The sequence below is a fragment of the Benincasa hispida genome, chromosome 6, assembly GCF_027475165.1.
Source record: "Benincasa hispida cultivar pf3 chromosome 6, pf3_genome.v1.1, whole genome shotgun sequence".
In the NCBI taxonomy this organism is placed as follows: domain Eukaryota; kingdom Viridiplantae; phylum Streptophyta; class Magnoliopsida; order Cucurbitales; family Cucurbitaceae; genus Benincasa; species Benincasa hispida.
This window is the reverse complement of record NC_143483.1, coordinates 10,430,671-10,502,759: the sequence shown is the minus strand read 5'-3', so window position 1 is coordinate 10,502,759 and position 72,089 is coordinate 10,430,671. Positions and strand designations below refer to the sequence as shown.

At 35.4% G+C, this 72,089-nt stretch overlaps 1 protein-coding gene and 1 long non-coding RNA gene across 3 annotated transcripts; both read left to right on the top strand.

Annotated features, from left to right (window-relative positions):
• The first annotated feature begins 34,006 nt into the window (after window positions 1-34,006).
• On the top strand, window positions 34,007-36,323 carry LOC120079400 (uncharacterized). Its single transcript, XR_005482235.2, has 2 exons — window positions 34,007-34,567; window positions 35,708-36,323. It is a non-coding gene; the product is annotated as an uncharacterized LOC120079400 (long non-coding RNA).
• A 7,821-nt stretch (window positions 36,324-44,144) lies between these two features.
• LOC120079064 (uncharacterized) lies at window positions 44,145-48,801 on the top strand. Of its 2 annotated transcripts, none has more exons than XM_039033256.2 (9): window positions 44,145-44,488; window positions 44,712-44,798; window positions 44,990-45,361; window positions 45,480-45,615; window positions 45,992-46,154; window positions 46,311-46,439; window positions 46,612-46,806; window positions 48,154-48,276; window positions 48,366-48,801. In XM_039033256.2, the coding sequence occupies exons 1-9, from the start codon at window positions 44,320-44,322 to the stop codon at window positions 48,456-48,458; spliced, it is 1,467 nt and encodes a 488-aa protein (XP_038889184.1). In that variant the 5' UTR covers window positions 44,145-44,319; the 3' UTR covers window positions 48,459-48,801. The 2 variants fall into 2 exon arrangements, with proteins under 2 accessions (XP_038889184.1, XP_038889185.1); XM_039033257.2 differs by having other exon boundaries at window positions 44,147-44,488; window positions 45,143-45,361.
• The last annotated feature ends 23,288 nt before the right edge of the window (window positions 48,802-72,089 follow it).

Below are 72,089 nucleotides of genomic sequence, written 5' to 3'. Positions count from 1 at the left end.
CTCATTTGCAGAAGTCGTCTCTTGCCCTACTGGGTCTCTAACTCTCTTCCCCTTCGGATCTGGGTCCTGTCTAACTTCAGAGCCTCCATTGGTAGGGTCAACATTCCTCTCCTCAGTCTGCTTGCTCAGCCTGCCACTTTTCCTCGGCATCTTTGCCTAATTAATAAGTACAGATGTTAGGGGCTTACTTATGGGACTTAATCTAATGCATGAACTCTCTCTTTCACCCAAAATCTCATGCTTTGATATCAACTGGTATCAACTAATTCTTTAACCTTCCCAGAACTTATGCTCTGATACCAAACTGTCACATCCCATCCCAGATTACTCTCTAAGCCTAGGAAAGGACATGACTACAGTAGTTATCAACTCTTTTGCTGACATTTACTTCCTAATAACTCTTGCAGAAATAACTCTGATACCAATATGCAAACTCATACACAGCGGATGCCTCATAGGCCAAAACATTAAGTTTAAACACACAACATATTTAGAGAGATTACATTACTAGTTTCACAAGTCCCGATACCCAAAACTTAGTCCCTATATGAACAACTGTAATATGTGTACACTATTTAGAGTAACCACCTAATAGACGGGTTACAATAACTTTGTTCTTTAGTGGCAGAGCAGATGCAGAACTACCTCCTAAGGATTTGACCACTACCTGGGGGAAAGGAAAACATTTGAAAATGGGGTGAGCTTGCTAGCCCAGTGAGCGACTTAAAAAATAGAACTGATTCTCATACAAAAGTCTCAATAAAGATTAAACTGAAATATAAATTTCTACAGTAACCTTGCACTGCAATATAAAGAGTTTCCAAGAATAAAGCATATAAAGCTGTTTTTATCATAAAACATGAAACTGTTCCTTATTTGAGAATAACCCTGTTGTGGTTAAATCCCAACGTCAACTGCTAGTCAAAAGAGAACTCTTTTGATCAATCTCTGACTTTAACTACCTATGTGCACGTGGCCATAACTAAGTATCGTCATACCTTAGGTACTTTTGTTCAGATACCTTCTCAAAACTTGTCCCTCAGTATCGAGCTGCTCAGATACCTTCTCAAATGTCCCTCGGTATCGAGTTTCAAGTAAAACTAATCATACAATAACTTTCTCTTCAAAGCATGTAAAGCATAATGCATAGAAAACATGTCTTTAAAGATACTAATGCATGCTTTGTGTAATTAAACACACATAAATAGTTTTTCAATAAACTTTCATACATGGCATGCATTTACAACATAACTCATGGTTTGCTTGAAAATTACTTTGTAAAACTAGCTAGCATGATAATAATCTTTCTTTAAAACACGTTTCTTTAAAACATTGTAAATATTTAGTCACTCACAACTTTTAGAACTATTCCTCAAGGGTCGAACTATTACTGGTGTCGATCCTGTGGACACAAAAGCATATATTAGCTACTAGCATAAGTCTCCCTTTTGAGATTAACCCTTAAGTAAGCTTTGTGTTTAGCCTTCCTCTTGAAGACTTTCACAACCATGCACCTTGCTGTAGGTTTGGACACTTAGGAATTTCTTTGAGATTTGGCTCATGCAAAGCTTCCAACCGCTCTTCACAAATGCAACACCACTTATGCAACCAACACTTTTCCTTCTAAGTGTTCTTACAGCTGCATATGGTCGTCCTCAAGGCTGCTTATGCGTCCAAGACTCCACTGCAAGCTCTCCTCAGCCTACATAGCAGGTCCAATGCACGAAAAAGCTCAGCCCTTGGTCTGTCCAAGAGTTTCCTTCGAGCTATCAGCTTATTCAACTCAAGCAGCTACCTGCTTGTTCATAAAATTCCAGATTCATATTACGAAATTAATAACTCGAATTCTAGAGCTCATATCAAGAAATTTCCTTCTACAAACTTGTTAATAATTGTCTCAGGAATCTTATCTAAAAATTTCAGCTTCATATTTCTCGTATTATGTCCTAGAGACTCAATTATTTAACGATGGCCCGGGTTCACCCGAGAAGAAAACCTCTGGTGTTTTTTCTCCTTCTTTGGCCATAATCTGATGAGGAATTCTTCCAGCAATGTCATTTCTGAAAGTAGACTCTCAAAGATTTCCAACAACACCAAAAAAACTAAATTTTCACAGAGGAATTGATCAAACTGATTGTTTGAAGTTCGATCTCCCCTTTTTATACTGCTTTCCACCGCCTCTCATTAAATGTTAGCCCGACACCTTCAACTTTCATAGAGTCAAATCTGGTGCTAAAAATATATGGTATTTTAATCGGTGACTAATGCCAATCAATACAAGTCCAATTGTTTAGCTCACCGCCCCATCGTTTAGTGACCTCATGCTGATGTTTGTCACCTAACGATCTTGCCCAATGCATAGCACACTGATGTCCATTGTGTAGCGTTGACACCCATCGTCTAACGCATCATGGCTATCGTCTAGTAGAGCACGGGTATCATCTAGTGCCCACGCCCATTGCGTAGCGCCATCGCCCAACATCATAGTCTAGCACTGATGCCGATCGTGTTGTTCTAACGCCTCATCGCTTAACGCTATCGTCTAACACATAGCGCTATCCTTTAGCGTGACCCTTCGCATCGTCTAGCGCCAACATTGCAGCACGATCGCCAACCGCATCGTTGAGCTCCACGCATTTTCTACACGATCGTCCAGCGCCCGCTTACACGATTGCCTACCTCATCGTGTAGCGTCGTTCACTTACTAGACGATCGTCTACCTCATCATGTAGCACCGCTCCTTTGTTACACAATTATCTAGCACGCGCAACTCCAACGCAGCGCCCATGTACGCGCACATTGAGGCTGCCGCATCTTTGCTAACCTTTCAAGACATTGGCTGTCGCATGCTTTCCTAACCTCTCAAGACATTGGCTGCTGCAAGCTTTCCTATGCATAACTTTTCTCTTGGCCACACTTTGGCTTCCTTCAACGCCCAAATAGCCTCTCAAATGAGCAAGACCAACGTATGGCACAACACTTAGCCAATTTTCTAGCCTCCAATGCATGGGTTATACTTAGCCAATTTTTCAAGCTTTACCAAAGAGTCAAGTTTTCAAATTCAAACTTTTCTTCTAACTTTTCACCCTTTTCTCTACAATTACACATTATTTCTCACATCAACCTACTCACTACACTGGTCTCAGTAGGAAACATACTTAAGTAGAGAAATTAGGGCTCAAGGTACACAGTGTGCCTTACAGTCCCATGCCTAGTTATACCATTCTCGCTATAGTATTTGTCAAAGTCCTCATTACAAAATTCAAGCCCATTGTTAGTTTTAAAGTATTTTAACCTTTTAGATGTTTGTGTTTCTATCATAGCTTTCCATTCCTTAAACTTCCCAAAGACTTGGTCCTTAGTCTTAAGGATGTATATCTAACTCTTCCTAGAAAAGTCATCTATTAAGGTTAGAAAATTCCTTGAGCCACTAAGGCTTAGTGTAGAAGATGGTCCCCATAGGTCAGAATGAACATAATCCAGTATTTCTTTGGTGGTATGCTGAGATTTTGTGAAGCTCTATCTGGTAGCTTTCCCTAAAATACAGTGTTCACAGAAGGAAATATGCTCACTGATCCTTTTGAGCATTATACCCTATTTAGACAGTGCTTGCATCCCTTATGCACTGATATGGGATAGTCTTTTGTGCCATAAGTCTACCTCTATCAAGTTTGCTATTGAAACAATGTAGGCACTAGTCATCATCTCTACTCCTCTTATTATATGGAGATCATTAACTTTTTCACCAGCCAAAACTACCTTAGAATCTTTAATCACTTATAGGATTCCATCCTTTCCTCTGCACTCACACCCAATAGAGTCAAGCATACCCAGAGATGTCAAATTTCTCTTGAGTAAAGGTACATGTCTCACATTTCTAAGAAGCTTGATTGATCCATCCTTTAGCTTTAAGGATACTAAACCAATCCCTTTGATTTTGTAGGCTTCCTTGTTCCCCATATACACAAATTCTCCATCCACATCCTTATAGGTATTAAACCAAGGTCTAAAGGGTGGCATATGATAGGTACAGCCAGAGTCAAGTACACAATCATGCTTCTCAAGAGGACTTATTTGGTTGGTTTTGTTTCTAGTATAGGCAAAAGCATCAGAATAGAAATAGAACCCTTCAACCATTGAGGCTTCTAGCTGTTTTCCATTCTGATCTTTCTCTTTTTCTTGATTTTTCCATTTTAAGCTATAGCAATCCCTCATTAAGTGTCCTTTCTTCTTACAGTAATTACATCTCAGTTTGGTTTTTGGTTTATGCTCTTCACCAGACTGATTTTTAGTCCCTTTAGAATGATTCTACTTGTTCTTGCCCTTAACAAATAGCACTTCTGCACCAGGCTATTCCTTTTTTACTGTATGAAGTGCCAACTCCATAGTTATCAATGTTGAAATAATGGCATCAGTGGTGACTGATTCTCTGCCATATTTCAAGGCATTCTTTACCTCCTTATAGGCTTCGGGTAGAGAGTTCAACAAAACAAAAGCTTCATTCTCATCGCCAATCTTTTCGCCAAGGTTCTTGAACTCAGAAACTATCTTTTTAAACTCATCTAGATTGTTTGATAGTGTTTTAGCATAATCCATCTTAAATGTGAAGAACTTTTCCCTTAGAAACATCTTACTAGGCAGATCCTTAGTTGCATAGAGACCTTCCAGCTTGACCCACATTTTGTAAGTCGTGTCTTGATCGATCACCTATCTCAAGATGCTATCACTGAGATTAAGAACTAAAATTCCATAGAAAGTAAGTTCCATATCTTCCCTTTCTTAAGTTGTTAATGTAGGTGGCAAAGTCGATGGGTCTAAAAGGGTTCTATGAGTTTTCTATTGTCCAAGAATAGTCTTGATTTTGGCCTTCCACATACCAAAATCACCCTTTCCATCAAACTTTTCTGTCTCAAATCTAGCAACAACCATGACTGACTTGGAAAGAATGCCGAGAACGGTTTTCTTGAGTATCTTGATGCTTCAAGAATGCTAATCTTGATGATTTTCAAACGCTCTGATACCAAATTTTGTTGGGTTATACTATCTTCTGTAGGCCCAATTAATCAAGATCAATCCTGAGTTGATGAAGAAATGGCTGAAGAAAGCTCTGTTTCTTCGGGTAAAGCTATCCATGTTTTTCTCTTTCGATGGGCACTGCTAAATCCTCGATCTGTAAGTACACGTTACTCGATGAGTTTCTACTCGTTACTCGATGGATTTTTCCTTCTATCCTCGATGAGTTTCTGTTCTTTCCTCAATGATTTTCTGTTCTTTCCTCGATGGAACTCGACGAGTGTTAATCTTTACTCGATCCTACTCGATGAGAATTAATCTTTACTCAAAGAAACTCGAAGAGAGAAGTTCTTAACTCGATGCTACTTGATAAGAGAAATTTGTGGCTCGATGCAACTCGATACTCTGAAAACATTGTGATTTGATTACAAGATCGTGTTTTCGTTGATTTGCAGAGAAATGGATGAAGATTGAAAAGAAAAAGATAAAGACAAGAAGAAGGAACACACAGAGTTACATGGTTCGGCTAATAAGCCTACGTCCACAGGAAAATTCTCTTTCTTTCTCACTTGAAGATTTCTTACAGCAGTTGTTGTTTATAGAAAAATAGAAAGTACGATGATTCTTTTTTTTTTTTTGTTCTGATCAGTGGTATTTATAACACATATCATCTAACCGTTACAAGATAAAGTTTGTTATGTAAACTGTTGGGGATGATGCCCTAAAGTCTCGAGTTCTGTAGTTTATAAATAGTTTGTACAAACGCTTGTGATGTATAATATATGATATTTACTTCACTTCTTGACTTTGCTTATTTAGATGTTTTATCTGCTTTACCACAAACCAATAAACTAAAATCCATGGTTGTCTTTATGTAACTTAAGCATGTATGTGGTGACATACAAGTGGATCATGTCTTAATTGATAACCAAAATGGTCTGTAGTATATAAATATAAGGGGGAAACCTTATCCTGGTAATGCTACGGATGCGGCCCACTTTGTGGAATAGTTACAAGTGTTGTGACTTGTCACAGATGGTCAGATCCTGATCATTCATGTAGGGGATATGCGAGCGGGGGCATCGTATACAAAGAGTTTGTATAAGACCTAACCACGAAATGTTAACGTCTCGTTATATAACATCGTTCATGACAAAGACTTCATTTCACTAGGATGACCATAGGTAATATGACCTTAATCCTGAGTTAGTTGGGAACTCCTACCATTGAGGGCAGTTCTTTGATTTTCATGGGTGTAAGTGTCCAGGCCGCTGACTCAAACCTACCACTTTGGGGATTTGTCTGATTTGGGAGTTGGGAACTCACCTACACAAGATGGAATTCACTCCTTCCCCGAAGTAGGGGTAAGTAGATAGATAGCTCCCTTAAGGGCTGATCCCAGGGCTTGAACGATGTGGCACCACACACCTTCTTTTGGCTCGAGAGGTGTTCACACATAGTAGGACTATGTTGTATTGTTCATTAGAGGGACCAGTGGTACTTAAGAAGTGAGATGTAGCTACAGGGGCAAAATGGTAAATTGGCCTAGCTGTACTGACGAGCATCTGTGAAGGATTATCATACTCATGATTGGTATATCCTATGGACACAGAAATATATCTATGGTAAGAAGAGTTCAGTTGTCGGTCTTTAGTTGAATGTCTGGTAGTTAACGAATGGTGGATCTCATGGCTAAAGAGTTTAGTCAGCTATTCACATACCACTAGAGTTTCGAGCCATAGATCCATAAGGTCCCTTTGGTAGCTTGGATACAAGTTGAGAATCAATTATTGGGTCAGTTTCAAATATTCAAATTGACAAGAGAGAGTTCGATTATATATGATATAATTGAACTGGTTACTTATATATGATATGACTGACTAAATGTATGAGATACATTAATTTGGAGAAAATTGGATATAAATATGATTTATATTAAGTAGAGGAGAAAACATTATGGTTGATATATGATATTAAATTATAGGTTATGAATATAATATGATTATATTTATTATTTTATTAATTGGAAAGTTATGAGATAATTGCCCGGCGTTTTCTCCAAAATCATGCATTAGTGGGAAGTTCAATTCAGTTTTCGTAACAGAAGAATAAAATGAAAATGGTTTTCATTTTGTAAGATATACGCATAATTACTCGCGGTGTAATTGCATTTGATCGCATAGTACTTGAGAACCTATATGATAGTGCATCTATTGGGATTGGTCTCCTCATTCTCCCAGAGTCTCATTGTTTGTAATGATACATATTGTTTTGGTGAATAAAATAAATGTTATTTAATTCTGGCATTTACTTATATCCAATAAACAAAGCTCCATGGTTATCTTATGTGAACTTAAGCATGTATATGTGATATACAAGTGGATCATGCCTTAAGTGATAACCTAAATAGGTCTGTAGTATAAGGATTAAGTTGGGATACCTGATCCTGGTGACACTACGGATACGGCTCGCTTTGTAGAGGTTTGCAAGTGTTGTAAACTACTACAGATGGTAGATTCTGACCATTCATGTAGAGACGTGCGAGCGGGGGTGTCCTATACAAAGAGTTTGTATAAGACTGGACCATGAGATGACTAGACTCTGTATATAACGCCGTTGATACTAGAGACTTACATCTCACCTAAACGACCATAGGTGACTAGATTCTGACCATTCATGTAGAGACGTGCGAGCGGGGGTGTCCTATACAAAGAGTTTGTATAAGACTGGACCATGAGATGACTAGACTCTGTATATAACGCCGTTGATTCTAGAGACTTATATCTCACCTAAACGACCATAGGTGACATGACCTCAATCTTGAGTGTTTTGGGAACTCCTGCCTTTGAGGGCGGTCCTTTGATTAGTATGGGTGAGAGTGGCCAGATTGCCAACTCAACATGCCTACCTTTTTGGGGACTTGTCTAATCTGGGAGATGGGAACTTAAGCCACAAGATGGAATTCACTCCTTTCTCGAAGCAGGGATAAGTAGAGAGATTGCTCCCTTAAAGGTTGATTTTGGGCCTTGAACATAGTGGCCACAACTTCTCTTTGGAAGAGATGACTCAATCAGAGTAGGACTATGACTTATGTTTATTAGAGGGATCAGTGGTACTTAAGAATTTAGATGTAACTACAGGGGCATAACGATTATTGGTCGGGCTGTACTTATGAGCGATCTGTGAAGGGTTGTCGCACTACTGATTGGTTAAGATGGACACATAATATATCTATGGTAAGGAGAGTTCAGCTATCAGTCTTTAGTGGAATGCTTGGCAATTAATGGATGGTGGATCCCGTAACTAAAGAGTTTATTCAGTTATTCACGTACCGTTGGAGCTTCGAGCTACAGGTCCATAAGGTCCCTTTGGTAGCTCAATGGATTCAGTTGAGGATCAGTTCTTGGTGTTGATTTGAAATGTTTAAATTGACATGAGGTAATTCAATTATATATAATATGATCGGTATGATGTATGAGATACATCTAATGGAGGATTGATGTAAATGAGATTTACATTAAGTACCATGGAATAGAAAACGAGCTATGGTTTATATGGTTTCATGAGATGAAATATTAAAACTATAGGTTATAAATATAGTATGATAAGTTGGTTATCATTTATATCTATAATAATATTAATTGTTAGATAATTAATTCTTTTTCTCTAATAACCAATTGAGTGGGAGGTTATTGGTGGTTCATGGTAATCGTGAGATAAAAGAAAAATTGTTATCCTAATTTTAGTAAGTTTTTTGTCAAAATTGATTTTGAGATTTTGTGAATTTTCTCTCGGAAAAAGAATCTCACAGAAGTTGTCAAGTAAATAAGATTTACTAAGCGACAGCTTTACTTAGATAAACGATCGTGTAGTGTTTGTAGACGACAGACACGATGCTAAGCGATGAGCTAAACGATCGCTTAGCTTTTGCGAATCACTTATCTTTTGCTAAACGATTAGGCATCGACCTCTACGATAGCTTTCAGCCATCTCCCACTTGCTCAATCATTTACACGATTATTGATTCCTTCATCTTCTGCCTCAAACCAAGTCCACACAGAGCCCACCCTCTAGATTCTCACACCGAGAATACCAAGGTACCCTTCTTGGTGGTGTAATACTCAACTCGATGTCGTCGAGGTTCTATGGAGGCCGTTCGTGCTTTTGGGGTGTTCGTGACCGAGGCGATCGCTGAGTTCGAGTTTTTTGTGTTCGTCCTGCATAGCGGTCGTGTAGTTCAAGCGTTTGAGGTTGCTGTGTTCAAGCATTCGTAAGCAAGAAGTGTGGAGACGAGTTCACAATGTTCATAGCATTTCTCCTTATTCATCTGTACTTTCATGCTATAATTTCTGTAATGAATGCATAATTGTTTGTCTCTGTTTACGGCTATAATTTGTAATGTTCATACATGATTGTAATTTGGAATGATCTTGTCCGCTGCTCATGGAAATCCTCGTGATCGATTTCCTTCAATTGGTATCAGAACCAGGTTGTTCTGATATTCCAAATTACAAGTCTATTTTGAACTTCATTTTACAGTCGCAGTGGGTTTCTACATTTATGTTTAATCGTTAAGTGCATTTGTGGATGAAGTTGATGAATGTTTCGGGTTTAATTGCCTATCGTTAAAGCTTTCTTTAAATTACAAAGTGTTAATTTGTAAGGGCCCCTGTGTTTTTGGGCGTAATTAACTTGCAATCAAGTCTGTAATTCAAAAAGTCTGAGTTAGTCGAGTCGTTCGTGATGAAGTTTCGAAACATGGAGATGCATTTCTCAACGAAGAAGAAGACCAAGCGTTGGTCGTATCATATAGCCTAAGGTAAACGATCGTTGGGATTTAACTAAGCGGTCGTTTAGATTTTTTCTAAACGATCATGTAGTATTTATTAAACGATCGTTTAGCTAATGCTAAGTGATGGGGTAAATCGTTTACTCTATCGCGTAGCATTGGTTGCCCGATCGCATAGGCACTGGAGGTAGACGATTGTAGTGGAAGCATGTGATGCTCATCGTTTAGTTAAAGGTGTTCGTGATGACATGCAGAAATGCATGTCATCTTAGGCATTTTATTTAGAATTATGAAGGCTGTTAAGCAGAATATGCGACAATTATGTTAGGAATTCATGAGAAAATGAGCTTGCGACGTTCAACATTGAGAATCTTGGCTAACTCATTATTATGCGTTATTATACGTTCAAATGTCTATTTTTGTAGCTAACGCAAGAAGTGGACGCAAACGTAGAAGCTAGACTACCACATAGATGACCGCATGCAAAGAAACTCTCCATCGCAAAGGCGAACGCATACGATCAACGTATGGGTATTGCGGAGATCAGCCGCATGCGTCCATCGCATAGAAGTTGCGATCATCAAGCAATTGTGGTCGTCAGGTAGAGTTGCGGTATTAAGCGAATGCGGTCACTGCACGATTGCGGCTACACGATAACACTTACTAGTGGGATCAACGCAAGGTTGGTGGAATGAACACATCAACGCATCTCTCGGGAAAATCAAAAGATGATGTTGACATTTCACCTACCACACCGTTAGCAGTAGAGATTCAGAAAAGGACTAACGAGCCACGAATGTCAGAATCAGAGCAGTCCATAAATGCGGTCGACGATCCAAGCTTTATAAGTAGAAGCTGCTGAGTAGAATTTCAACTTATCCAGAGTTATCCCTACGATCTAGACTAATGTGTGAGAAGAAAGCTTGAGAGTTCTTCATCTCTCTCATCCATTCCGAGTGACGACTAGAGCCTTCGATCGGAGCTAGATCTCGGGAGAGTCAGCTCCACTGCCCATCCATGGCACCACCAGTAGCCTTGACGCACATCCACTGAAAGCAAGTCATTGCTTCCAGCTGGTCATTTCATTTTCTCTTCTTTTCTTATATTGTATTGTATTACATTTTGTGATTAAGGAATTAATACATTATGTGTTCAATGCATTTTTGTGTTTCCTTCGATTCCATCTCCATCTTCTTTACTTAGCATCCTTAACTTTCATTGCATCACTTAGTGAGATTGCTAGAGTATCATATACTTAGTCATGTGGATTAGAGGTATAAAGCATGTAGCAAACCACCGAGAGGTGTGCGTTGCATGAGTGTGTGAGAAAACCTTATTTGCTTAGTGTGAAGCTAACGCAACACTTGTCTATGAGTAAAGTTAGCAACAACTAACTACCCGAGAGGGTAAGTGGTTGGTCGCATTAAGCAATGCAAGCTATTGTTCACTAGAGATAGGAATAATCATGCGTCAGCCAAGTTTATGTGGTTACCTTGTCTTATGTATGCGTCCATCGCACCTTTAGAGCTACTTGATGTGTTATTTTATGAGGTGCAGTTATGGAATAAGATGTAGTGATGGAAATACGTTGAGCAACAAGCTTTCTCAGCTGAATCCAAGTATAAATTCCACTGAGTTTTCTGGTAAGTCTAGGGTCAAACTCAGGGACTAGGGAAAACGGTATGCGGTGGTAATTTTCAAGAAGACTTTGCAGTAACCAAGAAATCAAATAGTTGTTTTGGATTGTTATTTGCGGTAATAAAATAAACGAATGCGACAGAGTTACAAAAAGAGCTGATAATACGAAAGATGCAATGAGTATGCGGTGAATGGGTTGAGAAGGGGTTCGGCCAACACTTCCTAGGATGTGTTCATGTTATGCGACCATGCAACACACATACAATAGCAAACCTCTCTCGACGAGAATGCTATGGCTTCTAATACTAAAATGCATGTGATATATGCGATGAGTCTATAGGACCTACATATAAGCCTTTATTCTTATCCATGCGATGACAAAATGACACACACATAAATAAGGCACCCACATAATATCATAACCTATCTCTAGGGTGCATGCGATGCATGTTGGCAAACAGAGCTTATCTCTAAGTCCCTATCTCTTGCTTATGCAGATCTAATCTTGCTCTCTCGAGTCTAGATTCTAACCTAGCTTTCTCAAGTCTTAGGCTCTGTCTTTAGACTCTCTCTCGAGTAGCTCTAAAGGGGTGTTAGACACAACACAAAACAAGATAATCGCATGCGATGAAGATCCTAGGTCATGTTAGTTTAGTTTTTCTCAACCCATTCGATAAATTTAGCTACTCATGCGTTGAAATACAAAATAACAATGCAAGATGAGAATAAAGAGCCTAGTAGCAATCTCTTGCTTCCCAAGGCTTTTACATTGTCTTTTCTACTCTGTTCAAAAGATAGTCTCGCTCTCGCGAGAGTCAGCCCGCTCTCTGCTTTCCACCCCTCTGGGTTCACTCTCGAGTTGCCCTGAGCGATCTTCCGGCATCTTTTCCCTTCTCTCGCTCTTCCTTCTAAATAAAAAGGAAAACTATGGACAAGGCTATTCTATCTAAGGGAAAATTCTCTAAGTGTTCGAACTCCTTTGCTGAAGGTTGCCTTCGGTATTTATAGAGCTTCAGGGTGAAAGGCAGCTTCTCTCTTATGATTGCACAGATGGGATGGCTTTAATTCTCTGACTGATGCACCGAATATTTTTCACCGAAAAGTTGAGAGTACTTGTTATCGCTAGTGGCTTGTCAACTTAATTCGGACTCGACCATCATCATCTTTCTGTCCCATCGTGATTAATTATGTTTTTCACCCAGATGCGCCCACCAAGTTGCGCTGGCTCTATGCTGCAATCCTTCTTGAGCAGATGTTTGTGAGCACAAATCACCGCAAAGCCTTGTGGTAACGCTGCACTCGACCGTTGATTTCCTGTGATCGCACTTTCCGCCTTGCATCAACGCATATTCTGCATAAAAATACACAAGTTAACTATTTTTATGCGATGGATGCATGCGACCGCAATGTTATGAACTTAATGCTTTTTGGACGCAATCTAACATATTTTATCAACGCAAACCTTCATTGTTTAATAACTTAGTATTGTAATAACGTGCATTTCTGCCCGTTATCATACCCCCAAATTTAAACATTGCTTGTCCTCAAGCATAAGCTAAAGATTTCCTTTAGAAGGTCGATCACAATCTCTTTTCCTAGATTTCTCAAGGATACTTCATTCAGATCTTATACACCAAAATTTCCTTAATTATTATTCAAGTCTCTTCTTTAAAATATTTCTAAGACCTAGGGACCGCAAGTTTAACCTTCAAAAAGGATTTTACTAGATTCTAAGACATCGCATGATTTATTTCAGAAAAACTTTTCCACTAGGTGTTAATTGATTTTTATCCTTGCATATTTTTTACATTATTGTTTTTTTTCTGACATTGCGCTGATCCAAGTACCTCGTCTTCGTTTTGGCTTGCCCCCACGTGTGTCATACGGACATCCAACTACGAGCTAGGCGCTCTTTCTAAGACTAGACTCATACCTACTTGGCAGCGGAGTTGCGGCCATTTATTTATGCATTGATTTTGGCGACTTACTTTCATTTTTTCTTGCCCCCACGTGTGTCATGCGAACATCCAACTATGGGTAACTACCCTTCACAACTTAACTCTTATCAACATGGATTTTCCCATTGCGTTGACAGTGGAGTTGTTATTCTCAATTTTTTCTTATAGAGCTAAAAATAGCAAGGTCGAAAAATAAATACCTCACCCCCAAATTTAAAATGTGGCAATATCCTCATTGCCAATAGATTGAAAGAAGTCATGCGATGTTCTTAGGAAGCTATGTAAAGAGTCAGTTTGAAAGAAAGCTAGCAGACCACTAACTTCTAGAAATATTTCATGAGGTGACTATCCTAAAATTAAGTTGACTCTAGTATATACGAAAATAAATAGAAGCATGTGTTTCATCATTGTAATCATAATTGGCAAAGAGAAAGCATGCGGTGACTTACTAAATTTATCAATGTTAAATGATTGCGGTAATCACAGAGGATGTGGTGATAAAACTTTCAAAATAAAAATGCGATGTGATAGTGCAGAATTTGGAATAAAGTCAAAGAAGAATACAACCCACAAATTTGCGTTGTCACCCGCATTGTTTGTTGACGCATTCTGCTTTGCGGCGATCTTCTTCTTTTGGATTGTGGTGATGGAATAAAGTAGTTTCTTTTTCATGTGGCGCCTCCGCAATCGTTCGCCTCGATCGTTGCAAGAAAAACATCGAGAGGGTCAAATATTAAAAAACAAAGTTAACAAAATCGCTCACCGCAATCGTTTAGCACGATTGCTTTTTTTTTTTAGATAAAGAAAAATGAAAATACTGAGGAGTAGAGAAAAGTTGAAGATTTCATGATTCCAATAGGTACTTCACAAAACTTACATCCCTAATGAATTTCGATCGTCTGATAGCGTAGGGACCACCCACTTTTTTTTTTTTTTGTTCAGAGTTTCTCAGTTCCACGGAGTCGACTTGGCGATGCCAGCCTTCTCTGTGATACACTTTTACTCATTGCCCATTAACTTTGAATATGTTGGTTCCATCATCATTAGATAATTTGATCGTGCCATGTGGGAATACCTCTCTAACTATGAATGGTCCGGACCAACGTGACTTTAATTTCCCAGGGAAGAGTCGTAGTCGTGAGTTGAATAGTAAGACCCTCTACCCGACTTGAAGGTTCTTACCGCATATGTGTTTGTCGTGTCAGCGCTTTGTGCGCTCCTTGTAGATCTTTGGGTTATCATATGTGTTAATTCTTCATTCCTCCAGCTCGACCAGTTGAAGTTTTCTCGCTTCTTCTGCTTTCTTCAAGTCAAAGTTTAGCTTCTTCACCGCCCATAGTGCTTTGTATTCCAGCTACAGTGGCAAATGACATGCTTTACCAAATACCAACACATACAGGGACATACCTATGGGTGTCTCATATGCAGTCTGGTATGCCCACAATGCATCGTCGAGCTTTGTTGCCCAATCCTTTTGCGAAGGCTTTACCTTCTTTTCCAGTATCAGCTTGATTTCTCAGTGTTGTCATTCGGTGAATCACTTGAGCCCCGATATATTTTCGGTGGACACTTCGGCCTGACCATTCATCTACGGATGGTATGTGGTGGCCACTTTATGGAGAATATTATATTTGCATATCAATTCTTTGATAGAATGATTGACAAAGTGGGATCCTTCATCGCTTATTATGGCACGTGGAGTGCCAAAACGAGTGAAAATGTTTTTCTTCAAGAATTTAGAGACTATCGCCGCATCGTTTGCGGCGCATGCCACTGCTTCTACCCACTTAGACACGTGGTCAACGGCTAACAAAATATAATTTTTACCATTCGACGGTGGGAATGGTCCCATGAAATCGATACCCCAGACGTCGAACAACTCAAGTTCCAAAATGGTGTTCATAGGCATCATGTTTCCATGAAACGTTACCTGTGCGTTGGCACCGATAATATGCGTTGTTAAGTAGCATTTGGTACACATAGTCGCAGAATCTGGTTTACCCCCTTTCTATACAGATTTGGCTCCTCCCAAAAATATGATATGCATTCGTACTTGAGCCTCCTCTTCTGGTGATCAGTATAATCCTCTAGAAATTGCTCACAAACCAAATAATTTACCTCGTCTGCGTACCATGGCAATTCTTCAATGTGAAACAGTTGCTCATCTGGGAACTTCGAACTCACTTCTGACTGATTGCGGTCAACCTCTGGGTTTTCCAATCTGGATAAGTGATCCGAAACTTGGTTCTCCGTCCCCTTGCGATCAATTATTTCTATGTCAAATTCCTGGAGGAGGAAAACCCATCTGATCAAACTCGGCTTCGCATCCTTCTTTGTCATTAAATACTTTATCGCCAAGTGATCAGTGTGGATGAGTAATTTTGTTCCCAGCAAATACGCTCTAAATTTTTCCAATGCAAAAATTACCGCAAGTAACTCTTTTACTGTGGTGGTGTAGTTAATCTGAGCAGGATTCAAAGCCTTACTCGCATATGCGATGGGATGTAAGATTGTTTTTCTCTTCTGTGCCAGAGCTGCTCCCATCGCATATCCGCTTGCATCACACATTAATTCAAAGGGAAGTGTCCAAACTGGTATGATCAACACGGGTGCGGTCGTCACTGCATTCTTCAAAATCCTGAATGCGTTAAGGCAATTGTCGTCAATGTCAAATTTTCTGTCAGCCTTCATCAACACACTTAGCAGTCGTACTATTTTTGAAAAGTCCTTGACAAAGTGTCTGTAAAATTCGGCATGCCCCAAGAAACTTCTTACAGCCATTACACTTGTTGGAGGTGGAAGTTTTTCAATTGCTTCTATTTTTACCTTGTCCACCACCAACCCGTTCCGAGATACCTTGTACCCCAGCACAATACGCTCCTTCACCATAAAATGGCATTTTTCTCAGTTAAGAACGAGATTCGTCTCCTTGCATCTTTTCAATATCTTTTTCAGGTTGGCAAGACAGAATTCGTATGTGTGCCCATAGATAGAGAAGTCGTCCATTAATATTTCAACAGAGTCCTCAAGATATTCTAAAAAGATAGCCATCATGCACCTTTATAACGTGCTCGGCGCAATGCAGAGGCCGAACGACATGCGGAAAAAAGCAAAAGTTTCATATGGACAGGTGAATGTGGTCTTATCCTGATCTTAAGAAGCAATCATAATCTGGTTATACCCAGTATACCCATCCAAAAAGCTGTAGAAGTCATTTCCGGCCAGACGATTCAGCATTTGGTCAATGAAAGGTAAAGGGAAAAGATCTTTCTTTGTTGTCGCATTCAGCTTGCGGTAGTCCATGCAAATACGCCACCCGGTGAAGGTTCTTTACGGTATCAGCTCATTATTTTCGTTGGGGACTACCGCCATGCCACCTTTTTTCGGCACGCACTGCATGGGGTTGACCCACATGCTGTCTGCTATCAAATAAATAATGCTCGCATCTAACCACTTGATGATCTTCTTCTTAGCGACCTCTTTCATCGCAGAGTTGAGTCTGCGCTGATGTTCAATTGATCCCTTATGGTTTTCTTTGAGACAAATTCAATGCATACAGTATGCGGGGCTAATTCCTCGAATGTCTACAAGCATCCATCCAATTGCTCGCACATATTTTCTCAGAATGCGCATCAACGCATTCTCCTAGTCTTCATTAACTTTCAAGGAAATAATTACTGGCAGCTTTTCGTTCTGCCCCAAAAATTCATACTTTAGGTGATTCGGCAGGGTCTTCAGCTCTATTATTGGTGGTTCTTTCAAGGATGGTTGTGTTGTTTTTCTTTCTTCATTTTCTGTTGGCTCTTCTTCTTGGGTTGCGATCATCTCAACTTCCTTGTTTGTTTTTCCTTTGATCACATTACATGCAACAATGGATGCACTTGCATCATCTTCTTCATTTTCATCGTCAGGATTTTCTTCTTCAGTCAAATTCTGGTCGTCGTCAAATTCATGCAGGTCTTCTTCGTTAGGAAACTTCATGGCACAGATGATGTTGAACTTGAGCTTCTGTCCATTCATACTCAAGGTGATCTCTTCTTTGTGCACATCAATCTAGGCACGACCTATTGATAAAAATGGTCGCCCCAAGATGATGGGCACATCTTTGTCAGCTTCGTAATCTAAGATGATGAAGTCGGCTGGTAATATAAATTTGTCGATGGTAACCAGCACGTCCTTCACCTTCCCCTCTAGATGCACCAGAGATCTATCTGCCAGTTGGAGAGTCACGGTCGTGGGCACAAGTTGCCCCACATTCAGCTGCTTAAAGATCGATAAAGGCATCAAGTTGATGCTGGCTTCAAGGTCACACAATACTTGCCTAATGTACAATCCTCCAATGAAGTAAGGTATAGTAAAGCTCCTAAGATCGCTCATCTTCAATGGAATTATTGATTTTGAGCTTTGCGTCAAAGCCACCGTGGCAAGCTTACCAGTGCTTCTCTTCTTGGCTACCATATCCTTCAGAAACTTCGCATATGTGGGCATCTCCTCAATCGCTTCACTGAACAGAATATTAATGTACAATTGTTTTAACATAGTCATGAAGCGTTGGTATTGTACCTCGTCATTCTTTTTCTTTCTGAGTCTCTACGGGAAAGGTGGCAATTGTACTCTCACGGTCCCCTTTTCTGTTGGCTCTGAGGTGGACGCAACTTTTGGCTCTATCGCTTCTTTTTCTCCTTCTACTTCTCAAGTCACCGTAATCTCAGGTTCCAACGCAATTGGAGTCGTCTGGCTAGGCTCTTTCCTTTCTCCCACCACAGTTTTTCCACTCCGCAATGTCACGACTTGACATTGCTCTTTACCTATTCCCCCTAGGTTGTGTGGGATTTCTGTTGAACTCGGCAGGGCCCCTTGTGATCTATTCTTGAGCTCGCTCGCAATCTGGCCATCTGAAGTTCCAGGTTACGGATGGACGTCGCCTGGTCTTGAAGCACAATTTCATTTTTCTCGATATACTGCTTCAACAAACTTTCCAAGGAGGAAGATTGCGGCTGTTGCGAGCTACTGGCTTGACTGCTCGTCTGACCGTTAATTCGCGGGAAGAATCCAGGTGGCCCCTCTTTCTATGCCACAGATTGTAAATTTTGCTGTTGATTCTTCCACGCAAAGTTGGGGTGGTTTCTCCACCCAGGGTTGTAGGTGTTAAAGAATGGATTATTTTTCACAAAATAAATAGACTGTGGGTTTTGCGGGCATTCTTCCATTGCGTGTCCGTCACCGCAAGTCGTACACCTTGTGGCATTTTGATTAATTGTGTTTACCCTCCCATTATGTGGTGTTGGGCTGTTGATCTTGATTCCTTGAATTAGGTTCATCATTGTGGTCATCTGACTCTGAAGTGAAGTGATAGCACCATTGTTTACGTGGTATCCTTTATTCTCAGTCTCTAATCTCTCTCTCTTCAGTCCTCGTGATTTTTAAAGATACGATCCAGGATGTTCTTAGCCTCTCATACATTTTGTCTAGCAGACCACCACGGCTGCCGAATTGGCAGCGGTCTGCGAAGCGGGATTTAAACCATGATAAAAGATTTCCATTTGCAAGCAGTCTAGTAATCCGTTGTATGGACAGTCCCTTACCAGCCTCTTAAACCTCGCCCAGGCATCACTGAGCGATCGTCCATGTCTTGTTCAAAATTGATTATTAGTTTCCTTCGTCTAGCATTCTCAGTAGGTGGAAAATATTTCTTCATAAACTTCTCTACGACCTATTCCCAAGAAGTGATCTCTCCCGGCTCGGGGGAATACGCCCATTTTCGTGCCTGATCACATAGAGAAAATGGAAACAAAGTTAGTCGAACTTCTTCGGCAGAGATGTTCAGGAACACAAAAGTCTTGCAGATTTCTATAAAGCTACGGAGGTGGGCAGGCGGGTCCTTGCCACGCCTTCCTCCGAACTGTCCTTCAGTCTGGATCATCTGCAGCATCACTGGTTTCATTTCGAATCGGCTTCCATCAAGGGCAGGCCTCATGATTCCTGGAAAGAAATCATAGAGGTTTGGCGATGCATAGTTTCGAATGGGTCTATTATGATCATTTGCCAGTAGGATTGGATTCGCCATGACGTTGTTTTCGTTTGGTGCTCCGTTTCCAGGCTGCTCCGCCATATCGTCTTTATGTGGTTGTTGTTGTTGGCAGCTGTCTCTTAATCGTCGTCAGAACGTCCTCTCAATCTCTAGGTCGTAATTCGCCAGATATTGAGAGCTGCAAAGAAATCAGAAAAATTACCGAAGTCCCCGGCAACAGCGCCAAAGACTTGATGCATTATTTTATGAGGTGAAATTATGGAATGAGATACGGTGATGGAAATGCATTGAGCAACAAACTTTCTCAGCTGAATCCAAGTATAAATTCCACTGAGTTTCCTAGTAAGTCTCGGGTCGAACTTAGGGACTAGGGAAAACGGTATGCAGTAGTAATTTTCAAGAAGATTTTGCGGTAACGAAGAAATCAAATAGTTGTTTTGGGTCGTTGTTTGCGGTAATAAAATAAACGAATGCGACAGAGTTACAAAAAGAGTTGATAATACGGAAGATGCAATGAGTATGCGGTGAACGGGTTGAGAAGGGGTTCGGCTAACACTTCCTAGGATGCGTTTATGTTATGCGACCATGCAACACACATACAATAGCAAACCATCTCTTGACGAGAATGCTATGGCTTCTAATACTAAAATGCATGTGATATATGCGATAAGTCTATAGGACCTACACATAAGCCTCTATTCTTATCCATACGATGACAAAATGACACACATACATAAATAAGGCGCCCGCATAATATCATAACCTATCTCTAGGGTGCATGCGATGCATGTTGGCAAACAGAGCTTATCTCTAAGTCCATATCTCTTGCTTATGCAGATCTAATCTTGCTCTCTCGAGTCTAGATTCTAACCTAGCTCTCTCAAGTCTTAGGGTCTATCTTTAGACTCTCTCTCGAGTAGCTCTAAAGGGGTGTTAGGCACAGCATAAAACAAGATAATCGCATACGATGAAGATCCTAGGTCATGTTAACTTAGTTCTTCTCAACCTATTCGATAAATTTAGCTATTCATGCGTGCTTTCAAAAGAGTGAAAAGATGTAGATAAAGAAATTCCATTGTATAGATATAAAGTTGAAATACAAAATAACAATGCAAGATGAGAATAAAGAGCCTGGTAGTAATCTCTTGCTTCCCAAGGCTTTTACACTGTCTTTTCTACTCTATTCAAAAGATAGCCTCGCTCTCGCGAGAGTCGGCCCGCTCTCTGCTTTCCACGCCTCCGGGTTTTCTCTCAGTTGCCCTAAGAGATCTTCCGACATCTCTTCCCTTCTCTCGCTCCGCCTTCTAAATAAAAAGGAAAACTATGGACAAGGCTATTCTATCTAAGGGAAAATTCTCTAAGTATTCGAACTTCTTTGCTGAAGGTTGCCTTCGATATTTATAGAGCTTCAGGGTGAAAGGCGGCTTCTCTCTCATGATTGCACAGATGGGATGGCTTTAATTCTCTGACTGATGTACCGAATATTTGTCACCGAAAAGCTGAGAGTACTTGTTATCGTTAGCGGCTTGTCAACTTAATTCGAACTCGACCGTCATCAGCTTTCTGTCCCATCGTGATTAATTATGCTTTTCACCCATATGCACCCACCAAGTTGTGTCGGCTCTATGTGGCAATCCTTCTTGAGTAGATGTTTGCGAGCACAAATCACCACAAAGCCTTGTGGTAACGCTGCGCTCGACCGTTGATTTCTTGTGATCGCACTTTCCGCCTTGCGTCAATGCATATTCTGCACAAAAATACACAAGTTAACTGTTTTTATGCGATGGACGCATGCGACTGTAATGTTATGAACTTAATGTTGGATTTTATGTCCTAAAACTAGTATTTGTAATATCATATTCTTGTTCAATAAAGCAGTTATTGAAAATCTTTAGTAAATTTAAATTCTATATTCATGAATCCAATAAACTAAGGTTCCGAGGCTATTAATTTTAAGATTGAACTTTATGTAGTGACATAAATGTGATCAAGTTCAAATATATATAGCCAAAATGGTCTATAGTATATGAATAAGGTTGAGCGCCTAACTCTGGAGACACTATGGATGCGGCCCATTTTGTAGTTAGTACAAACGATGTGATCCTAAACCATTCATGTGGAGACATGAAAATGGGGACATCCTATGTAAAGAGTTTACATAAGACTGAACCATGAAATAGTCACTTTTACGTTCTAAATGTCGTTTAATGTATAAAACCGATTATTTCGTTAATTGATGACCTAGGTAACTTAATCTTAATCCTGAGCTAACTATGAACTCCTGTTCACTCGGAATTATTCTTAGAGCTGCATAGGTGAGGGCAGCTCATTATCGTTGACCCAATAAGTCTCCCATTTCAGGGGTAAGATCAGGTGGATAGCTGGGAACATAGGGTGAAAAATGGAATTCACTCCTACCCGTTATAGGGATAGTAGATAGGTTGTTCCCTTTAGTACTGAATCCAGGTCTTGAACAAGGGGCCCCACCCTCTCATTGGCCCGAGAGAGGTTTGGTTTATAGGTTGGACCTTAAACCAATTGTTCATTAGAGGATCAGTGGAACTTAAGGAATAAGATGTAGTCTCAGGGGTAAAATAGTTTTCATGACCCAGTCGAGATTACGAACAACTTGTGAAGGATTAGCTTACTAATCATGGTTATATCAAATGGACACAAATATATCTATAGTGAGGGGAGTGCAACTACGGGACTATAGTGGAATGACCCGTTAGTTAACGAATGTTGATTAGCTCCGTCTAAAGAGTTTAGCCAGCTAATCTCGGATCGTTGGAGCCCATGATCTATAGGACCATTAGGTTCCCCTACTAGCTCATATGGAATAAACTTAGAACAGAATGATAGAATAATTCAAATTGTTCGAATTAGGTGAAGAGAGAGAAACCGAGTATATGTGATATAGTGGCCGATTTTTTCAATTTAGAAATACAGCTTTAATATTTAAATGTGATTTAAATATCAAGAATATGAATACGTTCATATTCGGAAGCTCGGAAATAATAGAAATGGTCAAAGATGTAGAAAGTCAAAGAGTTGACTTTTGACTTTGAAAAGTCAAACTTTGACCGACCTTATATTCAAATGTGATTTGAATTTCGAGAAAATGAATGCGGATTCATGCTCGGGAGGTCAAAAGTAATCAACACAGAAAAAATCATAAAAAGTCAAAATGTTGACTTTTTGGTCAAAGTTTGACTTTGACTAAATGACTATTTTGCCCTTTGACAAAAGTTAGTAGAAAAATCCAAACTTTTGTTGAATAATTCCACTAAAAAAATAGTGGGCTAGGTGTTGGCTTATAGTGGAGACATTAAGCCCATTAAGATAGTGGATTCTAGGGGTTGGGATTTTATGAAATTTTTTAATGCAATTTTACATGGCCCTTTTTTATAAATATGGGCTTGTGTTTTTGGATTAAAGACTTTTGGATTTTTGCCAAAATAGTTTTCTAAAATAAGGCTAAAAAGAAAAACCTAAACCCAACCAAAATTCCTTTTTCTATTTCCATATTTTCTCTTTCTCGGGTTCTTCATCCATCGGGTCCCACAACCCGGTTCTGAGTCCAGAGAATAGTAGGTCAGCTCTAGTGGTGGTTCGTTCGTGCTCGGGTGGAGATAGACGAGTTTCGGGAGCTTCAAAGGTATTATTTCAAAATAACCCTAATTAATTCTTTTAGGGTTGCATGTTTATTTTGGGCAATTAGAGTAAAATTGATTCTCATTTTCGCTGTGCATGCCGACTTTTCCATCATGTGGTATCAGAGCATGTTATAATTTTACTCAATTGCATGTGGTGGGTATCGATGTATTAGATAAAACTGAGATTGGAAACTAAAATGGTTTTTAGGTTTTGGCAATTAAATTAAGTTTTTTTTTGTAGTATTAATTTGTAATGGCTCACAGGTTTATGAGCATTAACGTGTGAAAAAGTGTCTGTAAATTTGCTAAAGTCTTTAGAGTTGAAATTAGGGTGTTAATTGCTCGATTCTGGGAAAGAGGACAGCTTCAAAATGAAGGGAAAAAAGGCTCACAGACCCGATTATTACCCTAGACCCGAGAAGGCTGCCACCAGACTCGGAATTAAGCTCCTAAACCCGACCCTTATCCCGAGACTTGACCCGGTTCAGAGTAGCCCGTGCGTCAGCTATCGTTGAAGGTATTCAACCGGTTCTGCGACTGACCCGGTTCCTTCGCCCGCTCCACCTCCGTCGACCTGACCCGCGCCCCGCGGCTTCCATTGATTGCCCCTGCATTAGTTGACCAGTCCCGCTGAGCCGGTTTGACTGATTGAACCTATTTTTTTGGAGTTTTTGGGCCGGTTCGAGTGTTTGAAGCTGGTTCGAGAGCGGTTTTTTATACTACACCAAATTATTATTGTAATAATTTAGTTATTAGCTTAATTTAAGAGCCAAAACCAATCCATTTTAAGGTGTTTAATTAATTATGCATGTTGATGTATGTTTTAATTAAATTTTGAATCTTGTTGTGCATATAGTATGCCATATAGATTTAAAATCCTGCCATAGGTAAACATGTACATGCATTTGATATATGTTATAATTGTTATAATGTATATAGTATGCATGTTAAGTTTTTTTTTAATATAAAGTGTTATATTAAAGCTTGATAATCAAGTATGAATGTATATTATAGATGTATGATTCTAGGGTTATAATGGTTATAATTTTATTTTATAATTGTTATAAAATAACCTAGACTTTAAAATCTATAACAAAGGTAAAAGTTGCATGCTCACCTAGGATTAAATTGGTGCAATTTCAATCGGCTTTTCTAAAGAGTTAGAATAGGTCGATTACTTGTTAAACAAAGAGTTATTTACTTACCCGGGGAGATCTTGTTTAAGGTTGGGGGTTCTTAAGATGACGGTTTACGGAACACCTCCTACCTGGAGATCAAACTGCGTCTAAGTCAAATAATCCTAGTTTTAATGAGCATGCGTGAGAGATGTGAGGTAATAAAATTTGTTTATCACCTAGACATCATAGGTTAAAATCCAATATAAGAGTTATACATGGATCTATCACCTAGACTGAGGATATGTTTAATTTAGCCGAAATATATCTCTAAGTATTTTTTTATATACCCTAAACCATTATAGAACACTTCAGCTAGAGAGAAGTAGCGTACTTTTAGCACTAACGTCCCTAAGAGTTCATATCGTGAGGTCCATGCAGGGCTTTGGGTCGTGCTTAGGAGCGGATCCCTTCGGAGAATGTTTGCATGGATCAATATCAAGGTGAATAAGGGAAGTAGTTCATAGTAAGTGGGTGAGGGGTATGTAACAACATATTCCACGGTCTCTTCCATTAGGTCGCATCGTGAGATTCCTATAATGCGCCTGCATGTCTGCCCTGGAGCAACCTTTCCCTTCGGAGGGTTGTATTATAGGATTCGGAACACCGCGAACTCCAAATCTGGATAGGCTCTCTTAGATCAGTTTTCATATTGACTTTCCACTTTCGGGAGCATGTTGATTCTGGTTTTTGAAATCCAAAAATGGAAGGTTACACTTACAAGAATTAATAAGATGTTAGTATATTCTCGACCAAAGTAATGATAACTAAAGTGCTATAAGAATAAAGAGTTATTCTGGGGTTAGCATTTAGTCAAGATTGTCTTGGTTCAAAAGAGGAATACTCGAAATATAATAATGAAGGGAACATTATTAGTTTTTTTTTTCTAAAACTTGATTGGATTTAAAAAAATTAATGTTTTTTACTAAAAATGATATCTTTATCTTTTCAGCATGAATAGCTCGATAATTCAACTCTTAGCTTCCGACCATAATTATTCGGCATGGAAATCAAATCTAAACACAATACTTGTAGTTGATGATTTAAAATTTTTCTTAACTGAGGAATGTCCTCAAGCCCCAGCCTCAAATGCTAACCAAATTGTTTAGGAAGCATACGATCGATGGGTCAAAGCCAATGAAAAGGCCCGTGTTTACATTCTTGCCAGCATGTCTGATGTTTTGGCAAAGAAACATGAATCCTTAGCTACGGCTAAAGAGATAATAGATTCACTATGAGAAATGTTTGGGCAACCATCATGGTCCCTTAGACACGAGGCAATTAAGCACATTTACACGAAGCGGATGAAGGAGGGGACCTCTATTAGAGAACATGTCCTGGACATGATGATGTACTTCAATATCGCTGAAGTAAATGGCGGACCCATTGATGAGGCTAACCAGGTTAGCTTTATCTTCCAATCACTTCTGAAGAGCTTTATATCTTTCGAGACAAATGCGTCTTTAAATAAGATAGAATTTAACCTCACTACCCTTCTCAATGAGCTCCAAGGATTCCAAAACCTTACTTTAGGTAAGGGGAAGGAAGTGGAAGCAAATGTTGCTACCACTAAGAAAAAGTTTTTAAGAGGATCGTCCTCTAAAGCTCAAATGAAAAAGAAGGGGAAAGGGCAGACGCCCAAGATAAAAAAGGGAAAGAAGGATACAGATAAAGGAAAATGTATCCACTGTAACCAAAACGGGCATTGGAAGAGAAATTGTCCGAAGTACCTTGCAGAGAAGAAATCTGAGAAAACGGCACAAGGTAAATATGATTTACTGGTCGTTGAAACATGTTTAGTGGAATATGATACTTCAACCTAGATACTAGATTCAAGAGCCACTAATCATATTTGTTTCTCGTTTCAGGAAACTAGTTCTTGGAAAAAGCTTGAAGAAGGTAAGATAACCCTCAGAGATGGAACAGGAGAGGTTGTCTCAGCTGAAGCAGTGGGAGATCTGGAGTTGTTTTTTGAAGATAGATATCTAGTACTTAAAAATGTTTTGTATGCACATCTTATGAAGAGGAATTTGATATCTATCGCTTGTATTATAGAACAATTATATACAATATCTTTTAATATAAATGAAGTGTTCATTTTTTGTAAAGGTATTCAAATTTGTTCTGCTACACTTGAAGACAACTTATATAAGTTAAGATCAACTAGAGCAAATTTTGTTTTAAATACTGAAATGTTTTGAACATTAGAAACTCGAAGTAAAAAACAAAAGGTTTTTTCCACGCCTATCTATGGCACCTAAGACTTGGTCACATAAATCTCAATAGGATTGGGAGATTGGTCAAGAGTGGACTTTTAAGTCAGTTAGAAGATAACTCTTTACCTCCATATGAATCCTGTTTTGAAGGAAAGATGACCAAGAGATCTTTTACTAGAAAAGGTCTCAGAGCCAAAGTACCCTTAGAGCTCGTACATTCGGACCTTTGTGGACCAATGAATGTCAAGGCTCGAGGTGGGTATGAATATTTCATCGGTTTTATTGATGATTATTCAAGGTATGGTCATGTTTACCTGCTTCATCACAAGTCTGATTCTCTTGAAATTTTCAAAGAATATAAGGCTGAAGTTGAGAATGAATTAGGTAAAATAATAAAGACATTTCGATTAGATCGAGGTGGAGAGTTTATGGACATACGATTCCAAGACTATTTGATAAAAAATTGTCTCGTGAAACATAAATGTATATTTAGTATAGAGGAAGGCCAAACTTCTTGATGCCAACTTAAAGTCCAGTCAAATCGATACTTTTAATGCTTATATTATTATATAAATCAAATTTAATGCTTGTATTATTAACAACAAAGATGCCAGATTTTCTGCTGCATTGTTCACAAGGTTTGACTAAGGACATAATAATTTAATTGGCTAAATTATATAAATTATGCACGTATTAAAAATATCTTTGAATTTCTCGAAAAAAAATTCAAAAATACTCTTTTCATTAATTTTGGATGGAAACATGTGATATTTTGTTTTAAAAATAGCCTTAAGCTTTCAAAAATTTTAAAAGTACCTTTAAACATAAAGAAAATTTTCAAAAATACTCTTATTGTTAATATTTGAACACAAACCATTAATGCTCATTTTAAAAATATCATTGAACTTTCAAAAATTGTATTAATATTCTTAGTCTTAGGAAAACAAAGTTTAAAAATGTAACTTTTAAACTTTTTTAACTTTTTTTTAAGGTAAGGATATAATGCAACTTTTAAAAGTTTAGATATATTTTTACAACGAGGTATGAATGGTTTTTATTCATATAATAACAAAAAGGGCAATTTTGAAATTTTCTTTAAATTAAGGATACTTTAAAAAGTTTTGAAAATTCAAAGGTATTTTGGAACAAAATATCACAATTTCCATCCAAAACTAACGATGATTTTTTTTAACTCCTTTTTTAAAATTTAAGGGCATTTTTGAAACTTTTTTTAGTACACTGATTTATTTTAGAGTTATACCTATTATACCCTTGACACCAAAAAAAATTCCTCGCTTGTATTTCTCTCTCTATCTTTTTCTAGTTTGATTGTGTTCCAATTAACATTCATTCTTGATTTATCATTGGCGGTTTTTTCATTGTTGATTTCTCAAAGTGGATTTCTCATCCTCGGTCTCTTCTATTGGGTTGTGTGTCCTAAAACTCGCAATTTTGTAAACATTGAACTTATTCTATTTGCAATAAAGATGTTATTGAGGTTTGTTCAATAAAGTTGTTATTGAATGTGTAAATTGCACTTTTAAAGCCTAAATCCAATAAACTAACAAACTCATGGCTATATCATGAATACTTGAACTTTATGTAGAGACATAAAAGTGGATCAAGATTGAGTATATAGCCAAAACAGTCTATAAGTATAAGGATAGAGTTAGGTACCTTATCTTGGGGACACTATGGATGTGGCCCGCTCTGTATATGATACAAATGATGTGATCCCGAAATTGTTCATATATAGACATGCGGGTGGGGGCATCCTATGAAAAAGATGTTTGCATAAGACTAAACCATGAAATAATCACTTTTCTTTATAATACCATTTACTGTTAAAACTGACTATTTCAACTTGATGACTTAAGGTACCGATCTCAATCCTGAGCTAACTATGAACATTTATTTATTTAGGATATCCTTTAATTTGCAATGGTGAGAGTGGCTCAACATCATCACTCAATAAGCCTCTCATTTTAGGGGTAAGACCGGGTAGATAACTGGGGACATAGTCTTGCAAAATGAAATTCACTCTTACCCATTTCAGGGTTAACAGATAGGTTGTTCCTTTAAGTATTGACTCATATTCTTGAACAAAGGACCTCACCCTCTCTATGACTGATAGGAACTCGATTAATTGTTCATTAGTGGATCAGTAGATACTTAAGAAGTAAGATATATTACAAGGGTAAAATAGTATTTTTGACCCAGCTGTAAAAACGAACAACCTGTGAAGGATCGACTTACTAATCATGGTTAAATCAAGTGGACAGCAATATATCTACAGTGAGAAGAGTGCAGTTACTGGGCTTTAATGGAGTGATCCGGCAGTTAACGAATATTGATTAATTCGGTTAAAAGGGTTTAGCCACTTAATCTCGAATCGTTGAAGCCCATGATCTATAGGTCCATTAGGTCTATCTACTAGCTCATAAACGGACTAAACCTTACAATAGCATGATGAGAGAATTTGAAACGTTCAAATTCGGATTGAGGAAACTATTAATTATATACAATATAATTAGATGTTTAATTACAAATTAAACAAATTGAAGAAGTGAAAATATTTAAATATGATTTAAATATTAAACACATGAATAGTGATTCATGATTAAGGAATTGGTGGTTTAATAATTTAATATTTGATATTAAATTATTTTAATTAATTAAAATTATTTATTTGAATTAATTTTATATGAAATTAGTATAATGGAATTCGATTAATTTTAAATCAAATAATTGATTTTAAGAAAATCAATTTTAAAATTGAAAAAATTTAAGATAGTGGGATAATCCCACTTCTTCCACCTTGTTCCCACTTAAGACATGAATGTTCGGTGTCAAATCCTTATGCAATTTTGATTGCATGTAGAAGAGGATTAAAACAACCTAATCTACTAAGAATTAGAAAGGATATTTTCTGAAAACTTGAGGAGAAAGGGTTCTTTCAAGGCTAAAAACCAAAACCTGAAGTTCTCTCCAAATTCCTTCAAATTGATGCTCATTTTGGATTCCACCATCCAATCTAAGGGCAGAGGATGATAGAGAAGGCACTTGTGGTAGTCTACAAGTAGGGTTGGCAAAAATCCCTATGGGTCCCCCTCCCTCCCAATCGGGGGGAGGAATCCCTGATTTGACCAGGGATGGGGGGTCAAACCAAGGATGTGGGTATGGAGAGGGTATCCCCGCCCCGTCCCTGTACCCATCCCCGACCCCGTTAATTTTTTTAATATATATATGTATGTATGTATGTATGTATGTATAATTTTACAAATAAATATATAATATATAATTATATATATACCGTAAAAATACATTTACAAATATTTATATACTTATATATATTTAAAAAAAAAAAAAAAAAAAAGAACAACAGGGATGGGTCCCTGCGGGGACCACTTTCCCTCGGCGCGAGGACGGGGATAGAGATGGGGGAAATACATCCTCGGGGACGGGGAGAGGGAATCCTCCCTGTCTCGCCCTGACTCCATTGCCAACCCTATCTACAAGCCATTGAAGAGGAGATTCCAACTGAAGATTGAGCACTTTGAAGAGTTCTTCAAAGGTAAATTTCTAAAACCCTATGTTTTTACTTTAAACAAGCATGCTAGATCTCTAAAATTAATGTAGTTAGAGTGCTTAGGATCCTAATTACTTCTGCATATTGAATGCTAACACCATCATCTTCATCATTTATTTCTCAACATTGGCTACAAATCAAAATCCTTGTGTGATCATCATCGTTAATCATCTATCTTTGGCGATTTCTCCATCAGTCTCATGATCATCTATAGTTTTTGGATCTTCGATTTCGATAAGTGATAGATAATTCATATCAATTAAATGATACAAGTCTATCAGTAATAGATGACTTGTATCAATAGACTGATACGAATCTATAAAGCTTTTGCTTTATATATATATATATATAAGATCGTTTTTTCAAAAAATTTTATTTTCTAGGTATTTTCTTTTACATTCATTAGCACCTAGGAACTCAAATGAGCTTTCTAACTCCGACATCCATTCCCTATCCGCCAGAGGGTTAGTAGATTGATTATCAAAGACCGGAGGCTTTACTTGTCTGAAGTTGTTAAAGAACGAGCTTCTCCAATAAGTACAGGAGTTGGGTTGCCAATATGCGGTTTCACGTTGTCATTGTTAACCATGTTGTCTGAACAGTCTTGCAATGCTTCTATTTTCAACACCTCTTGCGCCACTAAGGGAAAACTCGGTGTGTTTTCCCTTGATTGCGAGCAAGCTTCTAGAACCATCGGTGAGCTGGATCAACTTCTCTCTTTATGATCCCTAGAACTCATTGTCTAAATGAAGACACTGATGCATTGTAAATGGTGATGCGATTATGTATGAATTTCAGTGATGTATTATACGTTGCATATGCAAGTTTTCCTAATAAGACCCAAGTATAAGCCTCACTAGGTTTCCTGGTAAGTCTAGGGTTGAACACAAGACTACTGAGTAAATATGTGACAGTAAATTTTGATTCCCTTGCGATGGTGAAACAAATAAATTGGATGGTGTTTTGATTAAATATATTTCCTATGCGACGGAGTTCGAATAAAGAGTTGATGAAATCGAGAATTACAATGAGTATGCGATGAACGAGTTGAGCAGGGGTTTAACTAACACTTCCTAAGATTGCGTTCAAGTTATGCGATCATGCTATACACAAACAACAGCATGTCATCTCAACAAATGCCATAATTCCTATTTCTATGATGCATGCAATGTATACGAAAATGTCGATAGGACTTATGTCTAAGCCTCTATTCTTGTCTATGCGATGGTGAATGATGCACACATACACAAAGTGACCGCATACTATCATATCCTATTTCTATAGTGCATGCGATGCGTAATAGCAAATAGAACTTATCTCTAAGTTTCTATCTCTTGCTTATGCGGTTCTAATCTGACTCTCTCAAGCCTAAATTCTAATCTGACTCTCTCAAGTCTAGATTCTTTCTTTAGACTACTCTCTCAAGTATCTCTAAAGGGTGAATGACACATACATAAGATAAGATGATCGCATAAAGTGTAAATCTTAGGTCATGCTAGCTAAGTACATCTCAACTCATTCGGAAATTTAGTTACTGATGCGAAGTATGGAGAGATTGAACATAAGTTACAATGAGATTTCCATTTTCTATAAATAAATGCAGAAGACAGAATAGCAATGGAATTTAGAGATAAGAAGCCTGGTAGTAATGTCTTGCTTCCCATGGCTTTTTACATTGTCTTTTTTACTTCAACTCTGTCCAGATGAATATCCTTTCTTTCGCAAGTGTCGGCCCTCTCTCCCTCTGTAGCGCTTCCCGGGCAGTCTCTCGATCTGCCTAGGAATGATCTCTCGACTTCTTCGTCTCTTAGCTCGTCTCCGTCTTCTAAGTGTAAGTATGAACAGACTAACGGCTCTCTATCTTGTATATGATCTCCTTTGTTAACAATGGTGGCCTTCGGTATTTATAGAGCTCAAAGTGAAGAAGCTTTTCTCTCTAATGATTGGAATGATGGGTGGTCATTAAATCTTCTGCTCTGATGCGCCGATTAATGGTCACTGAAAGTTGAGTGTACTTGCTACAGTGTGGTTTTAACGGATTGTCAACTAAATTCAGATTCGACCGTCATCAGCTTTCCGTCCCATCATGATTTATTATGCTGTCACCTTGATGCGCAGTCTTTATGCGGCCACCTTCTTAAGCAACTTCTCACGATCGCATACAATCGCATGTCTTTGCGATCGCAATCTTTCAATGCGTGTGAATGCCTAATTCCTTGGATCGCAATTTTACTTGCACCAACACATTTTTCCTACACAAAATAAGCAAATTAGCTGCTTTTATGCGATGGGCGCATGCGATCGCAATTTTCTCAGATTAATACTTTTGGACATGATTTTGTTTATTTTTACTGTCATATTCTCTCATTGTTTTACTTATTTGCGCTGTAATAACGTGTATTTCTACCCGTTATCAGACACTAACACCACTTAACCAATTTCATATTTTACAAGCCTCAATTACTAACTTAAATCCAAGGTGACATATTAAACCTACTACCATAGAGCATGTACAAAAAAGAATCAAGCTATCTAGTCAACTACCGAAGCATCCTAACAAACAACATGCACAACATAAGCATAAACTATCTAGTTATCTATGAGAGCATCCTATGCCTATTAACAAGCAATAAGCACAAGATAAGTATAAACTATCTAGTTATCTATAGGAGCATCTTATGCCTACTAGCAACCAAATTCAACAAACATGCAAATCAAACATAGGCGTATAACCAAGCAAATTAACAAATAAAATAATAAAGAAAAATAAAAGTGTGTGCCTGGTGATGGAGAGGAAATTGAGAAAGATCGTTTACTATAAATAACTTAACCACTTAGTTAACAACCTAGATTCTAGGTTAGTCAACACGAACAACTCTACTCTGATATCAACTCTAACGATCCCAACTTTCACACCAATCTAGAGATCATTACCAAAAATCAACCTAAACTTACTTTACTAACTCTTATATTTTTTTAAAAAAAAAATTGTCAGCATAACGAACTTACCATAACAATACCAAAAATTTATCAGGGACCTGTTCAAAGGAATACACTCTCAATAATATTCTGTAAGCTCTAAATTGTTTTCATTTTATCAAAATTAAGATGGGGGGGCTAGATGTCTAGCTAAGGCTTTGGTAAGGCCGAACTCTTATTAGAGCTAGATAGTTTCTTTGTTGCTCTTTGGATTTGACCACCCTGAGGGCACCAATTGTGTTAGTTGTTTTTTAGTTAAGAGTTGTTGAGTTTAAGTCAGCCCGAGGAATGGTATGAATCGGCTTTTTCTAGTCGACCTCTCTCCGGCTGGGCAAGCGAGTTCCATACCCTACACGATGTAGAAGAGCGAGTTAGCGGGAGTTCTTAGTTAAAATAGTTCAAGTAGTGTGACTAGCTAGCCTAAGGGATGTTCTCCCCACTTCTTCCTCTCTTATTGGTCCTACTAAGATAGAAAATTTTTCACTAACGAGACTTTTAGCGAAAGAGAAAAGTTCTTTACTTAAAATAGTTACCTTATTTAAGGTAATAAAAGATAAGTAGAAAACATTATCAATATCATCTTGATCCGATAATCGATAATTGAATTCCAATCGTATATGAGAATCAAGGAATGAAGGTTCAATCAGACGATCATCCTCGTTTGGTCTTTTTTGATAGGCTTCTAAATTAAATGGGAGTAAAATGATCTTAAGTAAGCTTAGTGAAAGTTGATATCTATTTTTTAAATCAAGTTTTATTGCTAAATTAAATTAGTTGAAATATAAGTACAATAAAGTTTGGTAAAAATTGAAGTATAAAAAGTAAAGGAATTAATATGGGATATTGGGAATTAAATGACCTAAAATGAACCTAAGACAAACTAATATTGGAAATTGGAAATGAAATTGAGAAGAATTAAGAGAAATGTGAATTAAGTGTTTAATTTTCGGAAACTGACATTTTGGGTCAAAATTATTATTGAACAGGCAAGCCCTTAAATTTTACTATATTTAGGTTAAATTAGAAATAGGAAGGGAATTTATTTGAGGAAACTAAAAATATATATGTATGTGATATTTGTTGTTGCCGAGAGAAGAGATTGTTGGAAATTGGAGGAATGAATTTGGGGAAATTACGAAGAAATTACCAAGTTTTCTTTAAAGATACTTCAAAATGAAGTAAATGAAGGAAAATCTCAGCGGAAGCCACGAATTGAATAAGGTAAGCAGAAGCTGGAGGGACTTTGTTGGCTGAAGAAGAGATGATCGGTTATGGTTGATAGATATAAGCAGAAAAGCTTGGTCGGTGAGAACAAATTCCTGTTGCAAATTCCGAGTTTCTTCAAAAAACAAACAGAGGAAGGAGTAAAGAAGATTTCTGTGGGTTGTGTTGAAGAATCATGGCCGGAGAAGAAAGGAAAAAGAAGAAAATCAGTGGCGGCCGGAGTGGACGGAAAACAGAGTATCGCCGGTTTTAAGCAAATTCGTGGAGTTATAGGCTAATTCGAAGCTCCAAATTCGAAGGTAAGATACTTCTAAGGTCTCTATAGAGTTCTATGGTCATTTATTTGATCTTTATTAGCCGGAATTGAGGAATTTAAACTCTTAAAATTCTGCAACTTTTCGCCGGAAAATAGGGGTACCGTGGAAGTGTTGGGGTCGATTCCGGGAGATTTAGGGATACTTGGACATCAAAATTTTGATGTTAGTTAATTCAAATGATAGGTAAAAGGTTTATATAGGTTAATTGAAGTTCTGTTTACCGGAATTTGTTGGATTTGCGTCTGAAAATCCTACCGGAAAACAGGGCCGAATCTGGAACTTTTTAGGGCTGAAGGCTGAAGATGAAACCAGTCTGTCATCTATTGTCCGTCATTAAAAGACGAAAAAAAAATTCAATTTTAGGTTGATTAAGGTATTTTCAAGCATGATTAGGGGTTGAATTGGTATTATTATGATACTTTAAACCTAAAAGTAAAAGAAATTGGGATCCTAAGTTAATTTTGAAGTTGATTGAGGAGTTAATTTGTTAAGTAAATCCTAATTATGGTTAATGGAGAAATTTGATAAAATTGGATAAATTTAAGGTTAATTAAAATATTCTTAAGATTAATTTAAGTTCTCATGATATCAATGAGATGTTTTGACGAAGGGATTAAATTAATTTGGAATCTTAAGTTAATTTTAAGGTAATTTGAGGATTAAAATATAACGTTAAACCCTGAAATTGGATGAGATTAGGGTTTGGAAAAAATTATGGATAATTGGTATTTTTAGGGCACTTAAAACCTAGAATTAGATTTAGTTGGGAACTTAAGTTAATTTGGACTTTGTTAAGAGACTTAATTGTGAGTAAACCCTAAATTGAGTAAAATTATAGTTAAATTTGAAAGGGAAATCCTAAAATGTCCAGATTAAGGTTTAAGGAAAATTAATGTGGAGTTAGTTCTTATTGGAGATTAATTTTGGGATCTATTGGAGATTAATTTTGGGATCTTAAGTTAATTTAAAAAAAATTAAAGGACCGATTTGCAAAGCAAAACTCTAAATTGGACCAAATTAGGGTTTTGAGGAAGTTTAAGTGAAATTGGTTTTATTTGAAGAATAATAAATTGGATTATGGTCGTTTGGAGAATAATTAGGGAGTTGTCAATTAAATTTCAGGATTATTAGGAATTCATGGAATGAAAAATCTGGGGATCAGCTGGTTGATTGTGAGTGGTTTATTTTTAAGTATTTGATTTATGAAATATATACACAATTATGGTTTGGAAATGAAACTTAAGCATGATCTATTTTATATGTGATTTAATTGTGATTTCCATGAAATTAATCGATTTTAATTGGAAATCAATAGATTTTAGCTACTTTGTTGGAAACCATGTTTACGTTGGATTTTCTGAATTAATTAAATGATTTATGATTTCATTTGAATATCGTAGATTTGATGGAATAAATTTCAAACCACTGGACTTTGAATTTGATTTATGATGTATTATGATATCATTGTTGTTATGAGGGAAGTAGATTTCAAACCATTGACTTAGGTACCCAAAGAATGTTAGCATACTTTGTGGACGTCCGACGAGGATTGTCAGCATGCTCTGACTGGAATTGTTATCGTACTCGAGTATGTCTCGCGAAAACTGTCGATATGTGCATATGGGACAAGTTAAATTGGGTACAGGGTTTAGTGAAATTTTTCCTGGATATGACTGGAATTTATATGAATCATTCTCTCGTTTAAATGAGAAGACTTAGGATCATGCTATTCCACTAATTTGCATATCTTTCAAAGATTTCTTGTTATGAGTTGATCTGTTATGTTTTAAAGGATTATTTGATGTTGAAGTGCTTTGAAAGGTGATTAAATGTTTAAAGATCTGATTATTAATTGATCTTGCTTAATAAATGGTTTCCAAAAAAGTATTTTCAAAAGAAAAATCCTATGTTCGCATAGAGCATGAGATATAGAGACTGAGTTTGTTTTTTTTAATTAAAAGTTAAATTATGATTTCGTATTGAATGAAGTTTATTTTTTGTTTTCATATTGATTTTGCTTATAGTTGTTCACATACGATGTATTTGTGCAAACACAGTGTTTTGTTTCTTTAATGATTCTTCACATAACTTTAGTTGATTTATTTCTACTAGATCTTCTTTTATTTTCGATTCTTTTGAATTATTAAATTACATTCTAATTCCTTTCTTTACAGTATATATGCTTTTTTTTTTAATTAGATTTTACATTTAAATATTACACAATTCTCTTGATTGTCAGGATAATATATTTGTCCTCCACATTTTCAAATAATCACTGTGCATTTTAATTTAGTATTTTATGTTTAAACATTTTTTTATATAGTAATTGTGTTTAGATATTTTTCAAATTTTCATTTTAAAATTAGACATTTGTTCAATCGCCCTGATTAAGTTAAATTTGGGCAAGGAAATAAGACTCTAATTGGACAAATGATCTTTAAAAAGAAATTTATGATTTATGGCAATTACGTGGCATTGAAGCCCCATCTCTTTTCCGTTGCCCCAAATCCAACGCTTTAAAAAAAAAAAAAAAAAAAATCAAGAGAGGTTTTGTTGAGATTTAATTTTTAATTATCAGAGATGATTTTGTTGGGATTTCCTCTCTCACACACTTGATCACTCATTCCCGATTTCCTCGATCTTCAACAAACTGTCACCAAAAAGTCCTCTTTCTCTCCTACCACCTCTCTCATATGTCTAAGTCACCTCCCTCCGGTCATGATCTCTCACCCTCTGTCATTAGATATGTCCAATTTTTTCAAGGAGACAGAATCCCGCCCCAAATGGGGAAGAGATTTTTCGATTAGATAGAGAATAGGGGAGGGAATGGGAGAAAAAAATTTCTAAACTAAAGAGGGATGAAGACGGATACGGGAACGGGGATGGAGAATGCATTTCCAAACTAAAATAGGAGATGAAAGAGATGTAGTCATTTAGCTATTTCCAAAACTAAAATAGTTTTGATCATTTAAAAAATAACATCCTATTTTGGCCATTTATCCAGTCGAACTACCGACTATTAGGCCAACCAGACAAATAGCTAAATTCAAGAAAGTGTTTTGCACTTATAGCACATTAGGGGAAAATAACTGTAGACATAGCACAATTTGAAAATTTGTAAACAAGTAGTAAATTTCTATTTTAAAAACTCACAATTACAAAAATACTCCCCGGTTGTTCTAAACAACGCGCTCTTTTTCTTATGTCTTTCTCAATTTGAAGTTTATCAATAATTATCATTGATAACTTCTATTAGTGATTGTTTATATGCAATGGCTATTAATGATAGATAATTAGTAGCTATAAATGATAATCTATCAGTGACTATCAACGTTTAAAGATTAAGGGGTGTTTGAGGCAAGAAGTTGGTTATTATAGTCTTGGGTTATAATAATTTTTGTTTGAGATATAGATTATTTTAGCTCGAGTTATGTGTTTGAGGTGTAAACTATTTTAGTTTGAGAAGGAAATAGTAAATACCTTAGCAAAGAATAAAAAATGATAGATATAAAATAGTAAAAATAAATACTCTAGCAAATTAGGGTTTTGAAATAGTATTGACTGTAGCTAATTGGGGAATACAAAATAATATTTACTCTAGCAAGAGGTAGTTATTATAGCTTGAGGATAATTCTTGTCCCAAACACACCATAACATTTAAGGTATCATTGGTTATCAATGACAGACGTTTTTATAAGTGGTTAACAATTTTGAAAGGGAACCATCAACTTTGAAAAAACTACAAGTGATAGAAAATTATTAGTGGCTATCACTGACAAACTTTCATTGGGGACTATCAACTTTAAAAGATTAACACTCTAACCCATCCGTGACTATCACTGATAAGTTTCTTATCTTGACTATCATTAATAGAATTCTATTGGTGGTTATCAACTTTGAAAGAGAATTATTAATTTCGAGAAATTAACATTTAAAGTTATTGGTGACTATCAATTTTGAAAGATTGATACTTGAGGTTATTAGTTATTATCACTAATAGGCTTCTATTAGTGACTATCAATTGTGATTAGTTATTAGTAGTTATCAGATAAGTTGTTGAGCTTCAAATAATGCTTTCTACTATTATTCATCTTGCATCAGTTTATCTATTTATGGTGATGATTGATTATGAATCTTCGATTATCAATGACTATCAACTTTGAAAAGAAACTATCAACTTCCAAAAATCAAGATTTAAAGTTATAATTGATAGAAGTGTATCCGTGAGAACTCTATAAATGAGTATTGCTGATAGGCTTATATCACTCACTATCAACTTTGAAAGAAAAGTATTTACTTAGAAAGATCAACTTTGAAATTATAAGTGATAAAATCTATCAACGACTATCAATTTTGAAAGAAATTTACGAATTTTGAAATATCAACACTTCAAGTTAATAAGGGATAAAAAGTTATCAGAATCTATGATGGGTGGAAGTTTTAAAAATGGTAAAAATTTGTGAAAAATGCATCACACTTGGAAATCGACAAATATATATCAACCAAAACCTTCAATTTATAGTACATCATTGAATAATTGGTGGGAATATACATGTCCTATGATTTTGACCAACATGATGACACTGACAAATTTAGTGGCATTTTAGTTGCTTGTCTTGTAAAACTTTTTAGGTATGTTGATGGTTACAAATTACCTGTGGACACCATTAACATTAATATTCTTTTGTCTTTAACTATATCTATCACAAAGATTTTGAAACTTGCTAGTTATTATTATGTATATTGAAACTTTTGTCTTGTATTTATTTGCAATTGAGCTTGAGTTAATGCTTACACCTGATAGAAGAAAGAGACAAAAGCTTCCAAATTCATTCATTTTTTTTTTTTATTATTATCATAGATAGATTTCATTAATAATAAAAGCCTACTAGTCATGGCCTACTATTTAAATATCTATTCATGACTATAACTGAAAAGTTATTATTACAAAACCATCTTTGTTTGTGATAGTGTTTGATAAATTTCTATCCGTTTTAAACTTTTAATTTATTTTGTAATATCTAATTACAACCCTCTAACCAAAATGTTTAACCATAATTTTCATTACTTCATTGAATTGTCTAATAATTGAATGGTTACGGATAGATTTTTATTTTTATATAGAATTCAATTAGTAATTATAACTTATAAACTTTTATTATTACAAATATATATGAAGTTTAATTTATTGTTTTGTTTAATTAAAAAAAAAAATGAATAAGGAGGAAGATAGATCCGGAAAAGAGGGTTGAAATTTTAAATTTGGTAAAGTCAAGATTTCGTTTGGTAACCGTTTGGTTTTTATTTTTTGTTTTTGAAACTTAAGCCCATAAACATTATTTCTCTCTCTAAATTTCTTATTTAGTTATCTGTTTTTTACCAATAGTTTAAAAAACAAGTCAAATTTTGAAAACAAAAAAAGAGTAGCTTTTAAAACTTATTTTTGTTTTTAAAATTTAGATAAGAATTCAATTATTGTATTTGATAAAATGTGAATCATTGTAAGAAATGAGAATAAAATAGGCTAAATTTTTAAAAATAAAAATAAAAAAATTAAACCATTTTTAAACCCTAAATATGTATAGTGTAGATGACTGCGATGAAGAATAAATAAATAAATAAATAAAGGACCAAGAGTCTTGAATCTCGGCCATATATATGTATTAAGGACAATTTTTTGAGGTAAAAAATGATGATGCTCACGCGGGCAAAATTTCAAATAAGACTATAAGAGTAAAGTAGACATTAAGGTCACATTTACCAAATTGAAATAAAAATTGACATAATCATAATGAAAATTATTGATGGATCAATTTTAATGAACCTAAATCGTAAATATAATTGAATTGCTTTTAATCGCGTTTACTTATAATCACGAATTTTGTCACATTTATTATTACTATTACCTCAAACGGTAATGGTAACTATAAATGTGTCAAAATTCATAACTTTTTCTTTGGAACAGTAACAATAATAGTAATGATAATGATACGACATAACTTCTATACACAATTGGATTAAGCAAGTCCCGTTTGTCAATCAAGTTACGTTTTTTATTACATATTTGGAAGTGAGTCCTATGTGTTAATATGGATGCGAACACAAGTAAACAAGGGTGGAACCACGGAGGGACTGTGTCCCCCTCAATTTATTCGTTTTTGTATTATATATATATATATATACACGCACACATAAGTTCAACCTAAATAACAAAACTGGTGCGGATTTGTTGGCGTGGGGTGCTGTTTGTATTGCGAGGCATGAGGGTTGAGTCATACAACTTACAAACATTTTATTTAGGATTTTATATGACTTTTTACTTATATTTTTCATCTTTACAACCTAACTCCTCTAAATCTTAATAAAGAAAGTAGATAAAACAATAAGCCCTTTAAAATATAATGAAATGAATAAATAATTAAACAATACTTTTTTTTAATGGACAATAGAATTAGGCAGTTTAGAAATTTTTTTCTTCTTTTTTAAATTCACTTCTCAATCTTTAACTCTAAAAAACATTCTATTAAAAAAGTATCTTTTATTTTTTTTAAAATAATTACGCTCTATATATTTTTGTTTGTTTCCATGTTATTTTCATATTCACATTATTTGTATAGAGTTTTAAAATTAAATTCAGAGTTCAAGCTAGAGGATTATTTGTATAGAGTTTTAAAATTAAATTCAGAGTTCAAGCTAGAGAATTATTTGTTGTCACTCGTTTTCATATACAAACTATAAGTTTTAAAATATTCTTAGACTTTGAGTTTTTATACTTTTAAATCTATATAATAGAATGTAATATTCTTATTATTAATACTTTTGTAGAGTTAATTCAAAATTATTATAAATATATATTTAAGAGAAAAACAACAATAAAAATCGTAGAGATATCACCTTCAAATTAAAGAAGAAAAATGTTTGGATTTTGGACATCTTACACATAAAACAATCTAGAGGAACTACTTGGTTGTACATATAGTGCTCCCTATATAAAATTCCTAGTTCCATCACGGTAAATAAACAACATAAAAAACAATGAAATAGGGCATATTTTTTCACATTATCATTGATTTATTATATTTTTTCTAGGATAAATGTGGCCTAAATATTATAATTTGAGCAAGTTGCTGGATTTACAAAAAAATATATAAATCATGCTATATTTGTAAAATCATTAAAAATAATTGCTCCCTGTTACAATTGCTCTAATAAGAATATAGCTACTTGCCTCAAATTTTCATCATCGAACGAGAAGAATCCAAAAGAAATGATGGGGCCAAACCCAAACTAATCACAAAATATATTATAAAAATAATAGGTAAATCAACCATTATGGTTTTTATTCCTTTTTAGCAAACCATGATCATGATTATGACTATGTTTAATTAATCCGTAAGTTATATTATTACTCTGTAAAGAAATTTAAGTAGGTAAAGTATACATACTTTTAGCTCCCATCTATTTTTGGTTTTCGTATTTTCATGATTTTGCACGTGTAATTTTTAAATAGGGTAATATTTGAGTGTATTTGGACATCACCTATTTTTAGTTTCCGTATTTTCATGATTTCGCACGTGTAATTTTTAAATAGGGTAATATTTGAGTGTATCTGGATATCACCTATTTTTAGTTTCCATATTTTCATGATTTCGCACGTGTAATTTTTAAATAGGGTAATATTTGAGTGTATTTGGACATCACCTATTTTTAGTTTCCGTATTTTCATGATTTCGCACGTGTAATTTTTAAATAGGGTAATATTTGAGTGTATCTGGATATCACCTATTTTTAGTTTCCATATTTTCATGATTTCGCACGTGTAATTTTTAAATAGGGTAATATTTGAGTGTATTTGGACATCACCTATTTTTAGTTTCCGTATTTTCATGATTTCGCACGTGTAATTTTTAAATAGGGTAATATTTGAGTGTATCTGGACATCATCTATTTTTGTATATTTTCTTTCATCACTCACATCTAAAATACAGTTATGATCGAACAATTTAGTAAAATGTACAAACATAGATGATGCTCGGGATGTACTTAAATATTTATCTTTTAAAATTTCTAATTTGATTTCTATCTTTTCAAAACAAAATTGTTCATATTTGCAAAATCTTTACAAAAACTGTATGCATGTACATCACGAAAATTCTTAAACATAAAGTTATAAAATATTTTAAAAGAAATGTTGAACATATTGATTTTGAAAAGAAAATACGAGCCAAAAAAGCACGACATACAATCAAAATAATGGTCTAAATTTTCAAATAATATATAAAACTAACGTGATATACAAAAGAAAAGTAGATTTTTTTAAAAAAAAGGAAAATAAGAAAATAAGATTAAAAGTATAAAACAAACCATTATATTTATGAATTTTGGTAGGGTTGTGTTCAAGTGTGGGTGAGTTTCGAGAGTCGTGTGAGTTAAGATCGATGGTCTTTCTCTAAAAGGTTACTGAAAGTTTAACATTGATGCGTCATGGAGCAATGATTTTTTTTAATGAGTCAGGTGGGTGATTTGTGAATCTTGAGGTTCTTCTATTTATGCTGGATTTAAGTGCATTGACAATGACCGACCAATCAAAGTGTTCGAAGGTAGAGCTATTAGAATGAGGCTGTTGTGCTTCAGAAACAACCCCTTATTGATGAATATGTTTCGATAGAGATCATTAGTGTGCTCAACAAGCAGTCGTTTGACCTTTCTAAAACAGAAACTACGGTTGAACTTGCGCATCATGTTGGTGTTATTTATATTAATCTTATTCGATTTTGTACATCATGTTGATTTTATTTATGTTAATTGTATTTGTTCTTGTAATTTTTTGGCTCACTCGCCCTACTAGGGGTGGAAACGGTTCGGTTTGGTAGTCAAACTGAATCGAACCGCATATATGCAGTTCGGTTCGGTTTCAAATTTGGTTTTGGCATTTTTAAAAAATCAATGTTATATTCTTTTTTTTTTTAATTAAAAGCGGTTCGGTCGGTTCGGTTTTAAATTCAATTTTGTTCTTTAAATTAAAAGCGATTCGATTTTAAATTCAATTTTACTCTTTTTTTAAATATATAAATAAATATATATATTAGTTAAAAACGGTTCGGTTCGGTTTTCAAAAGTGAAACCGAACCAAACCGATTTTTCGATTTCACTGACTTTTCAGTTCAGTTCGATTCGATTTTTACGGTTTGAATGACCACCCCTACGCCCTACCTTCTTCTTCCAATCTAGAAGTGTGTGAGACCTATTGAAATTCTTGCTTGTCTGTTTGGTCGTCCTTTGGTCTCCATGAAGATTATAGTTGCGCGAGTTAGTTTTAATGAAGTTTTCTTTCGGAAAAAAATACTAAAAAATAGTTTAGGATTAAAATGAGAAGTAGAGTATTAAATAGTTAAAATAAAACCACATGTTCAAACAAAGCCGCGGAAGGAACGAGTGACATGTGGCGAGATTATTCTCATCGTTTGAACAAATGTGGACCGTCGGATGAGAGGCCGTGTGGGACCCAAGGAAGAGTAATGCAACCGCAATGACTTAATAATTGTGAACAAGTAGAGCTATGGATTGCGTATGCGATTCGTCGACATCATCGCTGAGCTCCATTTCCGATTACCAAATCCACAGTACAACTCGGAAACTCAAACCACCTGCATTGCGATTCTCTCAACTTTCTCCCTCCGATCTGTGGATCTCAGCTCGGAGACGGTGACGAGGAACCTGCCGACCACCGGAAAATGGGACTCTGCGGCTCAAAGCCGGAAGGTTGCGTCCGAGGAAGACTGGTTCCGTCGGGAAAGAAGAATCGGAGGCGGAGAAGAAGAAGTATCAAGCGCCGAACTTCCTCTCTGAAAGTTGATTCATCTTCTGCACCTAATCGCCCTCATTCTACTCCTACATGTGCAGGTTTTTACATGCACTTTCCATTTTCCCTTTCTATTTTTTTTGTTCTTTGTCTTTACCTTTATTTTTCTAATCGTGGATTCATTTCATGGTTGGCGATCAGATTTGGTGCATGTTCTTCAGTAGTCTGTATTAGCTACATTATGTGATGACAATAGTAATTTCTTTTTTAGGGAAGTTAATTGATTCGTTTCGTTTTCCTATTTTTTCATGTTATTTGATCTAGCTAGAGGAAGTGTGGATGCGGCATGGTTTGATTCTACTTCCGTCCTTGATTCTGAATTCGATGATGAGTTTTATAGCGTTCGTGAAGGTAGGTCTGCGTGATTTTTCATTAATATCAATTTGATGATTACTGAACCGTTATAGATAGGATATATATTTCTTCTTTGTGTGTGTGTGTGCGCGCGGAGGGGAGTTGAAGAAGGGATTCGTTGTTATACCTAACCTAGCCTCTTTGCAAATAAGTTAGAATATCACTAATGTGATTGTAAATAAATGCAGATGTGTTGTCTTTAAATGGCTCTGAGTTCGCATCCAGATTAAGTGTTTCATCTCCAAAGCATCGAAACAATAAAGAACATAATGAAAATACTGCGACAATTCTTGCTAGGAGATCTAGTGATTGTAGAAATGATTTGACCCCCATTTTTGTAGATGAAGTGTCGACAGAGGGTGAAAATGGTAAAGGAGGTGAGGGCGCTGAGTCGAATAACTGCGGGCTTCTTCCAAACACTTGTTTGCCATATCTGGCTGCTGCTGGACCCTCAGTTGAAAAGAGGAGACAAATTAACCAAGGAACCCCAAATCTATGGAGAAAAGCATCGTCAAAACTCTCATTTAAGATGAAGGAAGGACATAATGATCAGATAATATGTGAGTGCTTTCATTAATTTCTTCACATTTATAGGTTTTTTTCGTGTGCATTCCTAAGTGCTTAATTGTATGCATATTGATGAAGCATGTTTAAAATGTCTGAATTTTTTTGGGCCAGTTTCACCGAGGGCACCTTTACAGAAACCAATAGCTGGCACTTCAGTTCCGCACTGTCCAATAGGGAAGAGAATGCCCAATTGTTGGTCACCTATTGACCCCAGTGTTTTTAAAGTTCGAGGGAAAAACTATTTTAGGTGAGCCCATTATGTTGCAGATATTTTCATGTCTTTTCCTTTGTTTTCTTCAATTCTACAGACACAAATGATTTTCTAATATCATAAGCGTGTACAAAATTAAGGATTCTATGTTTTCCTTTTTTCTTTTCTTTTCTCCATTGTACTCAAGTATTTGTTTACTTTCAGTCATGCACTTGCATATGATTTAATCATTTCTCATTCAGTATCCATCTTTACTTCTATGTCTACATTTCTTCTCGTTTGTAATTTTTCTTACCTTCAGTCATGCTTATGCATAGGATCTTATAATTTTTAGTTTAATAGTTGTCAGCTTACCCATGAATCCCCATGAATCTAAATTTAAAACTAAACTCACTAAATTTTTTCTCGACAGAGATAAGAAGAAGGAGTTTGCTCAAAATTGTGCTGCATATTATCCCATTGGAGCTGATGTCTTCTTGTCTCAGAGAAAGATTGATCATATTGCCCGTTTTTTGGAACTTCCTGCCATAAATCCAGCTGGAGATGTCCCTTCTATTCTTGTAGTAAACGTTCAGGTGTCTATATTTTTTCATTATGCATACCTTATATTTAAGAATTATAAATGTTCATTCTGTAGCTATCTTGTATATAGGTTACAAGCTAGTTTCTATTTGTTAAATGTCTTGGGATGAGATTATATTTAGTTATTGGATGTATTTCATTGGTTCTAGGTACCACTGTACCCTGCTACAATCTTTCAAGGAGAAAATGATGGTGAAGGAATGAGCGTGGTTATGTACTTTAAGCTATCCGAGAGTTATTTGAAGGAACTTCCGAGTTCTTTCCAGGAACATTTTACTGTAAGTTATCTCAAACTGTACGCCTGCAATTTTCGCTTTTATCTTCTGTCTATTTTCTGATATATTTCCTGGATCTTGTCCAATAAATCTTTTCAGAGAAAAATTCATCTATTAATCCTTCATGTTCTCATATAGGAAAAATAATATTAAATCAGTTATTTTTCCTTAACAGAAATTAATTAATGATGAAGTCGAAAGGGTTAGAGGTTTCCCTATGGATAGCATTGTACCATTCAGGGAAAGATTGAAAATTATGGGCCGAGTGGCTAATGTGGAGGACCTTCATTTGAGTGCAGCTGAGAAGAAGCTTATGAATGCGTACAATGAAAAACCTGTCCTCTCACGACCTCAACATGAGTTTTACTTGGTGAGCAATTGCCCTGGTTTATGTTGAAACACACGGTTTTTGTTAGTGCTGCAATTTACGACTTTTTAGTTCTATTAGCTTGTATGATGAACTCCTTCCATGCCTTTCTCCTCAATGCCGTGTATCTTTTCCTTTTATGTCACTTACTGCTGCTTTTTTTACTTCCTACAGCCAGAAAATGAAAATCTGGATTTTGAACTGAGGTGGAGAAGGATGTTTTTTACATAGTTGGCACTAGTGCCGTAGATAACTTTTTAGCTTTATTAGTTGGTGTCATGACTGACGTACCAACTACCTGTCATGGCAGTATGAGTATGTCGCTGTCGCATATAACTTGAACTGCTAATACCTTTTTACCGCCAGATTGTCCATTTTTAGATAGATAAAGAAACCAAGGGTTTTTAGGAGTTGTTTCATTTAGTTGTTACATTGAACCCAACTTTACAAGAAATTTCTTATGATTAAAATAATCCATTGAGATATAAGGTACCTTAGGGAATTCTTTTTAACTGTTATTTGTGTAGTTGTCCCAGTTGATTAAATGTGGAGTACTTGGGCTCCGTTTAGTAACCATTGAGTTTTTTGTTTTGATTTTGAAAACTAAGCCTATTTCATTCACATTTCTTACAATGATTTGCATCTTTCTTAAGTACAATGGTTGAGTTCTTAGTCAAATTCCAAAAACAAAAACAAATTTTTGAAAGCTACTTTTTTTAGTTCTCAAAATTCGGGTTGGTTTTTTAAACCTTTAGTGAGAGATAGATAATAAAGGAAGAAATTTGGAGGTAGAAATAGTGTCCATAGGATTAATTTTCAAATACAAAAACAAAAAATAAAATGGTTCAAATGGGTACTTGATAATTACTTTTCATTCTTGGGAAGGAAAAATGGATATGGTGGTGCTTATCTTCTGAAACCTACCTGCCAATCTAATACTCAACTGTTAAAACCCTTTCCCCTTATCCGCTTGTTTTCCTTTTTCTTATCGTGTCAAGTTTGGTATTTGAAAGTTGAAACCACGCAGGAAACTTTCACTTTTGTATGAATGGCTGCGAAATTAGTCTTTTTTAAATGGAAAGGCATGAATTATTTAGGTTTAGCATGGAACCATTAAAGTTTCTTTTTGATCTTTCATTGGCAAATCATGATAATTTTAATAGGAGTTCCGTACTAAATTATATTTCTAGTCTTTCTTTATATTACAATCTTTAATTTACAAACAATACTTCTCTCTCATCCTACTTTTTTCTTAGAAAAGGTTCCGTCTCCCATTAAAAAATAACTGGTCCTGGTATCAGATTCATTCATAGTTCTTTTAGAATCATATCCTTGTTTCAAATCCTGCAGGGTGAGAAATACTTGGAAATCGATTTGGACATGCACAGATTTAGCTACATCTCCAGAAAAGGTCTCGAAACATTTAACGATAGACTGAAGCTATGTATCTTGGATTTTGGCTTGACAATTCAGGTAACTTTCTCAAGAAAGTATATGATTTCTTACAGTTGATAAACTCATGCCTAGAATATTTAGTAATATTGTATTGTAAATTCTAACAGGGAAACAAGGCAGAAGACTTGCCAGAACATATGTTGTGTTGTATTCGGCTAAACGAAATCGATTACTCCAATTATCAGTCATTGGGTATTTAAGTGCAAAACCATAAACTTTTAGTTGATTTTGGAGAGGAAAATTCAGAAATAAATGCAGTGCTATTCAGTAAATAGAAGATTATTAGCAACAACGAGAAATAGAATTCAAGGACACAGTTGTACAACCTATAGAACAGATCCTGTGCAAGTAAGGTCATTAGCAACCATGAGAAATAAAAAGGGCCGTTTGTAGTGTAACCCATTTTGGCATAATGTATACTTCTATTTGTAGATCTTGTATAACAATTCTTTCGTTCCTGGTAATTCTGTAAGGATAGATAATTCTTCTATACAGAATTGGATGAACACCATAAAAGAAAGGTCCAAGGGACCATTTTTCTTATTTCTGTTTACATTACACTTAACAATTTTCTGGATTGGAAATGAAATTATTGGTTAGTGATCTTTGAAATTTTGGGGGATAGGAGAATTGCAAATATAGCAATCATGTTTATAATATTGGTGAATATAGCACCATGCAAAAATTGTAAATATGGCAATATTTAATTTTTAGAGTCTATTAGTAATAAATCATATAGCTAATAAGAGTCTTATCACTAATCAAAGTGGATTAATGATAGACTTATCATTGATAGGTTTTACTATATTTGAATTTTTTTTTAAATATTGTTATACATTAACTAAGTGTATAACAACAGTTTTAAAGAATTACAAATATAGCAAAGTCTATCAATGATAGGATCCTATTAGCGATATGGTCTATCGTTTGTAGACTTTAAAACCTGAATCTAAATTTTACTATATTTATAAAAATACTTTGGGTTTAATTACTATATATACACCAATCCTTTTTAGGAATTATACAAATTAGAGAGAGGTTAACCATTAAACAATTTTTTTTTAAAGTTGATTTCAAGTCCTTATCCTAAATTTGTTAAAAAAAAATGTTTATCTTAAATCAACTTATTTGATAAATTCATCTTTTATAAATCTATTTTGAGTGTTTGTTAAACTCTTAAATTTTTTTAAAAATAATTTATTCTTTAAATTAAAGACATGAAAAATTATTTCAAACTCACCTTAAATCCATGATTAAAACTATTAAACTTGATGTTTGAAGATAGAATTTGCACATCACCATCAAAAGACGAGAAAAAGAAGAATTTTCACATCTTCTGAAAATGGGCTTCCAAAGAGGAATATATCAACCCATTTTGATGTAATAATAATTTTGGCATTTTGCTCGGAATTTCAATACTTTGTGCTGTAATTATTTGACTTTAATTCTGTCGTGTAGTATTTATCCACCAAATTGAAAAATGAATTTATCCAATTTGGCCACTACTTCCATATCTGTTGAATATAATATATAGTCATTGAAAAGTGAGTTTTTTTTTTTCCCTTTTTTTTTTCCAACTCCCTCCAAGATGTTGAATGTTACACCATTTTAATTAAATGAACTTCATAATTAGAAGCAAGCAAGAAGACTCCAAGGTACCTCTTTACAATTGTTTTAAGAATATTCTCCACTTTCTAAAACCGAATTTCATTCTCTTAATATTATAAAGTTAAGAAATTTTAAAAGCTTTCTCAATAAGACTTGAATCATTGACTTATTGACTATCAATTGAGAAGAATATGATACTCTAATCTTCATTAAAAATGTGCTAATCGTTAAGTTGATAATGATAGATATGCGAGGTAGAAATTAACGGGTGATTAAATTTCTTCTCTCTTTTTTCAAGAACATTGTAGAAATTTGAACCTCTAACTTAGCGTATAATACTTTAACAATTGATTAATCACCATTTTTTAGTACAACAAATAAGACACTACGTTTCGAATACTGTTGAATTATACTTACTTATCATCATTTAAACATATGGAGTTATTGCAATTAATCATATTACAAAAGTGCACTAAGGGACAATTGTATATATAGCAATTAAGTCTACTATATTTGTAGATATAGCACAATGCAAAAGAATTTACAAATATAGTAAAATTTATATTCAGCTTTTAGAGTCTATCAATGATAGTCCATATTGTTAATAAGAATCTATCACTAATTGGAGCCTATCATTGATAGACTTTGTTATATTTATTATTTTTTAAAAAAAATATTACTATACACTTAATTATTAGCCATAAAAATATTGCCCATTGCAATTATCCTTAAAAATGTCAAAATACCCCAAAAGTCATCTACCTCCCTCCCACTATGTTGCGGTGGTTACCACTGTCCCCCATCGACCAACTTTGACCATCATTAACATTGATCAACTTTGGCGACCATCGCCACAGGCCACCTTTGACCACCCACTGACCAACTCAAGCCACCACTACGACTAGCTAACTTTGATGACCACCTCCAGCTACCTTCATAGGCCAACTCCGATAACCATTATCGGCAGCCAACTTCGGTGACCACCTCCACCAATCTAGCAATGATCAACTCTAACAACCATTGTTTTAAACTATTAGTTCATACTTCATAGTATTTTATAGTCGTTATTTATAGCAATTTGACATTAATAAAAACACTTTTAGTATATAACAAATCAAATAAGCTTGTAATAAAAATACTTTTGAGAAAGAGTTATCAAATATACATGAGTGTTGTCAAATTTTAAGTATATTTATAATACTTTAAAGAGTTGTCAAATAGAGAAGTTAGAATTTGAGAAATTCCAGCCCCGTCCATTAAAATTATTATAAATTGAAGTATTTTAAGCACTTGATACATGCAAGTACTACACTTCAACCACTTTGACACTTCAAAGGGCACTCACAAGTGAGTTAGGTATTGACATTTGGGATAATCACTTCAACACTTCAAAAGTAGGGTAATCCCACTAATTCAGATTTATTTTTATTTTTAATTAATTCCAAATCAATTAAAACCAAAATTCAAATTCTAAATTTAAAATTTTGAATTTTTTTTGATAATTTAACTAATTAATTAATAATTTAATATTTAATATTTAATTAACCAAACAGCTATTTCAAACATGAATCATATTCATGTAATTAATATTTAAATCAATATTTAAATATATTTTAAAATCTCCGATTACGTTTAATTTCGATAAATTAAACATTAATTATATCGAATATAATTATCCAAACCCTAATTTGAAATCGAACAATTTAAATTCAAATCTTAATTTAAAATTTGAATACTTCAAATTTAATTCCCAAAATGAATTTGAACGCTTCAAATTCACTCAATATACTAATCCAAGATTTATGAGCTAGTAGAGGGACCTTATGGACCTATAGATCATGAGTCCAACGACTTGAGATTAATTGGCTAAACTCTTTAAACTGAATTAATCAATATTCATTAACTACCGAAATACACCACTATAGCTAAGTAGTTGCACCCTCCTCACTGTAGATATATTTCTGTCCACTTGATTTAACCATAATCAGTAAGTCGACCCTTCACACCCTTCACAGGTTGTTCGTAATAATGGTTGGGTCAAATGCTATTTTACCCCCGAAATTACATCTTGCTCCTTAACTCCCATTGATCATCTAATGAAAAATTGGTTTGTGATCCAATCACTAAACTGAGTCCTTCTCAAGCCAATGAGATACTGTGGCCCCTTGTTCAAGACCTGGATTTAGTACTTAAGAGAACAACCTCTCTACTAACCCTAAATTGAATAGGTGTGAATTTCATCTTGAGCCCTATGTACCCAGCTATGTACCCAGTTTTACCTCTGAAATGGAGGCTTATTGAGTCGGCGTTGTTGAGCCAACCCTCACCTATGAAAATCTAAGGATAATCCCGAATAAACAGAAGTTTATAGTTAGCTCAGAATTAAGGTCGAGTTACCTAGGTCATCGATTTGAAATAGTCAGTCTTAAATAGTAAATAGTGTTATAAAGTAAGACTGACTTATTTCTTGGTCCGATCTTATGCAAACTCATTGCATAGGATGCCCCCGCTCCTCATGTCACTACATGAACGAATCAGGATCACTTGGTTTGTAGTACTTTACAACAAATTGTAACAACTACAGAGTGGGCCACATCTAATAGTGTTATCATAATAAGGCACCCAACGTTATTCATATACTATAAACCATTTTGGCTATTTAATCGAACTTGATTCATCTTTATGTCACTACATAAAGTTCAAGTATTCATATAATAGCCTTGGATCTTTAGTTTATTGGATTTAATCTTTACAAGTGCAATTTACATATTCAACAACAATTTTATTGAATAAATGTCAATAACATCTTTATTGATAATAGAAAATGTTTAACAGTACAAACTGCGAGTTTTAGGACATACAACCTAACAATCTCCCACTTGGACTAAAACTCCAGTGAATTTTACATATAAAAAAAATATATATAATGTTGAGTAATGAGAGAATAATACATCAAATTAGGGAATCAGATACCCAGTATTTCTCCCACTTGCCCTAGGTTTATCTATGTCGCAGTCCTATTCTCACTAGGTGACCCTCAAACACTTTAGCCGATAGGGCCTTTGTAAATGAATCAGCCAAGTTGTCTTTAGAGGCAATCTGCGTGATAATCACATCTTCTCTATTAGATTTTATGTCCTAAAACTCGTAGTTTGTAATATCATATTCTTGTTCAATAAAGCTGTTATTGAAAATCTTTAGTAAATTTAAATTCTATATTCATGAATCCAATAAACTTAGGTTCCGAGGCTATTAAGTTTAGTTTGAACTTTATGTAGTGACATAAATGTGGATCAAGTTCAAATATATATAGCCAAAATGGTCTATAGTATATGAATAAGATTGGGCGCCTTATTCTAGGGACACTATGGATGCGGCCCATTTTTGTAGTTAGTACAAACGATGTGATCCTAAACCGTTCATGTGGAGACATGAAAATGGGGGTATCCTATGTAAAGAGTTTACATAAGACTGAACCGTGAAATAGTCACTTTTTACGTTCTAAATGCCATTTAATGTATAAAACTGACTATTTCGTTAATTGATGACCTAGGTAACTTAATCTTAATCCTGAGCTAACTAAGAACTCTTGTTTACTCAGAATTATCCTTAAATTTGCATAGGTGAGGGCAACTCATTATCGCTGGCCCAATAAGTCTCCCATTTCAGGGGTAAGATTAGGTGGATAGCTGGGAATATAGGGTGCAAGACAGAATTCACTCCTACCTATTATAGGGATAGTAGATAGGTTGTTCCCTTTAGTACTGAATCCAGGTCTTGAACAAGGGGCCCCACCCTCTCATTGGCTCGAGAGGGGTTTGGTTTATAGGTTGAACCTTAAATCAATTGTTTATTAGAGGATCAGTGGAACTTAAGGAATAAGATATAGTCTTGGGGGTAAAACGGTTTTTATGACCTAGCCGAGATTACGAACAACCTGTGAAGGATTAGCTTACTAATCATGGTTATATCATATGGACACAAATATATCTATAGTGAGGGGAGTGTAACTATGGGACTATAATGGAATGACCCGTGAGTTAACGAATGTTGATTAGCTCCATCTAAAGAGTTTAGCCAGCTAATCTCGGATCGATGGAGCCCATGATCTATAGGTCCATTAGGTTCCCCTACTAGCTCATATGGAATAAACTTAGAACAGTATGATAGAATAATTCGAATTGTTCGAATTAAGTGAAGAGAGATAAATCGACAAGTATATGTGATATAATGGTCGATTTTTTAGTTTAGAGATACAAATTTAATATTTAAATGTGATTTAAATATCAAGAATATGAATACGTTCATATTCGGAAGTTCGAAAATAATGGAAATGGTCAAAGATGTAAAAAGTCAAAGAGTTGACTTTTGACTTTGAAAAGTCAAACTTTGACCGACCTTATATTCAAATGTGATTTGAATTTCGAGAAAATGAATGCGGATTCATGCTCAGGAGGAAAAAATTAGTCAATACGGAAAACATCATAAAAAGTCAAAATGCTGACTTTTCGGTCAAAGTTTGACTTTGACCAAATGACTATTTTGCCCTTTGACTAAAGTTAGTAGGAAAATCCACACTTTTGTTGGATAATTCCACTAACAAAATAGTGGGCTAGGTGTTGGCTTATAGTGGAGACATTAAGCTCACTTAGATAGTGGATTCTAGGTGTTGGGATTTTATGAAGTTATTTCATGCAATTTTGCATGACCCATTTCTATAAATATGGGCTTGTGATTTTGGTTTAAAAACTTTTGAACTTTTTTCCAAAATAGTTTTCTAAAATTAGGCTTAAAAAAAACTTAAACCCAACCCAAAATCCCTTCTTCTATTTCCATCTCTTTCTTTCTCTCTCTCGGGTTCTTCATCCATCAGGTCCCACAACCCGGTTCTGAGTCCAGAGGATAGTAGGTTAGCTCTAGTGGTTGTCCGATTCGTGTTCGAGTAGAGATAGATGAATTTCGGGAGCTTCAAGGGTATTATTTCAAAATAACCCTAATTAATTCATTTGAGTTGCATGTTTAATTTGGGCAATTAAAGTAAAATCGATTCTCATTTTCGCTACGCATGCCGAATTTTCCATCATCCTCGGTGTATGATCTTCTTGATGAGATGGTACTTGCACTTGATTTGTTTCCCGCGCTTATGGCTTCTAGGTTCCTTTGAGTTGGCAATTGCTCTACTGTTAACACAACACAGAGTGATTGTGCATATTTGGAACTACTTCCAAATCAGTCAGGAACTTTCTGAGCCACACTGCTTCTTTGGCTGCTTCACATACAGCTACGTACTCAACTTCCATAGTGAAGTCAGCAATACAACTTTTCTTTATACTCCTCCACACTATAGCTCATCCGTTCAGAGTGAATACTGACCCTGAAGTAGATTTTCTAGAATCTATATCGGTCTGGAAGTCAGAATCAGTGTATCCAGTAAGGATCAGATCCTTAGCACCATACACAAGCATATAGTCCCTCATTCTCCAAAGATACTTGAGGATGTTTTTAACGGAAGTCCAATGATCATATCCAAAATTGGACTAATATCTGCTGACGATTCCAGCTGCATAGCATATGTCGGGACGAGTACATAATATGACATACATTAAACTCCCTATTTTTGATGTATATGGAATTTGTTTCATTACCTCAACCTTTCGAGGTGTCTTAGGACACTGTTCCTTAAACAAATGAATTCCATGCCTAAAAGGTAAAATACCTTTCTTAGAATCTTGCATTTTATATCTAGACAACATTTTGTCTATATAAGATGCTTGAGATAAAGCTAAAGTTTTATTCTTGTGGTTTCGAATTATTTGGATCCTAAGAACATACTGTGCTTCTCCAAAATCTTTCATTTGGAATTGCTTAGCTAGCTATCTCTTTCAGAAAGAAAATCTACTTCATTTCCTATGAGTAGAATATCATCAACATATAGAACCAGAAAAGCTACAGTTTTGTTGACGATCTTCTTGTAAATACAAGGGCGTCAATGTTCTGTTCAAAGCCATAAAATTTGATCGCAGTATCAAATCTCATGTTCTAGGAATGAGATGCTTGTTTTAGCCCATAAATGGATCTATTAAGCTTGCAAACCTTTTGCTCTTGATCATGTTCAATAAACCCCTCTGGTTGAGACATATAGATACTCTCTTCAAGATGGACATTCAAAAAAGTTGTCTTGACATCCATTTGCCAGATTTCATAGTCATAAAAAACGACAATGGATAAAAGTATCCTAATAGACTTGATCATGGCAATCAGAGAGAAGGTTTCTTTATACTCTACCCCCTCTATTTGGGTAAACCCTTTTGCCATGAGTCTAGCTTTGTAGGTCTGTACCTTACCAGCTTGGTCTTGCTTTCTCTTGTAGATCCACTTGCATCCAATGGGTTTTACCTCTTCTGGTTGATCTACAAGATCCCAGACTGAATTGAAGTACATTGACTCCATTTCGAGGTCCATGACTTTTATCCACTGGTCCTTATCCATATCACTAATTGCTTGTTTAAAAGCCAATGGATCCTCTAATCCATCATCAGGTATGATGATGAGTTTCAGTCAAACCCATATATCGGTTAGGCTGTTGCACAACCCTCTCACTACGTCGAGGCATTCTCAACTCTTGAGAAGGATGTGAAGTACTAGTTTCATCAACCACTCTTGTTGAAGGACTTACTTGATCAACAACTCTTGTTGATCCATCTGTAGTTTCTCTACACATCTCACTTAATACTAGCTTACTGTGAGGTTGATGATTTTTAATGTGGTCTTTCTCTAGGAATGTCGCATTTGTCGATACAAACACTTTATGTTCCTTCAGATCATAAAAGTAACCACCTTTTGTCTTTTTAGAATAGCTTATAAATAAGCATACTTTTGAACGGCGTTCCAACTTCTTCGGATTTTGCACCAACACATGTGCTGGGCCACCCCAGGTCCTAAAGTGACGTAAACCACCTTTACGTCATCTCCATAACTCGTAAGGTGTTTCTGAAAAACTTTTTGAGGGAATCATGTTCAATACATGCACCCCAGTCTCTACCGCGTGACCCTAAAAAGAACTTGGTAACTGAGTATAACTCATCATAGAATGAACCATGTCCAACAAGTTTCTATTTATCCTTTCTGCTACACCATTCTATTGAGGTGTGCCAGGTACTGTGAGTTCTGACTAAATTCCATGTTCTATCAAATAGTCCTAGAATTTTAAGTCCATATACTCACCACTTCGATATGATCGAAGTATTTTAATCTTTTTACCTAATTGGTTCTCAACCTTTGTTTATATTCCTTGAACTTTTTAAGTGTTTCAAACTTATGAAGCATTAGGAAAATGTAGCCACACTTGAATAATCATCGACGAAGCTGATGAAATATTCATACCATCTTCTCGCTTTAACATTCATGGGACTACAAAGGTCTGAATGTACTAGCTCTAAGGGTTCTTTGGCTCTAAGACCTTTTCCAATAAAAGTTCTTTTGGTCATCTTACTCTTAAGATAAGATTCACATGGAGGTGGGCTATCTTCTAACTGGTTTAGAAATCCACTCTTAACCAATCTCTCAATCCTATTGAGATTGATGTGATTTAGTCTTAAGTGCCTAAGATAGACATTTGAGAAATTTTCCTTTTCTTATTATGAGTTTCAACCGTTTCAAACATCTCTATATTCAAAATAACTTTTACCTCAGTCGATTTTAACATGTATAAGTTATTTTTCAAATTTTCAGAACATACCTTAAGACCTTTCAAAATAATGAACACTTCATTATTTTCAAAAGAAAATTATAATTACGTTCTAGCAAACACGAGACAGAAATTAAATTCCTTTCCATAAAAGGAATATGATAAGCATTTCAAGTTAAATGTATCTATCTCTAATAAATAACTTCATATCTCCCACTGCTTTAGCAGAAATAACCTCCCTGGTGCCTACTTTAAAAGTTACTTCACTTTCTGTAAGTTGTCTCCAGGAACTAGTTTCCTGAGTGAAAGCACAAATATGATTAACGATACTTGAATCAATTATCCAGGTCTTTTTTTCATTATCTCAATGATAAGAAAATCATATTTACTTTGTCGTTTTACTTTTGTATCCTCATCTATGAAGTTCAAAACTTTTTGATTTAAAGATGACTTGGGAGATAGAAGACATTCATTTGTTAAAAAAATTTCAAATCATTGTTTGCTAGTATATTTGATTTCCATGTTGAATTACCGTTAATTAAACTAGAAGCGTGTAAATTTGAAGAATTCGTCATGCTGAAATTTTAAACAAATTCTAATTAGTAAATTGCTTTTAAACCCAATTTAATTTTAGCAAAAGTAACGATGTACCAAAATTTCATTATTCATTTGCAACGATACTATAGTGAGTCAGAATAAGTGCTATCGAGGGGTAGTCAAGTACTCATTCACTAAAGTAAGACATTCTTGACTAAATACTATCTCCAGAATAACTCTTATTCCTATAGTTATTTAGTTACTGCTTTCGGTCAAGAACTTACTAACACTTAGTAATTCTGTAAGTGTAACCCTTCAATTTTAGACTTCAGAGATCAACCCCAACGATGCTATCGAATTAGAGAGTCAAGGTTAGACCTAAGAAATCCTATCCATTTCTGGAGTTTGAGTTATTCTGAAGCCTATGTTACAACCCTCCGAGGGGATAGTCGTGGTTAGCGACTAACTAATGTTGCCTAAAAACGACAACAGGTGCAACATAGAAATCTCATGGTTCAAACTAATGGAAGAGACCGCAGGACATGTTGACACATATCCTTTACCCACTTACTATAAACAACTCCATTCACTTTGCTATTGACTCATAAAAACACTTTTCAAATGGAAGTCACTCCCAAGGTGATACGAAGCCAAGCATGAATCTCACGGTGTGAACTTTTAAGGACGTGAGAGCTAAGATCAATATATCATATATATTTAAATGTATCATGAACTACTTCCCCTACTCACTTGCCATTGACCCATGCAAACATTTTCTGAATGGAGGTCACTCCTAGGGTGACATGAAACCAAGTATGAATCTCATGGTGTGAACTCTTAGGGACGTGAGAGCTAAGAACAACATATCGTATATGTTATTAACCTTTCACTGAAGTGTTCTAATCTTTGGGATTGATTCCTTAAATCTCGTAGGGCCATATGGTTTGTATTGTAAAGTACAAACATTTTATTTATGTAATAAAATATTTGATGTTTTATTTCAAAATTAGTTGCATTAACCACAAACCAATAAACTAACATCCAGGGTTATCTTGTAGCTTAAAAATGTATGTAGAGACATACGGGTGGATCATATTTAAATGATAACCTAAATGGTTTGTAGTAGATGGATAAGGTTGGATACCTTATCTTGGTGACACTACAAGTATGGCCCGCTTTGTAGGTATTACAATTGTTGTAAAGTGCTACAAATGATATGATCTTGGTCATTCATGTGGAGACATGTGAGCAGGGATATTCTATACAAAGGAGTTTGTATAAGACTGGACCACGAAATGTTTAATCTCATTATATAACGTCGTTCATAATAGAGACTTACATTTCACCAAGATGACCATATGTAACATGACCTGAATCTTGAGTGAGTTGTGAACTTCGGCCTATGAGGGCGGTCCTTTGATTTGTATGGGTGAGAGTGGCCAGATCGCCGACTCAATAAGCCTACTATTTTTGGGATTCGTCTGATTAGAGAGTTGGGAACACAGTTACACAACAAGAAATACACTCCTTCCTCAATATCGGAGAAAGTAGATAAGTTGCTCCCTTAAGGGCTGATTCTGGGGCTTGAACAATGTGGCGCCACACTCTCCTAACCCGAGAGGAGTTTAATCATAGTTGGATTATGATTTATTGTTCATTAGAGGGATCAGTGGTACTTAAGAAGTTAGATGTAACTACAGGGGCAAAATGATAATTTTGGTCTAACTGTACTTACAAACAATTTGTGAAGGGTCATTGTATTGTTGATTAGTTATATCCAATGGACATAGAAATATATTTGTAATGCGAAGAGTGCAGCTGTCGGTCTTTAGTGGAGTGTGCGACAGTTAACAGATGGTGAATAATCTAATTAAAGAGTTTAATTAATTATTCATGTACTGTTGGAGCTTCAAGTTACAGGTCCATGAGGTCCCCTCGGTAGCTCAACGAGAATCATTTTTTGGATTCATTTGAATTGTTCAAATTAATTGAGGGAATTAGTTATATATGATATAATTAATTAACTTTTAATTATATGTGATATAATTATTATAATGTATTTGATACATTATAATATTAAGTATTTATGAGAGGAAATAAATATTTGAATATGATTAAAAAAATTATATGAATTGGATTCATATAATTAAATTTAATGTAAATGTGATTTATATTAAAAGTCATTGGTGAGAGAAAATGGAAACTATAGACTATATTGTATTTGATACAATATAAAAATTATAGGTTATATGTTATATGTGATGTAATATAGTTATGTATATATGTATAATAAATTAGTTATTATATATATATATATATATTAATTAATTAATCAATCAATTAATTTAAATTAATTATCTAATATTTAATTTAATTGGGGAATTAACTTCCCTCCCAATTTTCTCTCCACCCACGTTTGATATGGGTGGTTAACAGAGTTTCTGGGCTTTCTTCTTCTTCCTCCTGCAACACAGAGAATTAGTTTAGAGAAGAAAAAGATTAAAAAAAATTCCTCATCTCTTCACTTAATCTCTTCTCCTTTCCCTCACCAAAATCAGCAGAGTCCACACATCCTGGATTCTCTACCTGGGAATATTGAGGTTTCCTATTGGTTGTGCCCATTTGGTCTTCCAATTTGTGCGTGTTTTTTTTTACAGAAGGGGTTTTAACGTGAAGTATTGAGATCTTTAAGACTAAGTCCTTATGGACCTTTTCATCTTCTTTTCCTTAATCATGCTACTGTTTTTCTCTGTAAATGCATTTTTTTTTTGCTTTTCTGTAAAATTGGAAATTTTGGGACGATCCCGCTTCCGCTCAAGGATCCTATCTTTTGGGTTCCTTCAATTGGTATCAGAGTGTGGTTTCTTATCCCAATCTTCCCTTATTTTCAGATTAATTTTACAGTTGTTGGTGGGATTTATAAATTTGTCTTTTCTCTTTATGTGATGAATGTTCTTGATGGGTTTTTTTGAAATTATAGGATGTTTCTTGGGATTGGCATTGTTCACTGCTTTCTTTTAATTTTTTGGAATGTAAAGACCCATGTTTGGGGGCATATTCTATGCAATAGAGTCTGTAAATCATAATCATTGAGTTATTTTGGCTTTTCTGGTGCGGAGCTGGAGAAAACGGGACCAATTTCAATGGAGAAACAGTGGAGATTGCTGTTGTGCAGTCAGGACTAAATTGCAGTGTTGCAACGCTGCGATGAAGAACAATGTTGCGTTCTTTCCATAGCATTGCAAAGTTGCGATGTAGAAAGAACCAACCAGTTCTGGTCTGGTTTGGTTCGTGGCTCACTTGGTTCGGCTGTGGTTCATTCATTTCGACCGATTCGAGTTCAGTTCAATAGCTAGTTGGTTTGGTTTGAGCAATTCAAGGCCGGATTCGCTTGTATTTGAACCGGTTGACTTTTATTCTTGTAATAGTTAGTAGTTTGGTTAATTAAATTAATATAAGTGTTATATAATTTAATTAATTGTTTAGTATCCAATCCCGATCTAATAATTTTTGTTTATTAATTATACATGTGATGTATGCTTTATTTTTATATATATGTCATATAGTATGTCATGTAGTATAAGATCCCACCATAGGTATGCATTTAATTTCATGCATCATTTTATATTATAAGTGTTATAGTATACGTATATGCATGAATGCATTAATAGTATATCCATGCATCATTTATATTATAAGTGTTATAATATATAGTTCAATGTATATATGGATGTATGCTATTGTAAGTTTCATTACTTAATTAATCTCTCCGTATAAATTTTAGTTGAAGAAATTAACATTTCATAGGATGACCATATGTAACTCGACCTTAATCCTGGGTGAGTTATAAACTCCTGTCTATGAGGGTAGTCCTTTGACCTATATGGGTGAGAATGGCAGATTTGCGACTCAATAAGTCTACCATTTTGAGATTTATTTGAGCAGAGAGCTTGGAACATAGTTACACAAGATGAAATTTACTCATTCTCGTCATTAAGGTAAGTAGATGAATTGCTTCCTTAAATGCTGACTTCAGGTCTTGAACAATGTGAACTTTTCCTTTCACTGGCCCGAGAGGGTTTTGTTTATGGTAGGACCATAAATAGGTTGTTCATTAGAGGGTCAGTGTGGGACTTAAGAAGTTATATGTAATCACAAGGTAAAACGGTAAATTGATCCAGCTATAATTACGTGCAATTCATGAAGGGTCAACTTACTGTTCATTAATAATATCCATAGACACAGAAATATATCTACAGTATGAAGAGGTAGTTGTGAGTCTTTAGTGGAGTGACATGCAGTTGCTGAATGTTGATCAATTCGTTAAAGAGTTTAATTAATTAATTAATCTTCTAATATGTAGGTCCATAAGGTCTCCTTGCTAGCTCACTAAGGGTAAAACAAGAATCAATTTATTTTGGATTAATTTGAAATGTTCAAATTAAATAAGGGAATTGATTGTATAAGATGTAATTAATTTAATGTATATAGATACATTATAATATAAAGTTAATTTTGAATATGATTCAAAATTATACTTTATTGAATGAGAGAAATAAATATTTGAATAAGATTCAAATATTAATTTATATGAACGAGGTTCATAAAGAAACTATAGGTTAAATAAATATGTATGTGATCCATATTTAAACTATAGATTATGAGAGAGTACTTTTTTTTTAGAATAGGAAGAGAGAAAGAGTACATTTTAATATGATTCAAATATAAGTATTTAATTTATTGATTAATTAATTAAGTTTTAATTAATTAATTATTCATTTAAGTTATATATTAAATGAGACTTGATATATTATAAATTAAATAACAGTAAAATAACTCCAATTTAGGAGTTATAACTTCTCCGTTTTACATCCCTCCTCTGGTGGAATGGAGTGATCTTCCATTTTCTGTAAAAGTTACCGAATAAAGAGAAAAGAAGGATATACATTTTTCCTTTCTACACAACAATATTTTTCTTATACAAGTTCTCTCTTTCTATCACAAGGTTTTTTTTTTTTTTTTTTTTTTTTTTATGTATATAGAAAATTCTTATGTAAAAATCATTCTTCCTTTTTCAAAGTAGAGATCCCACCATATCGATTCTTCACAGAGAATAGCAAGGAAGGCCCAATGGTGGTGTCCTGTTGGAATTTCTGCATAGAAGTTCGAGGGAGATATTCATAGTACGAAGTGATCGTGACATGGAGAAAGAAGTATTGAAGAAGGTCTCCAAGGCTAAGTTCTCTTCTTCCCCTAAATAGCATGCTTATATTTTACGTTTATCATGTATTTTGTATGTTTCTATGTTTTTCACGATTTTCAAAAATAATTTCGAAAGCGCACACGTTCACACGCTTCCGCTGAGAAATTTGATTCCTTCAATAATAGTGTTAGGGCAAGCTGTAAATCTCGTAGTTTGTAATGTATGAATAAATGTCAAACATTTAAAAAATAAGGAGTTATTTTATTTGATCATTAGACTTCTGTAACTCAATCCAATAAACTAAGATTCAAGGTTATTTAATGTAACTTTAACAATATGTAGTCAACCTACAGGTGGATTATGTTCAAGTAATAACCTAAATGGTTTGTAGTATATAGATAAAGTTGGGTACCTTATACCGGTGACACTACGGATATGACCCACTTTATAAATGTTACAAGAGTTGTAAGTGTTACAAACGATTTGATCTAAATTATTTATGTGGGGACATGCAAGTGGAGGTATCCGATAAAAAAAAAAAAGAATTTGTATAGGACTGAACTGCGAAATGATCAATCTCTCTTTATAACACCGTTGACTAAAGAGATTAACATTTCATAAGATGACCAAAGGTAACTTGTCCCCAATCCTAAGTGAGTTATGAACTCATGTCTATAAGGGCAGTCTTTTGATTTGTATGGGTGAGAGTTGAAGAATCTCATTTTATAGAGAACCTATGAGCGGAAGCGGATCGTCCAAATCTCATTTCGATTAAAACTAACATTTACAGTAAACAGAATAGATTATGCATAAAACATAAATTACAACATGCTTTTGAATAAGAAACAAAGGTTTAGAGATTATACCTTTGAAGAACTTTTCTTCAAGTAAATCCTTCGAACTACACGAACACTTCGAACAAGTCACGAAACTTCAAACAGCAGCAAACCACAATGCAGATCTTGAACCAAAAAAGGACACTACCACTTAGTTACCTTCGTATTCTCGGGGTGAGAATCCAGGAGTGGTGGGCGCTAGCTATTTGGTTAGAGAGTGTTTGTGGTTTGAAGGAGGAAGATGACCGAGGAAGCAATCTCTATCGCATAGAGTTTTCTCAACCATGTAGTAAAATTGAGTCTATCGCATAGGCTCTCAACTAATCGTGTAAGGTTCACAATTTGTGTAATACATAGATCCCTCTGGGATAATAAAATCAAATTTTATTTTATTCCACTTCTGCCATAAAACTGCATAACTTCCCACTAAGGTGGTTAGAGAGAAAAAGGGAATCAAATATCAAATAATTAATAATTATTAATAAATATGATAACCAACTTATCATATTATCTTTATAACCTATGGTTTTAATATTGCATCACATACAAAATAAACTATAGTTCTTTTTCTCTATTTTATGATATTTAATATAAATCATATTTATATTAAATTTAACAACTATGAATCTCATTCATAGAAAATATATTTGAATCATATTCAAATATTTATTCCTCCAACCAAACTATTATGTATCAAATACATTATATCAATCATATATAATTGAATTAATTTAATTATATCATATATATTAAATTTCCTCTTATTAATTTGAACATTTCAAATTAACCCAAAAACTGATTCTCAATTAAGTCCTTTTGAGCTACCAAGGGGACCTTATGGACCTGTAACTTGAAGCTCTAATGGTACGTGATTAATTAATTAAACTCTTATACAAACTCCTTTATATAAAATATGAATGGTGTTATATAATGAGACTAAACATTTTGTGGTCTAGTCTTATACAAACTCCTTTGCATCGAATATCTCCGTTCGCATGTCTAATACATGAATGATTAAGATCAGATCATTTGTAGCGCTTTACAACATTTGTAATAACTACAAAGTGGTCTATACTCGTATGTCACCAGGATAAGGTACCCAGCCTTATCCATATACTACAGACCATTTATGTTATCATTTAAACATGATCCACTTGTATGTCTCCACATAAATGTTTAAGTTACGACGATAACCTTGGATGTTAGTTTATTGGTTTGTGGTTAATGCAACTAAAATATCATATATTTCATAGACAAAGTGAATAAAATATCAAATATTATTAATCACAAAAATGTTTGTTCATACAAGGTAATGGGGTGTACAAGATAATCAAATTACAAGTATGCAAAACAATAAACTAGGGCATAACATGCCCAATACAAAATCTCCCACTTTCCCTAGTCCAACCGTGGTCTGTCCAATAGACCCATACTCTGCAGGTGACCCTCAAACACTGTAGAAGTGTGGGCCTTCGTAAATGGATTAACAACGTTGTGCTCTAAAGCTATCTTCGTGACAATCATGTCCCCTCAATGAATAATATCTCAGATGAGATGGTACTTTTGATCAATGTGCTTGCGATTCTTTTGACTCCTAGGCCCATGGGAATTTCCACAACACTACTATTATCACAATAAAGTGTGATAGGCTTTGACATGTCTAGAACAACTTCCAGATCAGTCAGGAATTTTCGGAGCCAAACGACCTCCTTAGCAGCTTCACAAGCCGCTACATACTCGGCCTCCATGGTGGAGTCTGCGATGTACCCCTGCTTGGTGCTTCGCGAAACTACAACCCCTCTGTTAAGAGTGAACACTGATCCTGAAGTGGATTTCTAAGAATCCCTATCATTTTGAAAATTAGAGTCCGTGTATCCTGTAAGGATCAAATCCTTAGAACCATACACAAGCATGTAGTCCCTCGTTCTTCATAAATACTTGAAGATGTTCTTGACGACTGTCCAGAGATCATATCCTGGATTAGACTGATATCTACTGACTATCCTCACTGAGTAGCAGATGTCAGATCTAGTACATAACATCACATACATTAAATTGCCCATGACAGATGCATAGGGGACCCTTCTCATTTCCTCAACCTCTTGAGAAGTCTTAGGACACCATTCCTTAGACAAAGTAACTCCGTGCCTAAAGGCAATAGGCCCCTCTTGGAATACTGCATCGACTTTTGATCAACATGTTGTTAATATATGATGCCTAAGATAATGTTAGCATTTTGTTCTTTCGATCTCGAAATATCTTAATACTAAGAATAAACTAAGCCTCTCCCAAATCTTTCATTTGGAATTGGGTCGCCAACCAGTTTTTAACTGTAGTCAGTAAGCCTACATCATTCCCAATGAGTAGGATATCATCTACATATTGTTAAGATTGATGCCCTAAATCGTGTAGGGTCCTGTAGTTTGTAAACAATTGTATGAACAAACATTTTGTGATTTATAATATATGATATTTTATTCACTTCATTCTATGAAATATTTGATATTTTAGTTGCATTAACCACAAAACCAATAAACTAAAATCCATGGTTATCGTTGTAACTTAAACATGTATGTGGAGACATACAAGTGGATCATGTTTTAAGTGATAACCTAAATGGTCTGTAGTATATGGATAAGAAGGGATACCTTATCCTGGTGACACTACAATTATGGTCTGCTTTGTAGGTGTTAAAAATGTTGTAAAGTGTTACAAATGATCTGATCCTAATCATTCATGTATTAAACATGCGAGCGGGGATATTTTATACAAAGGAGTTTGTATAAGACTAGACCATGAAATATTTAGTCTCGTTATATAACGTCGTTCATAATTGAGACTTTCATTTCACTAGGATGACCATAGGTAACATGACAATAATCCTAAGTGAGTTATGAACTCCTGCATATGAGGGCGGTCCTTTGATTTGCATGGGTGAGTGTGGCCAGATCGCTGACTCAACAAGCCTACCATTTTGGGGATTCGTCTGATTAGGGAGCTAGGAACTCAGCTACACAAGATGGAATTCACTCCTTCCCCAAAGCAGGGGTAAGTAGATAAATTGCTTCCTTAAGGGCTAATTCTGAGTCTTGAACAATGTGGCGCCACAGCCTCTCTTGGCACGAGAGGGGTTAGTCATAGTGGGACTATGATCTATTGTTCATTAGAGGGATCAGTAGTACTTAAGGATTTAGATGTAACTACAGGGGCAAAATGGTAAATTGGCCCAGTTGTATTTACGAGCGATTTGTGAAGGGTCATTGTACTATTGATTGGTTATATCCAATGGACACAGAAATATATTTGTAGTGAGAAGAGTGCAGTTGTCGGTCTTTAATGGAATGCCCGACAGTTATGGGTGGTAGATAATGTGATTAAATAGTTTAGTTAGTTATTCACGTATGATTGGAGCTTTAAGCTACAGGTCCATAAGGTCCCCTTGGTAGCTCAATGAATTCAATTTGAGAAAAAGTTTTTAGGTTAATTTGAAATGTTCAAATTAATAGAAAGAAAATTTAATTATATATGATATAATTGATATAATATATTTGATACATTATTGTTTGATTGGAGGAACTAATATTTGAATATGATTCAAATATAAATTCTATGAATAAGATTCATAGTTATTGAATTAATATGATTTATATTAAATTCCATAAAATAAAGAAAAAGAACTATGGTTTATATATTGTATATGATGCAATATTAAAATTATAGGTTGTACATATAATATGATAAGTTAGTTATCATATATATTTATATTTATTAATTATTTGATAATTAAAAATCTCTTTCACAATAACCACCCTTAGTGGGTAGTTACTTAGTATGATGGCAAAGTGGGATAAAATGAAAACAATTTTCTAATTTTCCACGAGATATCAGATACACTATCGAGTTACTACACGATAGCATCGAGAGACTATACGATAGCTTTCTTATCTAAACGATCGAGTATCAAGTCTATGCGATAGACTTCATCTTCTACACGACCGTGTTATCATTATTTGATCGTCTCCTCCTCCACTCTAAATCTTCCCTCGAACCAAAATAAGCCAGAGCCCACCACTCTTGGATTCTCACACCGAGAATACCAAGGTAATCTTGTGTTAGTGTCCGGTTAGTGCGAGGATCAAGTTTCTAATCATTGCTGTTTGAGGGAGATCATCTTGCTTGTTGCATTCGTGTTTGATCAAGGGATATACAAGAAGAAAGGTTCTTCAATGTATAATTTCTTGATCTTTTGTTTTTATTTCAAGAAGCATGCTGTAATTTAAGTTATGTGCATAATTTGTTCTGTTTAACTGTAAATGTATGAGTTCTTTCACAATGGAGTTTAGACGATCCGCTTCTGCTCAAAGGCCCTCTGTAATTAGAGTTCCTTCATATACAACACTAGGAAAACTACTGAACTATTGATGATCCTCTTGTAGACACAAGGCTCGTCAACTTTCTGATCAAAGCCTTAAGATTTGATCGCAGTATTAAACCTTATATTCCAAGATTGAGATGCCTATTTTAGTCAGTAAATGGATCAATTCACCTTACAAACCTTTTGTTATTGACCTTAGACTATGAATCTCTCGGGTTGCACCATATAAATGGTCTCCTCAAGATTGTCATTTAGAAAAGTAGTTTTGACATCTATTTGCCATATCTCATAGTCATAATATGAAGCAATAGATAGGGGGATCCAGATAGAGTTCAACATGGCAATAGGCGAGAAAGTCTCCTCATAGTCGACTCCCTTTACCTGGGTATAACCATTTGCCACTAGTCTAGCCTTGAAGGTTTGCATTTTCCCATCAGCACCCCCTTTCCTCTTGTAGATCCATTTACAACCTATAGGTTTAACCCCATCAAGTTGATCTACAAGATGAATTAAAGTACATAGACTCCATTTCTAGATCTATGGCTTTGATCCATTCATCTCTATCAACATCCTCCATTGCCTTCTTGTAAAACAATGGATCCTCAACCTCGCCATCACCTACCATAGCTAGGATTTCAGTTAAATCCATATAACGAATAGGTGGATTCACAACCCTCCCACTACGTCGAGGTTCCCTCAACATTTGAGGTGGATTTGACCTACTAGATGAACCTACTTCAACAATTCTTGTTGAGGTAGTGGGCTCTTAAACAACTCTTGTTGAAGATTCAGTAATTTCTTTGGAAAGCTCAATCAACACGATTTTGCTTCTAGGTCTGTGCTCCCTTATATGATCATCCTCAAGAAAAGTAACATTTGTCGATACAAACACTCTATTCTCTTTAGGATCATATAAATAACCTCATTTCTTTCCCTTAGGGTAGCTTACAAATAGGCATAACCTCGAACGTGGTTCCAGTTTCTTAGGATTAACCTCAAGCACATGTGTTGGATAACCCCAGATCCTGAAATGATGTAAACTAGCTTTACGACCATTCCATAACTCCAAAGGTGTTCTGGCAACACTCTTGAAGGGAACACAGTTCATGACATAAGTTGTAATCTCCACTGTATAACCCCAAAATGAGTCAGGTAAGGAAGCGTAACTCATCATAGACAAAACCATGTTCAAAAGGGTTCAATTTCTTCTCTCTGATACACCATTTTGCTGAGGTGTACCAGGTACTGAGTGTGGAGAAACTATTCCATGTTCTATCATATAGTTCTAGAACTCATAATCCAAAACCTCTCCACCTCGATCAGATCGAAGTGTTTTAATCATTCTATTTAATGCGTTTTCAACTTCAGCCTTGAACTCTTTGAAGTTTTCAAAGTATTCAGACTTATGTTGCATTAAATAAACGTACCCATACCTTGAATAATCCTAAGTGAAAGTGATGAAATATTCATAACTTCCTCTGGTTCTTACATTCATCAGACTACAAAGGTCTTAATGCACTAGCTCTAGATGCTCTTTGGCCCTATAACTTTTTCTAGTAAAAGGCCTTTTAGTCATTTTGCCTTCCAGACATAACTCACACACAAGTTTTTTTTTCTAACTCGCTTAGAAGTCTATTCTTCACCAACCTCTCAATCCTATCGAGATTAATGTGTACTAATCTTAGGTGCCAAAGTTGAGTGTTTTCTTCAAAAGAAATTTTAAGTCGTTTATTCTGAGTTTCGACAGTTTTAAACATCTCTATAATATGGAAGGCATTTTTTGCTAACAGCCTGAACACATACAAATTACTTTCCAGTTGAGCTGAACAAATATCAACACCATTTTCGTAATAAACACTTTATTAAATGAAAAATGTATTTGATAATTACATTCAAGCAAACACTTTACAGAAACTAAGTTCCTCTTTAAATCGGGAACTTGATAACGGGCCGAAATACTCGTTATTATAGGCCTTTTATTTAGAATTATGAAGGCTGATAAGTAGAATATGCGGTGATTATACTAAGAATTCATTTTAGAAAAGTGAGTTTGCGTCGATCAGCATTAAAAATCTTGGCTAACCCACAATTTTGCGTTATTTTATGTCCAATTGTCTATTTTTGTAGCTATCGCAGGAATCGATCACATGCGGTGAATCTCACCATCTCAGAGGTGATCGCATACGTTAGACGCATGGATGTTGCGGCCATTAATCGCAAGCGTCCATCGCATAGAGGTTGCGGCTACAGAGTAATAACCATATTAGAGGGATGAACGCAAGGGTGGTGGAATGCGATGATACTTCAAAAACCTAGCACGAACGCATAGCTTGGGAGTATCAAAAGGTGATGTTGATATTTCACCTACCACGCCATTAGTAGCAGAGATTCAGAGCAGGTCCATCAAGCCGTTAGCAGTAGAAATTCAGAGAAGGACCATTAATGCTATCGATGATCGAGCTCTATAAATAGAAGCCTTAAAGCCCAACTTCAAATTATCCGAGCTTCTGCCTTAGGGCAGACCCTTCTGATCACAGACAAAAGCGTGAGAAGACATTCTTGAGAGTTCTTCATTCCTTCAATCATTCCGAGTGACGACCGAAGCTCCGTCGGAGATAGATCTCGAGAGAGACTACTCCACTGCCCATCCATGGCACCACCAGCAGCCTTGACACACATCTGATGGAAGCAAGACATTGCCCATCTGGCCCTTCATTTCTCTTCTATCTTTGTATTATATTACATTGTGGCTTAAGACATTAATACATTTTGTGATCAATGCATTTCTTTATCTCCTTCGATTCCATCTTCTTTTACCTCTTCTTTATCATCCTTTACTTTCATTGCAACGATTTAGTAAGATTGCTAGAGTATCACATACTTAATCATGCGGTATAGACATATGAAGCATGTAACAACCCATCGAGAGGTGTGCATTGCGCGAGTATTGTGAGAAAATATTTTTTGCTTAGTGCGAGGCTGAAGCAACGCTTGTCTATGAGCGGTCACAATGCTTGTCTATGAGCTGATCAGTGGCGACTAACTGCCTGGGAGGGTAAGTAGTGGAACTCACTAACCAAAGTAAGCAATGTTCCTAGAAATAGGAATAATCTTATGTCAACCATGCTTTATGTGATTAACTTGTCTTATGAGTGCATCATTCATCATTTGGGCATACTTGAGAGAGTAGTCTAAAAACCAAATCTAGGTTTGAGAGAGTCAGATTGGATCGCATGAGCAAGAATAGAAGCTTAGACATAAGTTCTATTTGCTATTACACAGCGCATGCACCCTATAGATAGAATATAATAGTATACGATCACATCGCATGCGTCCAGAAGTAGGATACAATGGCATGCGGTCACCTTGTTTATGTGTTAGATCGCGTGAGCAAGAAAAGAGACTTAGACATAAGTCCTATCGACATTATCACATATGCATCGCATGCGTCTTAGTCAATTGTGTATAGCATAATCGCATCACTTGTGCTGGCTAGGGTTACCCTTGCGATCAAGCTTATTGATGCGGTGAAGTCATCTCCTCCACCATTTTATCTATTTTTCCATACATCTTATTACGCGTTAA

Bases quoted from the DNA above. Each gene is read 5' to 3' on its own strand.
- LOC120079064 (XM_039033256.2), top strand. From the start codon at position 44,320: ATGGGACTCTGCGGCTCAAAGCCGGAAGGTTGCGTCCGAGGAAGACTG. The intron at 46,155-46,310 runs GTGTCTATATTT...CATTGGTTCTAG, and splicing joins TTCTTGTAGTAAACGTTCAG to GTACCACTGTACCCTGCTAC. The intron at 46,807-48,153 runs GTGAGCAATTGC...CAAATCCTGCAG, and splicing joins CTCAACATGAGTTTTACTTG to GGTGAGAAATACTTGGAAAT.